At 34.7% G+C, this 72,089-nt stretch overlaps 3 protein-coding genes across 15 annotated transcripts in view; all 3 read right to left on the minus strand.

The window, feature by feature from the left end:
- Positions 1–19,706: 19,706 nt before the first annotated feature.
- On the minus strand, positions 19,707–20,750 carry phlda1 (pleckstrin homology-like domain, family A, member 1). Its single transcript, NM_001006011.1, is given in 1 exon segment — positions 19,707–20,750. A coding segment is annotated over 1 exon segment (435 nt). The 5' UTR covers positions 20,662–20,750; the 3' UTR covers positions 19,707–20,226.
- Positions 20,751–23,161: 2,411 nt separating this feature from the next.
- nap1l1 (nucleosome assembly protein 1-like 1) lies at positions 23,162–50,539 on the minus strand. Of its 4 annotated transcripts, none has more exons than XM_073945650.1 (16): positions 50,462–50,539; positions 46,789–46,830; positions 44,274–44,356; positions 41,888–41,990; positions 40,253–40,394; positions 38,326–38,406; positions 36,270–36,398; positions 34,026–34,097; positions 33,803–33,942; positions 33,281–33,426; positions 32,471–32,490; positions 32,103–32,225; positions 31,678–31,710; positions 30,659–30,709; positions 27,374–27,405; positions 25,251–25,419 (listed from the first exon to the last, which is right to left on the minus strand). In XM_073945650.1, the coding sequence occupies exons 2-15, from the start codon at positions 46,803–46,805 to the stop codon at positions 27,400–27,402; spliced, it is 1,146 nt and encodes a 381-aa protein (XP_073801751.1). In that variant the 5' UTR covers positions 46,806–46,830; positions 50,462–50,539; the 3' UTR covers positions 25,251–25,419; positions 27,374–27,399.
- Positions 50,540–65,204: 14,665 nt separating this feature from the next.
- Positions 65,205–72,089, minus strand: part of osbpl8 (oxysterol binding protein-like 8) — a 94,236-nt gene continuing 87,351 nt past the window's right edge. For 5 of the 10 annotated variants that reach the window (XM_073946870.1, XM_073946861.1, XM_073946868.1 and 2 more), the window contains 4 exons: positions 69,804–69,891; positions 67,751–67,853; positions 66,635–66,740; positions 65,205–66,198 (listed from right to left, as the gene is read on the minus strand). In XM_073946870.1, the coding sequence (XP_073802971.1) occupies positions 66,066–66,198; positions 66,635–66,740; positions 67,751–67,853; positions 69,804–69,891 (430 nt within the window). In that variant the 3' untranslated portion in view covers positions 65,205–66,065. Of the gene's footprint in view, positions 66,199–66,634; positions 66,741–67,750; positions 67,854–69,734; positions 69,892–72,089 lie in introns of all 10 variants that reach the window. The other 5 variants (XM_073946866.1, XM_073946860.1, XM_073946863.1 and 2 more) reach the window with 1 other exon arrangement.

Consider the following 72,089-nt stretch of genomic DNA (forward strand, 5'->3'; position numbering starts at 1 on the left):
GGGATGTCCACAGACAGCCTAATAAGCTACAGGTGGGATGTCCACAGACAGCCTAATAAGCTACAGGTTTATTGAATAAGCTACGACTGGATTGTTTCTGGCAACTTTGGCATTCTGAGGGCTTGAGCAGTCGATCGTGGCCATGTTGGCATCCAGGGGGACTTGTAGGTCGTTCCTTGGCATTTAGGTGTTCAGGGGGACAGATAGGCTGTTCGTGGCCACATTAGTGTTCAGGGGGACAGATTGGTTGTTCCCGGACATTTAGGTGTTCAGGGGGAAAGTCAGGGGGGCTGTTCGTGGCGACGGGGGAGGGCGGGCCGTTGCCTCTGAGCGGGTCGGGGGGCCCTCCCCCAGGGGCCTGCATGGTGGTCGGGGCTGCGAAAAAACGTCTAGGGGTCGGCGCGCAGTGTCCGGGAACAGCCGTCTCCCAAGCCCCTATTAAACGCCCCATGGGACCCAGTCCTCGGGCGGCGCCCTTAGGCAGAAAAGTGAGTCAAGAAAGGGTGACAAATTCCAAGAAAATTCCAATTTTATTTAAGAAAGCATTACGAAGATTGTTTTTCCAATGTTCACAGTCGGGTAAAAGTGAGTCAGGCTGTATTGTGAGTGCAAGGGCGTTTCGTTTAATGTAAAAAGAAGAAACCCAGTGGTTCAGGCACTTAAGTTCCAGTGCCAAACTACTTTTTCTGTTTTCTTTTCCCCCTTCCTTCTCTGAATAAATCACCTTTTAGTCAATGCGTCTGGTTGTAGAAGCTGACCGTTTATGTATGTACAATTAGTATTTACGTAAGAAAAGAAATATGTTTCAGGCATTACATGTTTTGTATTAATAAATGACACAAAAGGGCGAGGCAGTGGCGCAGTAGGTAGTGCTGTTGCCTCACAGCAAGAAGGTCGCTGGTTCAGTTGGCGTTTCTGTGTGGAGTTTGCATGTTCTCCCTGCCTTCGCGTGGGTTTCCTCCGGGATCTCCAGTTTTCCCCACAGTCCAAAGACATGCGGTACAGGTGAATTGGGTAGGCTAAATTGTCTGTAGTGTATGAGTGTGTGTGTGAATGTGTGTGTGGATGTTTCCCAGAGATGGGTTGTGGCTGGAAGGGCATCCGCTGCGTAAAACACTTGCTGGATAAGTTGGCGGTACATTCCGCTGTGGCGACTCCGGAATAATAAAGGGACTAAGCCGACAAGAAAATGAATTAATGAATGAATAATATAGTCTTTTAATGGGCGACACAGTGGCTTAGTGGTAAGCCTCACAGCAAGAAGGTCGCTGTTTCAAGTTCTGTGCGGGTCAGTTGGATTTTCTGTGTGGAGTATGTGGAAAAGAGCATTCACACATCCATTCCAAAATACCGGTAAATTCAGACATCGTTAACCAGAAATGAGCTCTAAATGGCTGCGCTTGTATTTGTAAACATATGGATGGATCAGTATTGTGAAAAACTTCAAAGAAAACGTATAGAGAAACACTTTCGCATGTCGAGATGTACAGGATATATGTGTGTGGTCATGGGCTGTTTCATGGGCACACGCAAAGCTTGAAGGTAAACAAACAACGGCTTATCATAAGCATCATATCGTCAATTAATTACACGATTGGCATTAAGATGAACATATAAACGTTATCTTAATAATTTCTAGCAGCTAAATGTGTCTGGAAAAATATTCAAAGGCTTTTATTCTCATAAACAACGCAGGCGTGAATGCATCTGACTGTTCTGATTGGCTCAAGCAGACGTCTCACGTCAGCATGTTCTAGACGTGCACACGCTCTTCCCGGCAATCATCCGGCAATGTTACAACTTCTCTTTCCGGAAAATAGCCAGAATGAATTTACCGGTATTTTCAATAAGGGCCTGTTCACACATACACACCTTTCCGGAACATTACCGGTAATTTTCCGGAAAGGTGTGTATGTGTGAAAGGGGCTATTGTGTTATACTGTATATTCTATTGATATAATGTGTGTTTATACTTTTGCATATGTAAATTACTGATCCACTTTTGTCAGCTATTTTTCATCTTTTGGTATGCGAAAATCTACAGTTCACTGAAAGGCCACCGGTGGCACTGTTAAGAGTTTTTGACGTATGCTGTATATATTTGATCCCTCCCTTTTTTCGTGTATTGTCAATTCTGTTATTCTGTACAAGTTCTTAATTTCTACCTTAATTTTTTAAAAAGCTTAGAAATGTAAATTATTTATTAAAACATTTGAATTATATACGGTGCCACTTAAAAGGGGAGCTAATATGCATACTTTTTATATAAGTCTCTAATTTCCTTTCAACTGCATGTGAAGTTTCAGCTTAAAAGAGCCCACAAATCATTTTTGTAACTCTGTAAAACTGACCCTTTGATCCTAATTGTGCCGATTTTAGTGACTGTTGCTTTAAATGCAAATGAGCTTGTGCTCTTTTTAAAAGAGGGTGGAGCTACAAATGCTTATGCAAGTGCTGGCTTATAGTAAAACTAATGGCAGATGGCTGCTTCTCACTCAGGGCTTACTATGCTTATGAGGGAGAGATGGTCACGAGTGGGCGGGGCTTTCCCCCTCTGATGACACGCACAAAAGGAGAATGTCAATCAAAGTGTTTCTGCAGAATGTTTGCATCAAGTCTGATTATAAACAATAAAGTTAATACATATTTAGCCTTAGAAGCTGCTTAAATCCCCACACTGCTGACACCCATCTGTGTTTAAATTTGATTTGTGCATAATAGGTGCCCTCTAAAGGTCTCTGAAGTGCTTTGAATATCTCCTAAATGCATATTTTGACTTAATTTGAGGAACACCAGCATATAAATAACATTCATATTAAAATATTGATTTTACATCCCCCTCAAAAAGGGATTTTGGTTTCATTTGGACCTCAAGCTAGGCTTTATAATAAAGGTGACTTGACTCGGAATTTAGATTTGGAAAAAGAAGTGTGTCGAGCGGTGTGTTTGATTGGCTGCCGCTGAATTTCCCGATCAAAAACACTCACACTGTGAAGAGCACTGAGCTGGCAGCCGACCGAATCTCTCAGACACTGACACACACTGCCAACCAGAGCACAGGAAGTGGAGTGGAGGCTGATGAGAGGGCAACACCCCAGTGCATGCTGGGAGATTAGAGGGCATGATGTGCCTCAGCCAAAAGACCTGTAAAAAAAAAAACTTCACCACCAGCTGCGCACACAAACACACACACACACACACGCAACTAAAGGACAATTAGATCATTCACATACAGCAGAGCCAAACATCCAGCCTCCTCAACGACCAGCATAAGCTAATAAACACATCTGAGTGCACTGAGATATGTAATGTGTAGACTAATCAGGGTTCAACGCCAAGGATTTTGATTAGGCCAGCGATTTAGATTTTTACTTGCCCGGCCAATATTTTTTAAAAAAAAGCAAGTGATAGCCATTTCTTAACCACATTTTTAATACTGTGTCAAAAATGTGTTTAAATCTAGAATTTAAATAGTTTTAAAATGTTAATAAAAACATATAAGGAGCAAATCGTTGCGTTGTTCCCACATTCATGTCTGCTTTCAAGACATCCTTTTAGCCTCATAATTTGATGTTGCCGTCACTGTTCTGGTTTAAACCAAAAAAAAAAAAAACGACATGCTTACACTAACCAATCAGATAAGAGGAACCGAAAAGCAATATGGTGCTTACAACATCACAGCGAAGGTAACATTTAAAGGGTCATGAAACCCCCTCGTTTCAGCAGGGTGTTTTCACACCTCTACTTTGGAAAAAGCCAGAAAAGTGGGCGTGTCCAGCTCTGTTTAGGTGGGAGTGTCGGAGGAGCAAAAGAGGGATGGTGTGGGAGTGTCTATTTGACCACGCGCTGAGTTTTAGAGTCAAAACACACACACACACACACACACACACACACACACACACACACACAGGGGAGAAAGTGACTGTTTACATGGACATCTGTAGTCTAATTATTTGTCAAATTAATAAATGGTGGACTTTAACTGCAGTTTGGCTCTTTCATTCAGGGAATTCATTCGTGCCCCTCGTGACAAACGAGATATTTGATTCGAGGAGCTGCTCTAAGCGTGTATTTTTTATGCAATGTTTGATTCCGCACGGCGAATGAAAGAAAAAAAAGCTGCATTTCTCTGTAACTTAGATGCACTCAGCAGGTAAGCCGCGTGTGTTATTCCGGTCACAAAATGCGGTGAAAATCCTACACGACGTTAATAGTTTGGTTGTGGTGCTAACACGTTTACACTCGGTGCAATAGTTAGTTTGATACGAACAAACTGAATAAACAAAGAGCACTGGTCGCTCACTTACCAAATCTGTAGAGACAGGACAATCACCAGTAACTAGAACCTTTATTAAGAGGAGACTACAAGTGAATCCGGATCTCCATTTGCAGAAGAGAAAAGGTCTCGGGTAAACAATGTTCCTTAGACACGCAAGTTATTGTAGTCGCGCGTCACGTCACATACACTGTAATCCACGTGTGATTCCAGCTGCGCTCTCACAGAGAGAAAATGAAAGCAAAACTTCACTTCAGCAAATTAGGAAAGCAACACTGCACGCTTGTTTTGCCAACACAATGTGGCGTCTCTGCCGTGACGCCTTCTACATTGTGACATTAATGAATATTAATGAAGTTGCACAATAGAGCGTGCTGATTGGTTTGAACCAAGTCTTACTCATGCATTAATGCAGCACAGTCGGACATTTTATACGGTACACCCAGGTATAATTAAATAATAATGATTAAAAGCCCGGATGCTGATCCACAGAGGGCTCTTATTTTAAGAGCTCTGTCACAAGCTCAGATCTGGTTGACCAATCAGAGCAAAATAGGCGTTTCAGCACCGCCTATATTTTTATAATGAATTTTAAGGTCGTTTTTTTGTTTTCCATACCCAAAATTTAAAAAACGGAAATTCAGCCAAAATTATTCTGTGTTTGTGAGCGAAATAAAAACTGAAAAACAGCAATTTTCTTAATTTTTCCTTTATTGTTTGAAAATGTACATGGAATGGTAGATACCCTGATCATATAGGGGCAAATTCTGGACTTTGTCAGAAGGAGGGTCTTCCGAACCATCCAAACCCAAACCCCCTTACCCCCGGCTACAGGCCTGGAAAATAATGCTAAAAAGAAGCTTAAATGAGCGGATTATGCATGTGGTAAAATATTTGTCTTCTTCTGCATTTGAATATTTCCTGTAACGTACAGCAGGACACTCACCCGGCAGGTTCCCTTCGGTCTGTTATTCAAATGATTTCATGGAGAAACCTCGCCTGATTTAAATGTCAAAAGATAATTTGAATGGGTCTGTTTGGGAGTTATTTAATTACCCAGAAGTCTTATGGGCAAAGAGAAGCCGAACATGAGTAATATTGTGAAATGTCAAGCGCTCATTTCAGCTCAAACTCTGCTTTTGTTGGTTTGTGCGTTTCCATAATTGCTTATTTCACTTTGAAAAATAGTGACATATGAGAAAATGGCTCCTGGATGTTGTGCTTGTTTGATTGTAAAGCAGGCAAAGTTGATTTTCTGCAGAGAGACGTGCTGCGTTTCCGGCGTTTTCCTCTTATCACTGACCTTCAGTGGTTTTGCTGTGAAATACGGATACGGACTGGTGAAGTAAGCAACACCTGGGCTGTGTGGGTGTGTGAAAACACTGATACTGAACACACACACACACACACACACACACACACACACACACACACACACACACACACACACACACACACACACACACACACACACACACGCACGCACACACACGCACACACGCACATACACACATACACAAGAGGAAGGGCTTCAACTTACTTCTGCTGACAAACGCAGAAACTGAAGTCAAAAACAAAGACTGGAGAGTGTTTCTAGAGGACTGGACACCAATTCTTAAAACTCTTGAGCAAGCAAATCAAGCAATCTGAAAATATATAGAACATGAACAACATAACACGTAATATAACGAAATGTAACATAACGAAATGTAACATTGTAATGTAACATAACAACATAACATAACAACAACGTAACACCATAACAACTTAAAATAACATCATAACATAAAATTGTAATGTAACGCAACATGACAATGTAGCTTAACATACCTTAAAATAACATAAAAAACATAATGTGATGTAATAACATAGCAACGTAACAATGCAAAGTAACACAACATAACAGCTTAACGTAATGTAACAAAGTTATGTAAAATAACATAAAACCATAACAACGTAACATAAAATCATAACGGGCGAAGCAGTGGCGCAGTAGGTAGTGCTGTTGCCTCACAGCAAGAAGGTCGCTGGTTCGATCCTCGGCTCAGTTGGTGTTTCTGTGTGGAGTTTGCATGTTCTCCCTGCATTCGCGTGGGTTTCCTCCGGGTGCTCTGGTTTCCCCCACAGTCCAAACACATGCGGTACAGGGGAATTGGGTAGGCTAAATTGTCCATAATGTATGAGTGTTTGTGGATGTTTCCCAGAGATGGGTTGCAGCTGGAAGGACATCCGCTGCGTAAAAATATGCTGGATAAGTTGGTGGTTCAATCTGCTGTGGCGATCCCGGTCATAAATCATAACGTACAACATAACGTAGGATGACAATGTAACATAAAATAACTTAACATCTGTTAAGATATAACAACAATGTAACAATGTAAAGTAACAACATAATGTAACAATACAATGTAGCACAACATAACGTAACAATATAAAGTAACGTAACATAACGTAACAATGTAAAGTAACTTAACACAACAATATAAAGTAATGTAGCATAACATAATGTAAAGTAACGTAACATAACATAATGTAGCAATGTAATGTAGCGTAATGTAACAATATAAAGCAACGTAACAACATAACGTAACGATGAAAAGTAACGCAACATAACAATGTAACAATATAATGTAGCATAACATATTGTAACAATGTAAAGTAAAGCAACATAACATAATGTAACAATTTAATGTAGCATAACAAAACGTAACAATGTAAAGCAACATAACATAATGTAACAATTTAACATAGCATAACATAACGTAACAATGTAAAGTAACGTAACAATGTAACATTATAATGAAACATAACAACGTAACAACGAAAAGTAACGCAACATAACAATGTAACAATATAATGTAGCATAACATATTGTAACAATGTAAAGCAACATAACATAAGGTAACAATTTAATGTAGCATAACTAGACATAACAATGTAAAGTAACGTAACATAACAATGTAACATTATAATGAAACATAACATAACGTAACAATGTAAAGTAACGTAACAGTATAATGTTGTAAGGTAACTTAATGCAACATAAAGTAACATAACAACGTAACGCAACATAACATAACAACAATGTACCGTAACATAAATAACAACCAAAGCAATCCATGAATAGTTTACAGTTCAACCAATGCTCGTGCCAGGATTTTAAAGAACAATAAAGATGAAGCAAAACTCAATAAATATTATAACTAAAAGAAAAAAATGCTTCCATAAAAAAGTCTGAATCTCTGAATGTTCAAAATATCTAGATTTTATGATGTTTTAAAGAGATTTTTATTGGTCAAAAAACATTGCATTGCATCAAATATTTTGAAAGTAACATAATATTTAGAAAATATGTCAGAAATGTTCTAAAAATGTTTAAAGCATGATTAAACACCCCTTATTTTTCAATTAATTTCAAATAATCTAACCTTCATTTACATAAATATATATACACAAATTAGAGTACATTCATGCATTCATTAAGCTTTCTAATGCATTCATAAAGCATTCTAATGCAGTGCATGCTTTTATTAATGATTGCGATCACATGCAATTCATTCATTACATTTAGACTTCACAGAAATGCAATGCACTAAAATATGACACTCAGTTTTAGACGTAAAATATGCAAATATAATGCATTTTAACTACACCGTGCATAATGAATATCTTGCATTGATTCTTCATGAAGTGTTTGTGTGTATTCATTCAAGCAGGTGTCTGTGTGTAGTGTTTGCTCACTGATATCTGATTCTGGACAAGGTGACATTTTGTGTGTGTGATCAGACTGTGTCTTGAGAAACCACGGCAGCTGAGACTGCATTCAGGCAGCGTGAACAGGTGCATGCTGGGAAAACCCAGAGAAAGGGCTCTCTGTTCCCGAATCACTCACCCAAAACTCAGGCAGACGGCTGACCCTGCCAGGGCGAGATTTATGGAGAACGTTCACCAGTTAATGCTTCCTTCAGCTTGAACACTTGATTAAACTTCAATTACAAGGATTGCATTAAAGGAGAGTTCATGAGGGACAGCTTTCTACGATTACAGTTATAATAGACGTTTTTACATTATTAAATGCACTTTTGAACTGAAGGCTTATAATTAAAATAAAGTCTCATTATTATTATAAACGTGCATTAAAAAAGCTTTAGATTTCTGGATTTCACAATGTTTTTCCAGGACAATTACAGCTCAAATATGATTTAAATAAATAAATAAATAAATAAATAAATAAATAAATAAATAAATAAATAGCATGTTTTAGAGTGTTGACAGCATATCCTACCATGTCATTTAGGTTTTAACACTATGCTAGACTACATTTACATTCTGCCAATTTGATTCTCACATTATAGACCATTTTTACATTTAATTTGTTTATAAAATGTCTTGGAAAAAAAGGATTAAAAGCACTTTTGAACTGATTTTTTTATAATTAAAATAAATTGTATTATTTTTTCCATAAAAGTGCATTAAAACAAGCTTTAGATTTCTGCATTTCATAATGTTTTTCCAAGACAACTACAGTTCAAATATGATTTAAATAAATAAATAAATAAGTAAATAGATAAATAAATTAATAAATAGATAAATAAATAGATAAATCAATAAGTTCATAGATAGATAAATAAATAAATAAATAAATAAATAAATCAATAAGTACATAGATAAATAAATAAATAAATAAATAAATGAAAAGATAAATCAATAAGTACATAGATACATAAATAAATAAAAACAAACAAATAAATAAATAAATAAATAGATAAATAAATAAATAAATAGATACATAAATATATAGATTAATAAATTAAAAAATAAATAGATAAATAGATAGCATGTTTTAGAGTGTTGATAGCATATCTTACTGTGTTATTAGGGTTTTAACACTATGGTATATTACATTTACATTCTGCTAATTTGATCCTCACATTATAGACCTTTTTTACATTTAATTTGTTTAAAAAATGTCTTGTAATATTATTTTTAGTACAAAAGTGCATTAAAAAAACTTTAGATTTCTGCGTATTGTATATTGTAAATATTGTAATAAAAATAATATAAAAGTTTTTTTAATAATAATTAATATATATATTATATTTTTGTGCTACATAATAAAAATATTATTTGTATTTTATTATTATTAATTATTTAAAAATGCATACAAAAATGTTTTTTGGAGTCTAAGAAATTTTATGATTGATGGATTTATAAAAGTGCATTATAACGTGCATTTCACAGTTTTTCCTGAACAATTACAGCTCAAATATTATTAAATAAATAAATAGCATGTTTTAGAGTGTTGATAGCATATCTAACCATGTTTAACACCATAATAGACTACATGAACTTGATTCTCACATATTTCAGAATTTTTTTTACATTTAAATTGAAATCAAGTCTTTAAAGAAATGATTAATGGAATTATTATTACCATAAAAAAAATGTACATTGCAAAGAGCATTTCACTCCATTTTTCCAGAACAACTACTGTTCAAAAATGGCATTTCTTATGTGCTGAAGAGATCACTTTAATAGCATATAAATATGTAATAAAAATAATGTTAAAGGTTTAATAATAATGACTCATTATTGTAATCTTTTTGTAATTCAGAATTATCATTATTAATTTAAAAAGTGCATTAAAATGTTTCTGGAGCCAGATCCATGTCAGACACGTTTTAACTCTCATGTTTGTCTGTATTTTGGCAAACCGATAACAGACTGTTCATAAACTCAGGAAGTGAGCCACCTGATGTGTCTTTGTCAGCTCTTTCTGGAGTTAATAACAAATAACCTTACACAGCAAATCTCTAACTAGTTACACCGCTGAGCATTTCACCATCTGACAATCATTATCATCAGCTGACATTCACTCGCATTTCTAATAGCTGGGCCCTGAATTATTAGACTCCGTTTATTTTTTCCCCACTTTCTGTTTAACAGAGCAGATTTCTTCAACACATTTCTAAACATAATAGTTTTAATAACTCATCTCTAATAACTGATTTATTTTATCTTTGTCATGATGACAGTAAATAATGTTTGACTAGATATTTTTCAACGCTAGTATTCAGCTTAAAGTGACATTTAAAGGCTTAACTAGGGTAACTAGGCAGGTTAGGGTAATTAGGCAAGTAGTTGTATAATGATGGTTTGTCCTGTAGACTAGACTAGAATCGAAAAAATAAATAGCTCAAAGGGGCTGATAATTTTGTCCTTCAAAATGGTGTTTAAAAAATTAAAAACGGCTTTTATTCTAGCCGAAATAAAACAAATAAGACTTTTTCCAGAAGAAAAAATATTATCAGACATACTGAAAATTTCCTGAATCTGTTAAACATCATTTGAGAAATATTTTTAAAAAAATAAATAAATAAATGCAAAGGGAGGTTGAATAATTCTGACTTCAACTGTATATATATATATATATATATATATATATATATATATATATATATATATATATATATATATATATATATATATATATATATATGAAACATACTTTTGCATGCAGTCTCTCAGTGTTTTATCATGTCATTAACATGTTTTAACTACACGCTAGACTAAATTTACATACTGCTAAAGTGAGTCTAACATGTTTTAACACACCTAGCATGTAATATCTTCCTAAAGTATGTCTAGCATGTTTAATATTAATATTAAATTAAATGCAAACACATGCTATCATAAATAAGCATTTGTCTAGCATATTTCTAACATGAATTAACTTGAACATGTTTTAATACAACATAGTGCTCTAATATAGAATATATTAATATACGTTTATTATATATGTTGTAGCATGTTTTAATATCGCTAATACGTATTGTGTTGTGTTTTTGTGTCATTTTTAATACACTAAAGTTAACTATCTAAACTCTGCTGGAGGTTCTGTGTGTTTCTCGACTAATTAGCTTTGGTTTAATTCCATGCCACTGCTGCAAGGAGTAAATGATTACACAGATTAACCGGCAATTAGACAATTACAATGATTCTGCAGCAGAAACACAGCTCCAGCTCCCACCAAAAAAAAAAAAAAACGACATTTCTTTTATCCAGATAATAATAGTAATATTTGGAGATGTTTTAAACACTTAAAGTCAGCGTCAAATCTAAATTTGCACTGTTTTTTTTTTGCTTACATTTATTTTCATTTTTTTTATTTTATATTTTAATTAAAATCTGCCAATCTGCTTACACTGTTTTAAATTATAATGCTTAAACATTGTGCATATATATATGAAAACCCATACAAACAATGAAAACCCATACAAATAAAAGCAAAAAGAAATAGAAGGGAGAAACGACCTAACAGTGAGGCTATAAACAATCCATTACACAAGTTACATTTACCAATCATTAAATCATCTGCTTTCATTCTGGAATGGAAAGTCTTCTCTGATGATGTCAGTTTGATGGACTGGGCGGAACATGTTTAGCCACGCCCCTCTAACCATTAGCTAGTGCAGGGATGTTAAACTCAATTCCTGGAGGGCCGCAGGCCTGCACGGTTTAGTTTCAACCCTGCTCCAACACACTTACCTGTAGGTTTCAATCAAGCCTGTAGGACTCAATTAGTTTGATCAGTGGTGTTTAATTAGGGTTGGAACTAAACTGTGCAGAGCTGCGGCCCTCCAGGAATTGAGTTTGACACTCCTAACTTAGTGCAAGTTAAAGAGAAGAGGCGGAGCTCAATTAATTAAACCCCGCCTCTTACTCAACATTCCGTTTCAGGAAACTACCATGCAGCAACTTTTGGTTCACACAAGCTTTGAAGATGACCATTATTTCGCTTTTTACAAGATGTAAAGTAAGTCTCTGATGTCTCTAGTGTGTGTGTGTGAAGTTTCAGCTCAAAATATCACTCTAATAATGTTGTATAACTCTTTGAAACTGGCTCTTTTAAGGTTTGATTAATATCGGTGACTGTCGCTTTAAATTCAAATGAGATTGTGCTCTTTTCAAAAGAGGGCGGAGCTACAAGTGTCAGCATGGTGTCAGATTCAAAAGCAAAGTAACATCCTATGCTAATGCAGCCTGATCTCATGAGAAAACGTAAGTATTTTACGTCTTGCCAGTTTAGTGGCTAGTGCGTACGAATTCAGTCGTACGAAATTGTACGATTTTAAAAAGGAGGCGTGGCACCTAACCCCACCCCTAAACCCTACTGTCATTTGGGGATTAAGCAAATCGTACTAAATTGTACGAATTAGATCTTACGAATTCATACAAATTAGCCACCAAATCAAAAAGTTACGAATTGCCGTGAGATTGTGTTGGCTAATGAGGGAGAGATAGTCACTGGTGGGCGGGGCTTCCCCCTCTGATGACACGAACAAAGGGAGAATGTCAGTGTTTCTGCAGGCTGTTTTAATCAATGGTGATTATTAAAAAGTATAATTAATAAACGTTTACAATTAGAGGCTGCTTATATTCACACACTGCTGACACACAACTGTGTTTAAACCCCTTATAAAAGTGATTTTTGCATAATAGGTGCCCTTTAAGTTTAGTAGTTTTAAATATCACATCAAGCTGAACTTCTGAAATATAACAGGCAACTGACAGCTTTTTGCGAAACTTTCTCAAGTGTTTGTAAAATATTATAGCATAAGAGCTTATTTGTGTGTGTGTAATAGGCCTACGTTTCATTTTCAAGCCCACACTAGCCAAAGAACTGTCCTTACTGTAGTTATATGTCAAACGGATGTGATCAGTAAACACATATGAGATCAGCGGCTATAAAAGTGACGCGCTCCCATTACACAGAGGTGCACAACACTTAAAATAGACAAACAGGGTGTGAACACCAATGAGTCAGTGTGCCGTTTTTACACACTCCCTGCCATATAATGTCCTGCGAGGCCTTTGAAACAATCTCAGCAATGCAGACCACACTGAAACACACACGACTCCTTCCAGAACTGAGGATGCATTTCAAGCATCTTCCATTCGCTCTCCTTAAACTGAGGGACGTTATATGATGTACAATGTATAATTGTCATTAAATCTGAGATTGAATCCAATATTAATGTCAAATATTGTTTCCAAAACAGGGTCTCTGCATATATCACAGTCAAATTTAAGACCTTTTACGACCTTTTTAAGACCATTAAGTATTAAATTTAAGACCTATCAAAAACACGCGAGAGAAAATGTAAAAGCACAAAATTAGGGGTAAAATAAAGTTATTTAAATTGAACAGTACTAACGACAAGTTAAATGCACCATTGAACTACAGAAAAAAACAAACATCTTAATGCAGATTTATACTTTCACCTGGCACCGCATCGCACAACTCACGAAACGGATTAAGGCTTTTATACTTGACACGCTCACCATTGAGATTTTTTTTTTTTAAATGACAGGGGGCGCTACAAAAAAACAGAAAGTAAAATCAGACGGATAAAAAGATAATCATTATCATTGAAGATGTTCTTTTTTGTTGTTTCAACAAACGTATCCCTCAGAGTTTTTCCAAAGTTTTACAAAAACTTTCCTCCTTTCCCATGGCTGTTGCAATTTCTAGCCAATAATTATTGGTCATTCTGGCAAGCAGAAATGTAACTGTGATAGAAAATAGGTAAAAACTTGATTAGGTATTATAGCCTACTATCAATCCCATTTTATCTCTAAAATAAAGTGAACACGTGTCTGCTGTACAGTGTTTTGTAAAGTACAGTAAAGTACTTCAATTACTCTGTTGTGGTAATACTATAGTTGCTATGGTAACACAACAAGCGTATTAAAAACAAACTACCCAGTGCTTTAGTTTTTTTTTTTTTTTTTTACAATATAGGGTATATTTTTCTACAATTCAACACACTTTACTGTAGTAAAACTACACTATTTCATATGCTGAAGCATCTCTGGAAAAGCACGAGAGGAGTCCGACGGAGCGAGGGCAGATCTTTCGCACGTGAGCAGCCAGTGTTTTGAGAGCTCGCAAGCAGTTTTGTCCATGAACAAAGGAAACCGGCGCATGAGCAGAGATTCGCTCTCTCGTATTACAGCGCTCCCGACTTCTAAAACTGCGCTTGCGACATTTGTCAGTGGAATAACGGCTTACTCTGCCAGCCGAAATCATGTCGCGCGCACTCAAAGCGAACTTCAGCAAACACAGCGATGATGTCACATTCGCCGCGCGCACTGAGTTTAATAACAGAAAGCTGATTGGCTATTGCAGGTTGACCTTTTTGTAGTTGTAATACTGCAAATTACAATTGGACTAGTGAAATAAAGAACTACAACACCCCAAAAACCTAGCAACAACAACAAAAAGAACTTAAATGAGCATTAGATGTAGCGTTACATGGACATCGCAAAAATTAGACCTGTGCAAAAATATTTAAGACCTAGAACAGCAAATTTAAGACTTTTTAAAGCCATAAATTTCGATTTTTTAATTTAAGACTTAACACTTTTTAAGACTCCGCAGGGACCCTGCAAAATAACGCAAAATGTTTAAATGTGATGTGAAACATTTGATTCTGTTACTAATAACATGCTAACTTTTTTTCTGCTGTTGAAATGGTGCATGGATCTGTTTTTTTAACCCATAAGTCAACAGGAAAGTTAAACAAAACTGCCTGCTAGATTATCTTTCTAGAGCGACCCACATGAATCTGTCAGGATGACTCCGAATGCATCTCAGTCACTGATCAAATCCTGAATCGACAGCATTACAAGACACGAGAGCCTCCAGTGTGATGTAATAAACTGTCCTCCTCCATAAAGGTCATGTGTATCCAGTAACACACGTATCCTTCATGGTGGTCCTCCTGCATTGGATGCTCGCTCGGATTTGCCGTCCGGGCTTTAATTAAGTTAGCCGGCGTTCAGAGCCATAGATGCACGGCCAACACTTGCTCTTACTGACAGCTCTGACAGTGAACGATCATTCTAGGAAACAGCTTCCACTTATAGCTCAGGAAGAGGACGAGTGGAGACACGAGACGCACTGCGAACGTGACTGATGAGGTCTGAAACACCAGGACGTGGCTGTTAATGTCGTGCAAATAACATTTGCATGTTCAGCCAGAATAAAACATCTACTATGACCACGTCAATGGTGTTCTTTCACCTACTGATTAACTTCAGGTGAAAGCTTAATGTGACTATTTTCAATGTTATAAGGTTCCTTTTACAGCATCGATGTTGTAATGTAATTAAAATAGAATCAATTAAATAGACTTAAGCATTTATTTAGTTGTTCGAGTGTTAAACAAGATGAAGTGCAGTTTATTTATAAACTAATTTCAAGAGGATCACGTGGTTATGATTGATCACAGCCGGTCCTGCATTAGCTTCACATATCACAGCAGTCAGATGAACACTGACTCGCTATACATAACCAGAGTTTTTCATTTCAGTCATCTTCGTCTTGAAGAATCCCCTTCCACCCCTTCTCCTGAAAGGGCAAAACAAAGGCCCAGTGGTTAGCACTGTCGCCTCACAGCAGGATAACGAATCTAAAGTGGCATCACAAGACAAACTCTTTGCCTACTTACACATTTACAAGCAAGGGAGTTCTCGAGACTACCTGAGCTCAAACTCCCCTCTCGCCCTTCAAACGGGAGGGACCCCCCGGACTCAAGGATATTCTGAGCTCAGGGCTTGACTGGAAAATTCAGGTTTAGTCTCGACAAACTAGTCTCTGACTGAATACAGTGCTGTTTATTCCTTAAATAGCATCAAAATCCCTTTAAAAAACTTCAAAAAGCAAACACAAAGATCCAGTGTTCATTTGAAATGGAATGTATATTTTAAAGGTATGAAATTGTCATTCATATCAGCATAAGGAACGATGCCGTCGCATCAACAAAACGTCATTTTCACACAGCAGAAAGCAAACAACAGGCGATCACTGATGCATTCCTGATCAATCAACCGTTACTCAGTTCTGTCACCGTGTGTTTGACTTATGCAAAGCAATATTGATCAGTATACACAGACGGAGGCCATATTGAGGAGACAACATTCAAGATGTTTACGTTTTCAACGCATCAAACATGGCGTCCGCATTGAAATGAATGGCACAATCAGAAAAAAATAAGATGTACTTAACATTCTGACAACCATGAAGCACATACCTTGGTTTGAATATGAAGTTATGCTGTAATAAATATGTTAATTAACAGATTACAGTTTATTTATGGTTGTGCATTGCATTATGGGATGTAAATCTCTGCTCTGTAGACTTTTGATGTTGAAAATTCAACTCTACAGTTTAAAAAAGCGACTATTAGTGACATTTTAGTAGTTTAAAATAATATAATGTATATTAAATAATAGATAGGTGTGTAAAATAACAGATAAAGCACTGGCAGCTTATTACAAAGGGTTTTGTAGAGTAATATACAACACCAACCCAGACCATATATCACTTTAAACTATTAAAAATGTCAATAAAAGTGACTTTTTTAAACTTTTGAAGGTTAGAAGTTGTTGGAAAAACAGATTAAGATCCCAAAATTAAATACAAAAGCATAAAAAATACCCCAAACTGCTAATTTATGCATATTTTTTTACAGCGTGAAACCAAGAATATACTTTAAAAACCACTTGGATCGTCCAGTTAAACAAGCCAACTTCATATCAAAGCAAGAAACCCATCTACAGCAAGTGTACTTAAACCCAACATTCGAATAGGCAAATGAGCGGATACAAAATATATATGTACAAATAAATATAGAACCAAACGCAGGCTTCATGGATTAGAGCAATCCGAGAGAGACTCCCCATGAATGGCTGATGGTGGATTGAGTCTGCAGTTTTTTTTCTCCCAGTTGTGCGACTCTTTAAAATCCCTGCACCGTAACAAAATTGGCTCTCCTGGAAGATATTGATTACGCGTCCAGAGCCGCAAAGAAATGACGGATGAAACTGCGCCGAAATCAAGAGTGGAGGTGGCACTTGTGTTCCGGACAGACCGATAGTGACGCACTGAAGGTTTTTATAGCACATTATGGAGGAGACCGGGGCTGGCCGCACAGATTTCACCTCATATAAATACAGTCTTCGCTATTAAGAATCATGTCAACGTTTACAGCCAGACAATACAGTGTAAAATGAAGGTTTACAGGAAAATAGGATGCAAAATATTCAATTGTGAATTATACAAGCAATGCTGGAATGCAAAAAAAAAAAAACTGATTGACCAAAATAAACTAAATAAATTGAAAACAGCATAGAAATTCAACTCATTTTGCACAGCAGATTGAAACCATCATGTGACAGGACGCCCAAATTTGGCTTTTTTTGAAGGGTGAATATGCTACTAGCATGTTATTTTAATATATTATGTCACAATGGGGAAAAAACAATAGATAGACCAAAATATATTGTATAAATTGATGAAATGAATATAAATTGAGCTCATTTTGGACAGCAGATTGAAATTATCATGTTACAAGTTGCTAAAACTTGGCTTTTTCGGGGGGGATTTGCTACTTGCATGTTGTTTTAATATATTATGTCACATTATGTCACAATGGAGAAAAAAATATATAGATTGACCAAAATAAAGTATATTAATTGAAAAAACAATGTAAAAATTCAGGCCATTTTGGACAGCAGATTAAAATTATCATTGACAGGTTGCCCAAATTTGGCCTTTTGGAAGGTGAACATGATACTTGCATGTAATATTAATATATTATGTTACATTATGTAACAATTGGGTAAAAAATATATATAGTTTGACCAAAATAAATAATGTAAATTGAAGAAACAATACTTATTCACCTCATGTTGGACACTACATTGGAATTATTATTTGACCGGTGGCACAATTTTGGATTTTTTTTCAGGAGGAAATTTGCTATTTGCATGTTATCTTAATATGGTTCACTATGTCACAATAGAGGGAAAACGATAGACTGACAAAAATAAATGATATAAGTTAAAGAAACAGCGTAGAAATTCAGGTTATTTTGCACAGCACATTAAAACTATCATGTGACAGGTTGCCCAAATTTGGCTTTTGTCATTTTTGGAAAATATGCTAGCATGTTATCTGAATATATTATGTCACAATGAGGAAAACCAATAGACTGACCAAAATAAATCAAATAAATTACAGAAACCGAATAGAAATCGAGCTCATTTAGGACAGCAGATTGAAATCATTATGTGACAGGTTGCCCAAATTTGCCTTTTTTTGGAGCGGGAATATGATACTTGCATGTTATTTTGATATATTATGTTACATTGTCTCAGTCCAGAATAAAAAAATGATAAACTGACCAAAACTAATTACATAAATTGAAGAAACAGCATAAAAATTAAGGTAATTTTGGACAGCAGATAGGAATGATCATGTGACAGGTTGTCCAAATTCAGGTTTTTTTGGTTTGTGGAAAATATACTTGCATGTAATCTTAATATATTATGTTCCGTTACGTCACAATGTGGGGGGGGGAGGAGGAGGGTAAATGATAGATTAACCATAATAAATCACATAAATTGAAGAAACAGCGTTGAATTTTATCTAATTTTGGACAGCAGATTGGAATCATCATGTGACAGGTTGCCCAAATTTGGATATGATTTGGAAAATATGCTACTTGCATGTTATCTTAATATAACCTGCAATGTTTTAACTGTTTACTTATCAAGTATTACAATAAAATCATATTACAAGACTCAGTTGGAACATAGAATTCACAAAAATTTGCTTAATTTTAGATTATGCTCCTAAACCCAAGCACAAGCAGTGCATAGAAATACACCCTTGACCCAAAATGACATTTAAAAAAAAAAAAAAAAAAAAAAAGATCTATACCCGTTTCCATTACTCTATCATCATGTAAACCTTCTACATTTACAGTTTTAAATGATAAAATAATTCTGCAAAAAAAAAAAAAAAAAAAAAAAAACGATGCAGAAAAATACAGAATTTGTCCATCATTAAGGCACAGTTCACCCATAAATGAAAACACACTCATTACTTTCTCTCCCTCGAGTGGTTATGAACTGAGTTTCTTTATTCTGCTGAATCAAAATGAAGACAAAGTTGAAAACCACTGACTTCCACACTGAAAAAAACACCAATAAGTTAATATATAGCCGATTAAAATGTCTTATTTTGTGTTCAAGAGAAAAAAACTTATAAATGAGACAGAATTTCAGTTTTGGGTGAACTATCATTTAAAATCGCAGTTATTAAAAGGATAATCACATGATATCTTCCAAATGAAATCAAAAATACTCCACAATCTATTCTATTCTGACCTTAATGTGTGTTTACTGAACACACGTTATAAAAATATCACAAGCATACATAAAAACGAGAAATCCTAAATTAAGACATTTTTCACACAATTAATTGGTTTTTACTAAATTTAAGGTGATTGCAAACTTATATTGGCTGAATTTAAACAAAGTTAACCTTTAAAGAGGAATAGTAAATCCAATTAATTGATTTTTTTCAGTGCATCACGCATAACCAACGCCAGGACACATGACAACGCATGCAAATGGACATCTTCCTGAAATCCTCGATAGCTTGCCCCGGTCTCCCTCCGCCGAAATCTCCACTCATACATGACGCTACCAGAGCAGCGATGTGCTTCAATGCATGAAGAGCGTCTGAGCGCGTCCCAGAGCGCACACTGATGTCAATTACTCGTTGGATAAACTCAATTTCAAGGCAAGTGGTTGCAAACAATTAATCTGGGCTGAATTTAAACAAATCAAGTTGAACATTACGAAATTTAACTCATGTGTTTGAATGCAGCTAATATCAATTGTTTGCAACCACTTACCCTATTCTTTTTTTTTTTGTTTGTTTTTTTTTGTAAATCCAGCTAATCATGTCATTCAGTGCATGACGTTAACCGAGCAGCGATGTGCTTCAATGCAAAAGCGCGTCCCGGAGCGCAAGGTGACACCGCGGCGCGTCCTCCAGCTGCAGCCCGGTCTCCAGCGAGGTTCTCCGGCTCCTACTGCGCGCTCCGCACCATCTTCTGCGCGGACACCACCAGCAACTGCTGCTGCTTCTGCCGGCTCGACTTGACGGCAAGGATCGCCTGCCGGTTTTTGTACTGCACCATCCGCAGCGTGATCTCCGCGTTCCAGCCCTCGTCCTGCAGGCACCTGAAGTCGATCTCGCGGCCCTCGGACATCACCACAGTGAAGTACACATACTTCCCCTTGCGCTCCACGCAGTCCACCGTCTTCATGTTGGCGAAGTGCAGCTCCTTCACCTTGCAGCCGGTGTCGTGCTGCTGCTGGTGTTGGTGCTGATGGTGGTGTTTGTGCGGGTGCAGCACCAGTCCGTCCTCCGTGAGCACGCAACGCTTCTTCTTCCAGAGCTGCAGCAGTCCATCACTGCGCTTCTCCAGCGCGCCCTCCTTCAGCACGCCGGACTCCAGCATGGCCTGCGACCGCGCATCAAACACACACTGGCTGCGGGGGATAGCAGTGGGTGCTGATGGGTGTGTGTGTGCGGACGGACGAACGATCTGATGTCCCGGGTCTGTGATGAGTGGGACGGAGCGCGCGCGGGGGTTTTCTTTCACGCACGGACCGCCCACTGCACACGCGCGCTCAACTCAGCAACATCAGCGCGCGCGCACACACAGAGAGAAACAGAGACGCGCGCACTGACACTCTCTAAATCTCTATCTAACCATCAATCCATCGAACAATCTATTCACCTATCTCTATCTCACACACTGTATAAATTGTATTAGAATTGAATATTTACAAATTATTTAAGAATTTAATAATTTTTTTACACATTTAAGTGAGTTGAACAACATTTAACCAAAAAACTAATACCAAACTAACTGAACTAATAAGTATTGATTCAGTTTATTTTAAATTAGTTTAAACAAGCAGCAAACACCTTTTTAGTGTAAATCACAAGGTGGACAATATTTATTCCCTTCAAGTACACATTTAAATCAAGCAAGTCTATCATGGCTATATTTAGCAAGATTAATGACTAATTAACGAATAAACTAATCGCACACAACTCCATGTCCAAGAATACCCTTTAAAAAAATCACTTCATTATAAAACAAAGTGAAAATGATCATGAGCTCTAACATTTGACACACGATAACCAACTCCACACCGCCGCCTTGTGGAGTCACCTGGAGATTACAAATATTCTATGGCAGGGGGGTACAAGCTCTGGTGTCCTGCAGATTTTAGCTCCAACTTACCTCAACACCTGGAAGGATGTTTCTAGAAAGCCTGGTAAGAGCTTGATTAGCTAGCCCAAGTGTGTCTGATTGGGGTTGGAACTAAACTTTTCAGGACACCGGCCCTCCAGGACTGAGTTTGGACACCCCTAATCTATGGCAGTATTTGCTATTAAACTGTTCATACTTTGATTACACCCCAAGAACCTGTTTGATTAAAACAATTATACCTGCAGTTTGGTCATTTATTCGGGTGCTTTTACCATAATCCAACACAACCATTTAGTAGAGGTTGATATTTTAGAAATTATGGGATGTGTTTGGAAAAAAACAATGCATTGAGTGTTAACTAGCGACATTAGGAGTTAAGAAAAGCAAATAAAATACAATTCTTGGTGGGGCAGCTACGATTGTAAAAAGTCAACAGGTCATGCTATACAAGCAATATCATTAAATTGGTCCTGAATTTTGTGAAATGCAAAGCTTTTTCTTCATTTTTTTGCAATTATAGTAGTTGGAAAAAATGCTTTTTACAACCAAGATAAAATTCAATTAAAATACAAAATTAAAGGAAATTCGGTCAAGTCAAATTAATTTAAAAACTATCCCAGCAGTTGGGTTAGTGCCTATTATACCAAGAATTTAAAGTGTAAAATATAAACCATTAATATCCAATTATCACAGTATACAAACTATTAGATTTTTTCCTGAATTTCATGTAATGCACAAACTTTTTTTTTTTTTGTAACTTGAAAATGCTTATTACGATTAAACCGTATTTTAGTAATACAAATAGCACTTAAACTACAAATAGCCAATAAAAACCTATAGTTCGCGGTTTGTATTTTAAATTTTTCTCTTTTCCCATCTTTCTTGATGGATGTTTATGTGCAAAATGTCAAATCTGTTAAAGGTGCAGCAGGTGATTGTCTTCAGAAATGTTTTTGTTGCACTGGTTAAAAGACTTTTCACATTCCAATAGTGCCGATTAGGGCAAGACAGAATCTGCTGACATTTTTTGCTATTTTTGCAGAGAATTTGGATAAAATAAAATAAATAAATAAATAAATAAACATTTTTGCGTAATGATTTTAGGAGTACAACTAAAAACCTTATAGGAAATAAAAATATACATTTTTTTACTATGCAAATCCAATGAGATCTACTTAATTCGTAAACAAAGCAAGCCTCATATAATATCTACTAAAAGACAATATTATTTTACAAACTGTAATGTAAATAAATCAGCTGAACATTTGAATATTACTATTATATCACAATAATATTAGTGCAATGAATTTAAAACTGAATAAATATGTTCACATACACAAGTAAATACAGACTCGATGGGCTAAATATATGCAGAAACCTGCAGATTTCTAGTAATGATTAAAGTAAATGATCTAAATGCATTTATGTATTTTTATATTCTGGGAGAGGCAAACGACTAAAAATGCTTATCTTAATTGTCCCGCCGGTAACTTCCATATTTCTGATAAGCATACCAAACTGTGTCAGCAAATGTACAGTATGCAGTAGTATTATAAAGTACTATAAAGAGTTTTCTAAGTGACGAGCGCACGTTCATGATTTCAGGAGGTGTGTCTTTGGACGGCAGGGAAGGGACTGTTTTCAAAGCTAACATTTGCATTGACAGATCACCTGCTGCACCTTTAAACAATAAAAATAGTACAGACGCACACACAAAAACAAGACAAAGGCAATGCACATTTTACCAATTTATTTTTCATGAATATACATCCACGTACAGTTATTGAGTACATTAGTATTTTGTAGCATGGCATTTTGCTTTGACAACAGCTGCTGAGGGGGAACCAGAACGACCCCTGCTGCTTCAACCGCTCACCAGACCAACTAATGGACGAGCCGGACTGCCTGCGATACACACGTGCACCGCGCCGGACACACACACACACACACACACAGGACACTGCGGCGCTCGGGGGTTTCTGGGTGAAAATATTGCTCTTTCTGCTTCAGACCTGCTGGGCTGCGCTACGAGAGGGAGAAGAGACCTTCCTCTGAATGCACACACACACTCATACATTAATTCATACACACACACACAAAGTCAGACACACCCCTTCACAGTGATAGGCCTGCCAAACAGAGTCAACAAACATCACTCAGGGCGGAGCTCGGAATCAACCAATCAGGAGCTTGCATTTCAGAGTAGACGAATCACACCGGGTGGAGAGTCAGCAATCAACCAATCAGAAGCTTGCATTCCAGAGTTAAACATCACTCAGGGGCAAAGCTTGAAATCAACCAATAAGGAGATCGAATCAAGTGTTGACATCACTCACGGTGAGAGGATCGCAAATAGACTAATCAGAGGCTTGTATTCCAGAGTAAAACTCTCAGGGTGGAGCTCAGTCAACTAATTAGAAGCGGACATTGTGGTCAAATCGCTTGGACTGAGATCAGAATCATCCAATCAGGAGACTACATTCCTGAGTCTACAAAACTTCAAGGTGGAACAAGCAATCAACCAATCAGGAGCTTCCATTTCAGTGTTGACAAGTCACTCGAGGTGGAGCTCTCAAATCAACCAATCAGAATCTTGCTTTTGAGCTTCACCCTGAGTGACGTTTTACTCTGAGTCAACCAATAATAAGCTCACATTGTCAAATCAATTGAGTGGAGTTTGGAATCAACCAATGTGGAGATTGAATTCCTGAAACAACAACTTTTAAGGTGGAGCATGCAATCAACCAATCACGAGCTTCCATTTCAGCGTTGACAATAATCGCTCAGGTTGGAGCTCAGAGTTAACAAATCAGAAGCTTGCATTGCAGTCAAATCAATTGGGTGCAGCTCGGAATGAACCAATCAGGAGATTGAATTCCGGAGTTGACAACTTCAAGATGAAGCTTGCAATCAACCCATCAGGAGCTAGCTTTCATTTCAAGAGCAGATAAATGTCGCTCAGGGCAAAACTCGCAATTAACCGATAAGAGGTTTACATTCCAACTTACTAAGAGCAAAGTCTGAAATCAGCCAATCAGGAGCTCACATTCCAGAGTAAAACATCACTCAGAAGAGCTCACAATCAGCCAATCAGGAGCTCACATTCTAGAGTAAAACGTCACTCAGAAGAGCTCACAATCAGCCAATCAGGAGCTCACATTCTAGAGTAAAACGTCACTCAGAAGAGCTCACAATCAGCCAATCAGGAGCTCACATTCCACAGTAAAACGTCACTCAGAAGAGCTCACAATAAGCCAATCAGGAGCTCACATTCTTGAGTTAAGCGTCAGCTGGGGCGGAGCTCGAAATTAACCAATCAGGAGCTTACATTCTAAACCTACTCTAATCAAGTGCATGCAGCACCTGAAGACGAATGTAAGCGCTCGTAGGGGAAAAAAAAAAGAAACTACTAATACATGAATACAAAGTGCTCATGGAAAAGAAAGTCATGCAGCGGAGCATCTACTGATGAGGAATGTACAGGTATGAGGAATGTCTGTTGATTCTGACCGCACGTGAGGGTTTAAAACCAACATCGCTGCTTTGATTGCTTTCCTGTAAAGCGGACAGTCTTTCCACAGCTGTTGTCTAAGAGCAATACAAAAAAAGACTTCACGAGAACCCAACTAGTTTAGCAGTGAAGAAACAAGTGTCATGCTTCGAGGGATTTACTGCAGTCTAACTATTTATACAGAGAGAGAGAGGGGGGAAATAATAATAGGGAAACGCAAGAGAAACCGGTCTAGTAAAATACTATGAGCTGCGGCTCCCGATGATAAGGAGGTGCTTTTTCATCTTTTTCTTTTGTAACAAAAATCTCAAAACCCTTTGTATTTTATTTATTCAATTATTTCTACCAAGAAAAATACAAAACATTGTAAGGCGGTAAGTAACTATGTGTTGTTGTTGAAGCCGTTACAGTGTAGGGGGATCCTGAAGGAGCCGGCGCCGCCATCACTGTTGTTTGCACTCCTCTGGGGGATTGGCGTCCTTCTGGTAAACAAAACCACAACAACAAAACAGATTACAGCCAGAACAACAGATCCGGAGTCTTCAGGGCCCTCAGCCAATCAAATCACACGGCCACAAACTGAGGGATGACGGGCCCTATGAGATCTGACACACAAAACGGAACAGGATCCAGACAACGGAATATCACAGAACACTTCAAAAGAAATGGAATGCACATTTAAATAATGATGGGCTAGTGTCTGAACAAAATCGGGGAGGAATGAAGGGAGGGTATAGATTTTCTACAAATAAATAGTTCACACATAATGGTTAATAAAATAAAATTAGATAAACTAGGCCAGTAAAACAAACCTGTTCAAAAAGGTAGGAAAAGGGGAAAGAGATTCAGACTAATAAAACATGGAATGCCACAAACACTTCAAAAGTAAAAGGAATACACATGTATAGTGAGACAAGTATAGTGACATGTATAGTGTTGATATTAGAAAAAAAATAAAAATCTGAATAATAAAAACTCTACAAAATTGATGGTTTAAAACAATTCAGGAAAAATGTATTGCACTGCATTTAACATGAAAGAAAAAAGATTTGTTAAAAGGAAAAAATAAATTACATTTAAAGGGTCCAAATCATTGTACAAGTAATAACAAAAAAAAAAGACAAAAAAAAAAAAAAAACATTGGGTCTTTAAAAAGGAATAAAAAAAAAGAAAGAAAAATTAGAGAAAAAGGCCAGTAAATCAAACCGGCCCACAAATAAATACAATTTCAGAACAAAATACTTCTTAGGGGCCCAAAAATTTGATGAGCTACATTAAAGTCACAGAAACAAAATATAAATATAATTACACATGAAAACAGAATTTAGAAAATACAAAAATTTGAAAAGCTTATTTTATTTTTATTATTCATACTTTGATGACTAAAATAACATTAAAACTATATATATAAAAAAACTTGAATTTAGAAAAACATTTGGAAAAAACATTTACACTTTAATAACTAAAATAAAACTAACACCAAAGAACTCTTAATTTGACAAATTCAGAATTTACTACATCTATACATTACACCTTGATGACTAATAAATGAGCATTCAGAAAGCTTTAATTTGGTAAATATAGAATTACAGTTTTATATTTAGACTTCACATGATAATCAAAAAACACTAAGACAATAAATAAGAGCCTGAATTTTGCAAAAATTTGAACATTTTAGATTTATACTTCACACTTTAATGACTAAAATAAGACTTTAAAATAACATTACAAAACTTAATTTTCAATGACTAAAAATGAATAAATGAGCATTCAGAAACCTTTAATTTGGTAAATATAAAAAAGCACCATTTTATATTTATACTTCACACATAGAAGACCAAAAAACACAAAGACATTAAATAAGAGCCTGAATTTTGCAAAAATTGGATACTTCACACTTCTTAAATCACTAATAGACTTTAAAATGCCATTAGAAAAATTTAATTGACAAATGTGGAATAAACTACATTTATTTATACTTTGTACTGACTAAAATGCACAAATGATCATTTAGAAACTTTTATCTTGGCAGATTTGGCAAAAAACTAGTTTTATATTCATACTTCACACGTTGATGACTAAAATTAGACATTAAAAGTCAGCATTCATAAACCTTTAAGCACAAAATAAATAAGGGAGATTTCATAGGGCCATGTGGACGTCAAAGCAATGATTGACACCAGTTTTAACCAATGGCAGGACAGAACGAGCACTATTCATTTGCATTTCCACAACAGAAAGACTCGAATAAAAAAAAAAAAAAAGTTCATTAAGAGCAAACCGGATGCTTCAACATACAGAAACAATACAGATGCTAATGGCAACAACCCACGATGGTTAAGAGCGTCAAAACAAGCACACGCACAATTAGTGATTAGTGTGGGGATGAGCAGGAATCATGGGAAGGGGTCACATTCAGAGATGAGCTTTACCTACCGGGACAGGGTTACTACAGACACCACTTAAACCTAGTGGAGAAATTTAAAGAGGAACTCACAAGAGTGCTCGAAGACGTAACATGTTAATCATGGTGTTTATAGTGTGGCGCTGTAAGAGAGTCTACATGTGGATTAGTTGATCATGCTGTGAGAATGATGATGATGATGAAGCAGAAATGTGACATGCTGGAGATGAATATGGAGAAATGCAGAGCAGATGAATGAGCAGTGATGCTTTGCTCATTTTCACAGCAGAGTTTGAATAAAGTGGCTTGTTTAGTTTTAGCAAGCCAGAAAAAGAGCCACACGACTGATCTAAAAAATAAACAATAGAAATAGATTGTAGGAAGCAATACTGATTTCTAGCTATCGTTCTATAGCACATAAGCAATAAAGCCAAAGGAAATGTAAAAAATAAATCAGAATAATTTCTTAGCCCATTATTGAATTGGTTTGTGTAAATGTGTGTAAATATATATTTATATTTTAGTAATATTAACTAATATTTTACAGTCTTTTAGTAGACAAATCGATGCGTCTTGCTTTGTTTACCAAACAAAATTGTATTTGCATAGTAACTCTTTAAAAATGCAATTAAAAATAACTGACTTGGGTTTAGCTAGTAAACAAATCTTTCTGCATACATTTGCAAATATATCTGTGTAAAAATAGCAAAAACTTCTCACAGATGCTGTTTGGCCCTGGCAGAGTATTTGTCATGTTTATTGTATTTACTTGCATTGTTTTATGTATTAAGTTCATCATCCAAAGACGACAATGCCTTTATTTATTCATTCATTACAAAAAGTCTGGTTTAAGGTTGATATTTTATTTTGAAAGGTGCTTTAAAAAGTAATAAAATTACACTAAAATTAAGCTTTTAGAAACTAATTTGTTATTTAAGCTGCAAATTAAAACGAGCAGATACACATTTAACTTCACCAAATTACACCAATTACATAAGTTCGAAATAGCTAAATGTATTATTGTAAAAGTTTTAAAAAGCCACCTTGATTAATACATTGTGCAACCTTACACAGTATATTCAAGTTATATACAAGAGTAAATTTAATTATATTTGAATAATTCAACGTTCACAAAAGTATGAGCATGCAAAATTGTTGTAGAGCGCTGCGAAAAGGAGCAGGATTAAACAATGTGATTAGAAACTATTAAAAAAAGCAAGCGATTGGTCCATATTTTTAAGTTCTGTACAGATGTCTTGATCTTTAAATGGTCTCATGCAGCCATGTGGCGCAATTACGCAGCTTAGTTCACCAAGCTTCAACTTCGCAATGCAGTGAACTGTGAAACTTGTCGCATGAGCTTGCGTTTTTGGTCTGTCGCATTCACGTGTGTATGAATAGAAGTGTATAGGGCAGAAAGCCAAGTGTGGCTTAATAAATTACTGTTTTGTTGTTTGATAAAGTCTGTACTGCACTTCGTTACCTTGTACTTGTACATGTGTAATGACAATAAAGTTGAATCTAATCTAAAATAATTACAATATTGATAGTAATTGAATTGCTACAATTCCCCAAGTTATTAATAATTGTTTAAAATTTATTATTTATTTATTGCCACATCAGCAACTTATGGCTATTTTTTGGCAAAATGGATATACAAAATATTACACGAAAAATATAAATAAAAAGTATTACACTAAAAGTGACTTAAATAGAGAATATCCATAGATAAAATTCACAAAAACTTTATGCAAAGTAGAATATGATTTTTCAGTTCAATTTTTGGTAATTTAACTCCTCCTGGTGGTACCTTTTTATATATGTCTAAAGTATTCTCCTAATAAAAATAAATGTCTACATGCTAACAAAATATGTTTTGTGGTGAGAGCAGCCTGGCAGTAATTACATTTAGGTGATTCTTCAGTAAATATAAATGTGTCAACCTAGAATGTCCAATTCGACATCTGGTATAGACCGTCTGATCATGCCTGGTCTTAATTATAATTTGTTAAATGTCTCTTATTTTTGGGTTAATTTCATGTAATTTATTATTTATGCAGTTGTCTTATTTCCTTTGCCATGTTTTATGTACAAATTAAGTCCTCAGGAGGAATTAAACATTCAGTCACATTCAAGGAAAGTAATTAAAGATAGGAAAGTTAAGTGCTTTTGTAAAAGTAATATATATTATAACCTTTTACTAAATGCTTCCTAATTTTATTGAATATATTAAAAACTAAAAATACAATTATAATCACTAAAATATACATTTTTAAATCCTTAAGTACACTATTACAGATCATTAAAATACTCATAAGTGTACACAATTATGTCACTCAAACAAATAATAATAATAATAAAAATGTCACCGAATTACACAATACATATTTGGTAAAATTGTGCAAATTCACTAACAGTACAATAATTCAATATTTGTACTAAATTTTTCATATAAAACATCAAATTGTACAGCAAAGATGCTCAGTAAAGCCAGGGGACAAGCATCCATTATGATTCCCATCCTGACCTTTGACCTGACGGAGTAAGTAGTCAGAGTCCTCAACACGCACAGATTCAGAGAAAAAAAAAAAAAGGCAGAATGAGTGTGAAAAATCAAAAACTGACCTTTGTAGGGCAGTGCGTGTATTAAACACAGCCGCTTCAGAGGAGTTTTAGAGGCGAGAACCCAAAATAAGCACAGAAGTGCATTGTGGTATTTATAAAGCAGGGTTAAAGGTCAGAGCGCTCCTGCACTAACAGATGTTCGCTCCGCAAACACTGCGCTCATTCATCCACTGACTGCAGCAGAGATAGATAATCTTCCACTAATGCGTGTACCAGAGATGGCAGTGCATCCACCTTTGCCCTGCAGCACATGATGTTTTACATCAATTATGGGAGGAATATCCATTAAACTAAACATTCAGCGTCTTAAATGAAGTACTAGCCTGTTTTTGGTGCAATTTGGTGCTGAGATGAACCACTGCCAATACAACACAGAATATTACTATTAAGAGACAGATAGTGTTGTATTCTTATTTTAAAAGTGATCAATAACAGCATTATGCATATTCAATCATTATTATAAACTGTACTGAATATCAGCATGTCTAAAAAAAAAAAAAAGGTGGATACACCAGGAAAGACGGCCATCTGGGCTGTGTATATGTGCGCTTAACTATTTGCACAGCGGTTTACACACTATTGTTGAGAGATGAGTGTGTCTGGATGAGTGGAGGTGACCGTTTGAGTTCTGTATGTTGAGATCTCAGTATCAGACACTTATGAGCAGCTCTAACGGACGTCTGGACTCTTACCTTGGGCTCATAGTCTGGATCGTTCTCCTCATCTGCCTCTTCTTCGCCCTCCTGCAAAACAAACACACATCAGTTGGTTTCATTAAAGGGCTTATGATTTATTAGGCATGCTAGGTTAAATAGGCAAGTCACTGGGAGAACAGTGGTTTGTTCTGCAGCCAATCAAAAAGAAAGACTAATATAAGATTGACCACATAATTTAACGTTATATAGTAGTCACCATTTAGAAGTGGATCATGAGATTTAATCAAAGATGTCCTAAAACATTTGTCAAGCCAGAAATGATCCATACGCTGGCTAATTCTGACTTAGTTTTTGTTTAAATGTAGAGAAAAGCAGAGAAATTGTTTTTCTAGGCACTATGAAGCCTATTGGACATCTCTTTATGATCTTTTTGAAGGAGCCAACGCCATTTCCCACCGTCAAACTTGCGAACAGTACAAATAATTTCAGGCTTGACACTATAATTCATGATTATAGGAATTACTCCAGAAGAAAAAAAAAATTAACAGGGAGATTTAAAGGCAATGTTGGACGTGTGTTAAAAAGGATTCATTTTTATTGCAAGTTTAACTTATTATTAATAGTAAAAAAATTGTAATAAAAAAAAAAAACACAGGATTAAAGAAATGGCATATGTCAATGGAGAAGATCACATACATTGTCAAAAAGAAACAAAGTGTGTTTGAAGATATCTGGAGACCTTTTAATAACTTTCTAAAGTACAATGTAAATGTTGACAGTCTACTACAACTAGAACAAGCTTAGGAATATGGGAAGTATCATGGATTAAACACTCAGTAAACACTCTCTACCTGATTTAAACATCCCCTTTTTTATCATATTTATTTGTTGATTTATTTATATTTTATTTATTTATTTAGTTTTTTTTTTTTTTTTTAAGGGAATGGGTTGTTGGGAGGGAGAATGGGGTAAAAAGTTTGCTGTGCCTTCATGATTATTGTTCTGTAATTGTGTAATCGGTTATGATATGCAAATAGAAAAAAATAAACACCAACCTCATCATCCGCTTCCTCTCCCTCCTCATCATACTGAAAAAGAAAAACAGTGTTCAGATTGAGGAATATTGGGCAACTTTTGGTCATTTGGTTTCTTATTTTTTTTCCATTTAACACCATGCCTACTCCTATGGCCATTTTCATGGAGAGAAAAAGTATATTCTATATACATCTAGATTACATTAAGGCTTTACCACTTTAAAAACTAACACTGTGTTTAGGTTAATCAATATAAACAAAGGGAATACAACTTCACAATTCAATAAGAATTTTTACATGAATACTAGATGATTAACAAATAAGGTAAATTCTTTCCACGTCTGCTATTAAAGTACAAAAATGTACGTCAAAGTGCTCTCAGTATAAACACTGACTAGTCGTCTAGTTAGAGGAATGAACAGTTTTATGTGGTCTTGTTCACTCACGTCATCATCGTCATCTTCGATGGCCTCTCCAGTGAAATACAGCACAGCTCTGGGAACGATACGCTCACGGATGAAGTGACCGATCTCGAAATCTGCTGCTAAAACTGCCTCTGAGTCTTCATCCTGAAACAGCATCAACAAACTTTCACTCCTAATATTACTGTGTGACACTCATTTAATACCATTATATACACCAGCATATCTCGATTTCTGCAAGCTGATGTCACAAAACAAGCAATCAAAGAAATTAATTATACAAGTTCATTTTACGGTCAATTTCACACTAAATTAAGCCCCAAGTCAAAATTAAACAGTTTGTTTTATTGCGCATTTGGATATTAAGTTTAGAAGTAGGAAGATCCACTCACCAGCTCACCGCTTTCTGGAACTGCAAAAAAATTAAATAAATACAGTCAAGTAAGGAAAAACACTCATACGAAAGATTAGCTCTACATTAGTGGAAACATGATTTTTTCATTAGTATTTGCACTGGCTTTAACAACATTCATCCTGAATTACTGACATCCTTATTTTTTATACTTGGAAGCAACTTAAACTTTCAGATTATCTGCAATTTATAAAATCAACTAAATCTACTCATTTTAAAAGCATAAATTAATTAGTGCTGGGGAAAGATTACAACTAATTACACCAAAAAAATTGTGGTTATATATCCATCATGCATGGATTTCTATAAAAATACGTACATTTAATATTACTAAATATAAACAAACATTCATTTAAATATATGCATGCATGTGCATTTAGATATACAGTACACGTACGGTCAAAAAAAAACTTTAGTTTTGGGTGCAATTAATATTTGCCCAGCACTAAAATCAACAACAGCTGTAATAAACAGCACTTATTTACTGCTCTTCTCTAGAGTGTATATTGATTTTATATTACTTTTACATGCATGACACCACACCTCCACAAAATATATATGGTACTATTAGTAAAACATGGCACAGTAATACGAGAACTCACTGTTTTGTGTTAAGTGTAGTGCAAAAAAAAAAATAAGTCTTGAAAGTGCCTACAGCCATTGACATGTATTCTATAAACCAGCTAAAGTCAACAAAAACTAACATCTAATGCTTCACAGATCAAAATCCTCTTGAATCGAGGGTGAGGTAAACGGGTTGTAAATTTTCAACGCATGTAAAATGATGTACCTTCAGGCGGAGAGAAGAAGTTGAAGAATGAATCGTTGGGAACCGTCTTGGTGACCGTCCTCACTGTGCCACGACCCTTGTGCTTCTGTTTCTTCTTGATGGTTTTCAATGTGACGTTCTTGCCTTTAGTCCAGTCGATCGTGCAGCTGAAACCCAAAATCACTCAACTCAGACTCTATACTGAAGAGCTCAGTGAAAACTACTGCCGAGCACTATCTAAATTATTAATATTGAAAATGTGCATGTCGGGATTTACAACCGAGGGCAGAATCACTAGCCCACGGCCCATGAAATTATTATTTATTGAACATTTCAGATTTAGAACTATATACACAAAGCTCTAGATCAAACCAACAGAAGAGTAAATAAAAACCTTAATGGTGCTCAAAATTAGCATTGAAGCATGTCTGATACTCAAAGATCCAATTCCTGTTGCCATTTGTTATTAATGCATGAACAAATTGTTATTATCTCCAAAGCATCCTAGCACTAAAACAGGGAAAGAGCAGAATTCATCTGTACCCCGTGCAGCCCATGATCTCCGGCCCGTCGAAAGAGAAGGGGTCCGACTCGTCCGGCTCAGACCGCATCTTGTAGGTTTTTGTCAGGATTGTTTGTGTGAAGAAATCATTGGGCTCAAAGTGGAACTCTAATGTGAAACTCTACAGAAACAGAACAAAAGGCAACAGTGAGATTAAACCAATAAATCAATCAATAAGCGAATGACTCCGACAGTCAGACTCACCATGGGCTGTCCGGCGTCAGAGAATTTGACTTTAATGTCTTGTAAGTGCTTCAGGATGGGTTCATCGTGTTCCTGAGCAGGAAGAGTAAATGTGTCATTAAAACAAATGCTTAAAATCAATTCAATTCAGCTTTATTTGTATAGCGCTTTTACAATGTAGATTGTGTCAAAGCAGCTTCACATAAATGGTCATAGTAACTGGATCAGGGTGGTTCAGTTTTTAGTGTTTAAGTTCAGTTCAGTTTAGCTCAGTTCTGTGTGGTTCGAAATCATTACGGAGTCCAAACACTGAAGAGCAAATTCATCAATGAGTAGCTTTTCAGATCCTGAACCATGCAAGCCAGTGGCGACAGCGGCGGAATTGGAGAGTGAAGAAAAAAAACCTTGAGAGAAGCAGACTCAGTTCAGCACGAACATTTTAATTTCTCCGCTGGCCAAAAGTCTTGTGCAGAGCTGCAGTCTCAGCAGTGGAGGCTGGAAGCTGGCCTCAGCGAAGACTAGTAATCAGTACTATTAAATGCAACTTTCATCTTTACTTAACACGAGCAGTAATGCTGCTTACAATTTTAGTACACAATGATTTCTAAAAGCCAAATTTAACTATAATGGAGACTCATGATATTAGTTTTAACTTGCTTGTAAATTCCATTTTAGCTGAAGCGTTATCAATTTTGTGCACTTTATTAGCTGCTGCCAATACATTTCCTTATAATATACAGATTATACCTGTATTATTTATTACAGTACATAGAATTCTGTTTTATAGTACAGAAATGCAAGAAAAAAAAAGCTAGTTAAATAAAATCAGGGTTCATACACATTACTAAAACATAAGGTCATGAGAATTTACCAACGTCAGGGGTGTCCACACTCGGTCCAGGAGGGCCAGTGTCCTGGAGAGTTTAGCTCTACCTTAATCAAACACACCCGAACAAGCTTATCAAGCTCTTATTAGGTATACTAGAAATCTTCAGGCAGGTGTGTTGAAGGAAGTTGGAGCTAAGATCAGCAGGAAACCGGCCCTCCAGGACAGACTTTGAACACCCCTGACTTAAGTATATTCTCATGACCGATTGTTTCATGCAATGTCTACATCCGCATGGTTAAAGAAAAACAATGCATGTTCAAATTTGTTACAGCATATGGTAAAACACAGCAATCTATTTAGTTTAAATTTAGATCCATGTAAAATTTAGATGATGCTTACACCGCACTAATAATGTTAGTATGTGATTGGCCAAGGGCAGAATAGAAGTCAAGACACCTAACCTATATTCAAGTAAACAGATATTTGTTTTCCACGACTTTTGCAAAACTTTTCCAGGCCTGGAAAATGCCACGTCAATATTCCATGACTTTACCAGGTTTTTAATGATCGTATAAACCCTGTAAATCAGGGTACCACCAACTGTAGGGCTTGTGTTATCTAATAATCCTCCACTTCCCCACCAGTAGATGGCAGTAAGCACCAGTCCTACACTCTTCACAGCCTCAAATCCCCTGCTGCATGACCTGCTTTCAAACTAGTGACAAACACTCCCTCCAAGCAGATCAGAATGGACACTAGCCGCTCCATTTAAGTCTCTTTTAAAAACCCATTTGTTTACATTGGCCTGAGGATTGTTTTTCCATGCATCACTGCAATTATATCTTTTACATAGCGACTACAAAGTAAACTACTCTCAGATGTCTTTTTAAATTAGTATTTTCTATAAGATGCTTTACAGTAGTATATTAGTGCTCATACATTAGACTAGTCAGTACCAAAAGACAACACCAACTAATCTAACAAAAATAAAAAATTGGTTCACCCAAATTAATATGCTGGGGGAAAATAAAATTTAAATAAATTTGCATACAGAAATCAAGTTAAACAAATGCAAAATTCACAAATAAAGTGAAACGAATATGAAATGTAGTTGCAATCTTGTAGTTTGCATTTTATGGTTGCAATAAAACATTTTTATTTAAACAAAAATCCTTATTTTTCTATTCCTAAAGATGTTTAGTGACCAAACTCTTATTGGATATTAATAAGATTAATAAAACTTATATCCAATGCAACAATGTGCATGTTTAACTGCACCAAACATTTGGCTATATTAACAGATATATGTAAAAGTATTTACGTTAAGCACTTCATCTCCCTGTTAATCATGTAGTAAAGCACTTTGGTCAGTCTTGTGGCTGTTTTAAAAGTGCGTTATAAGAGTAAACCTGAAAGTAACTACACTCTCGTCCTACCTGCAACATTTCACTGAGAAGGTCCACGTTCTTGAAAACTGTGAGCCAGAACTCTGGGATGCCTTTGGGATCTTCCTTCTCCTCGTCTTTTTTCTCCTCCTCCACTTTGGCCTTTTCCTTCATTTCCTCCTGAGGGCGATAATCAACCAGAGTCAACAAAGGTAAGACTAGACTTGATTAAACGCTGAAGCTTTTATATCATTATGTGGTATCAGTATTGCTGCATTAGAGATGACACACACACACACACACACACACACATTTAAATTCTTATTGTATACAAATGCATAAACAATACTGAAGAGAAACAAAGAACAATCATTTTGCAATTGAATAAAGTACAACAGGTAACATTACACAAGTCTCATTAACAAACAATGCATTAAAATCAACAGCAATCTTTTCATTGCAGTTACGTTATTGCGATTAATGCTAATTAAACAATTTTAACTCCCATTTAATTAACCACTTACACCTTTTGATTAATGCATTAAGAAAACATCAGCTGATTAAATGCTGAAGCTTTTATCATCAAGGTATCAGTGTTGACCCAAGCCAGGAGATTAACACGAATACTTTGCATACTGCTTTATTGTATATAACAGACAAATGCTACAATAATAATCAATTGCAAAAGGATGAAAGTACAATAGGTAACATTACAATGGTCTAATTAATGCACAGTTAATGCATTAATCAACAGTGAGCATTAATGCAGTTACCATGTTAATGCAAGCAAAACTAATGATTAACACCTTTTTAATGCATTATTAGACATTAAAACAAGAGCTGCTTAAATGCTGAAGCTTTTATCTTTGAGGTATCAGTATTGACCCAAGCAGCAGATCACTGCAACATGTATAATAAAAAATACTTTGTGCAATGCTGTGTATAAACGAATGTTTCAGAATATTCAACTGCAAAAGGATAAGAGCTCAATAGGGTTATAATGGTAATAATGAGGCATTAATCAACAGTGAACCTTTAATTGCAGTAACAATGTTAACGCTACCAAAAAAACAACTTAATTTTAGTTATTAGGAAATATCAGCTGCTTAAATGTTGAAGCCTTTATCATTAAGGTATCAGTATTGACCCAAGCCAAGAGATTATTTTAACGCAAATACTTTGTGTACTGCTTTATTGTATATTATAAACAAACGCTACAATAATAATCAATTACAAAAGGATGATGAAAGTACAATAGGTAACATTGCAATGGTCTACTTAATGCACACTAGTTAATGCATTAATAAACAGTGAGCATTTTATTGCAGTTACCATGTTAATGCTAGCAAAACAAATGGTTTTAATAACCATTTACAATTTGATGTTGATGCATTTAGACATTAAAACATCTGATTAAACGCTGAAGCTTGGTATTGTGGTATCAGTATTAACCTAAGCTGCAGATTTTAACATGTATAATAACAACTTTGTGTAATGCTTATTTGCATACAACTAACAAAATGTTACAATAAACAGTTGCAAAAGGATGATAAAGTACAAGTAAAAGTCATTGCTAATTTAATGCATTAATCAACAGTGAGCTTTTTATTGTAGTTACTAAGTTAATGCTAATTAAAAATACTGAAATTAAATGTTAATTAAATGTTAAATGTCAAAGCCTTATATTACGGGCTTAATAAACAACAGGCCTGTTAAAATTTGCAAATAGACCAAGTCTTACAGCATGAATATTATTAAAGTGAACAATGTGTGTGAATATTATTCAAGGGTACTTAAAGTTTAAATAATTATTCAACTATGTTTAAGTGCCTATGATAATATGCATGTTCTTTATGGTATATTGTATTAATGTATATCAGCACGTCCAGTTAAAACAACAGTTCACCAAAAAAATATAACAAAATTACTCAATTCATGTAATTACAAACATTGAAATATTTAGAATGGCTAAAAACCAATATCCATTGACTTGAACAGTATTTGTTTTTCCTATAGATGTCAGTATTTTTGGGCGAACTGTCCTTTTAAGGCGGTGGCAGTGTTTGTAAAGCATGCAGGTATGGATCACCTGTACCTGCTTACTTACTGTCAGCTCTTCCTCCTCATCCTGCTTCCACTCACACTCTTCATCTGTGGGTTCATACGCCGCTCTCACGATCTCACTCCGCTAAACACAAACACCCATGCTTTAGCCAACTACACAGCAAAAAGGTCACAATATATGACTGCTAAAGCAACTGTTCCCAAGTTAGTTTATGCACAGAACAAACCACAATATGAATCAATATTCCTGCTGAAACGATGCATTTGTTAGATTTAGCTTGAGCAGAGTAAATCTGGTAAAAGCATTATGACCGAGGTGAGAATATAAACAGGTTGTGTTGTTCGTCTCTGGTGTCCTTGATTGAGCACAGGCTTTCAGCAGGTTTGTGTTTGCTGCAGTTGGAAATGCTGAAGCAGCAGGTCAATAGAAGCGGTTTAAATGTACAGCACTGCTCTTCTAGAACAGCAACGCTTTCTCTTCTTCCTCATTATGCATTCAATAACAATTCTCATTGGAATTAATGGAATTTAAATTTACAATTGGCCAAAAATAACCAAATGCAAGCAAACTACACAATTATTAATTACAGATGATAGTTTTCAAACTAAGTGTCACTTCCATAAACTCTCAAAGTAAAAGCATTTATATTTAAAAATGAATGAATAATTACAAGAAATAAAAAGGTTTACTTAAAACAGAAGCATATTTCAGGGGTTTGGCTAAATTTTTCTATAGTTTGACAAATTTTAAATCCTTCCCAAGTTAACTATGAAAATTAATTTGTGGAAAAAAGTATTTAGATTTTTTTTTTTTTCAAAAATGAATGCATTAATAGCAAAAATATTAATAAAATGTTTATCTTAAGGGAACTTTTGTAAAAACTTCCATATTTTAGAAAAGAGATGAGATTTGCCAGGTTAAAATAATGGAAACTGGAATTTCAGATTTAAGAAAACAAATATATATTTTAAAAAATTACATTTTAAAAATGAACGTATAATAGTTAAAAATGAGGAAACTTTGCTAAACTCCCATTTTTTTTTAAATATTATACATCTTTTCCAAGTTAAAATTATAGAAATTGGAATTGCAGAAAGAAAAAAAGCATTTCAATTTAAAATAAGATGAAGGATTAATAAATAAAAATGAATAATCAAGAAACTACAAATAAAGTATATTTTGAGGGAACTTTCACCTTATTTTAAAACTACAGCTTACAATGATTAAAAAAAAAGCATTAAGACATAAATTAAATAAATGAAATGATAGTAAAGAAACAATATGAATAAAAAGTATATTTTAAGGAAACTTCGTGAAAATTCGCACATTTTAGAAAAAAAGACATATTTTCCTGGTTAAAATAAGATGATTTAAAAGTGATCTATATAATAATAGTAAAAAACGTATATTTGGAGGAGACTGTTAAACTTTAATATTATACATTTTCTCCAGGTTAAAATTATATAAAATAGAATTTCAGGAAGAAAAAGAGCATTTCAATTCAAAATAAAATAAAAGAAATAAAAATTAATAGTAAAAATATTAATAGCATATTTAGTGGGAACTTATTAAAAATTCTCTTATTCTAGAAAAACTAAACATCTTTCCCAGATTAAAATGATGGAATTTGAAACTTCAGATGAAAAGCATTAACATTTAAAATAAATAATAGTAAAAAAAAAAGAATAAGTATATTGAGGTTAAATTCCCATATTTTCCTGATTAAAATGATGGAAACTGGAATTTCATAAATTTAAAAAAAGCATCGATTTAAAATAAAATGAAATAAATTAACAGTAAAAAAAAAAATGAATAAAGTACATTGAGGGAAATTTTGTAAAACCTTCCATATTTCAAAAAAATTATACACAATTTTCCTGGTTAAAATGGTCGAGACTGCATTTAGGAGGAAAACTAAAAGCATGGTTTTCTTTTGGAGGACAGAAACGTGTGGGTCCTCGAAGCTCACCTTGTCGAACAGAGGCTGATAAAGAGCTGCATATTTTCGCTCCAGCTCGTGGACTTCTTCATAGAATTTAGCTTCGATATGGGCACATTTGACCTGGAGGTTCTTAAGTGCATTAACACGTCTTTTCACCACCTTTGGTAAACTGCACAAAAAATGAACAAAATGAGGTCGACAAGCACAAGAATCACACAGATCAGTGACTCAAAAACAGATTAAAGGCTGAATAAATATATATAAAATACAATAAAGACCTGACATTTGAATGCTCAGTGTTTCTGCAGATTTCAGCTCAGTGTCAAATTTAAGACTTTTTAAAACATGAAATTTCAGACTTGAGGGATAAACACTAAAACACTTGGAAAAAGTATTTACTTGCAGTCAACTAATTCAAATAGAGTTATTTCTCATCCATACATTATAAATAGCGTCAAAACAAGCACACACAAGTTTCAAAATCCATAATAAACTCATCAGTTAGTTATAAAAACATGGAAAACAAATGTTACTGGAAGATAATTAAACCATATTGGTAACTAGAGTTCATGAATAAAACTTGCTTGTTTGATTAAGATGTATTGCTCAATTAGTTCAGTCTGAAAATAATTGTGATTGGCTGGATGTGGGTCTAATTTCTGGGAGCATTTTTCATTTTTTAATATGAGAATTTTTCTAACACTATACATGCATGCATCTTAAATGAAAAACTAACATTTATTTATTTCAACTGAAATAATGTTGCAGCCACACTTGAGTATGTGTGTGCGAAACTTAGTCGTACAGCACAGCAAAAAGGAGCAGGATTAAACAAGATGACTAGACACTAAAAAGCAAACAATCTGTCAACATTTTAAATTCTGTACAGAAGTCATGTTTTGATCTTTGACTGGTCTCGCGCAGTCACATGAAGAGATTTCACAGGTCGGAGTTCACCAAGCTTGAACTTTCCAATGCAGTGAACGGTGAAACTAGTCGCACAAGCTTGCGTTTCCAGTCTGCAGCATTCTCATGCACATGAATGGGGCGAAAAGTGCAGTGTAACCGGGGCTTTAGGCACTAAACCTGTATCAATCAGATTCATTTAGCAATTAAACCCAAATTTGGATTGATTTTTTTTCTTCAGCTGGCTACAGAAATAGCGACCAATGCCTTTCCCAATTAACTAACTTGCCTAACTAACCTAAATAACTCTGTTAAGCCTGTAAATGTCACTTTAAGCTGAATACTAGTATCTTACAAAATAACTAGTAACATTATAGCAGAGACGATGGAAATTAGTTACTAGAAACTAGCCATGTTTAAACTCCACTAAACAGCACTGAAACTAACCTAATTGACAGAAGGGCAAACTATTGTTTTTAATAGTTACAGAAAGTACACAAGTGCTTAATGCTTAAGGATCAGTGGTTAAAATACCAAAAATGAACCTAAAGCTTCCTACTAATCTTGCTTGTGCATTCTCTTTTTATTTTGGCTCAAAGCGATCATTCATTTCAGAGCCTGACACAAGAAACAGGATCTGCCCCAAATTAGAAGCCTTTCATTTCAGTCAGTGTTTGCAAAGTAGAGGAATGAATCTGCAGCCAATGAGAATGAGGGGAGCTATTTGAGGTTGCGTGTGGGTGTTTTCACACGTACCTCTCCATGTATCCTGAGGGAGATCCTACGAGTCCATCCAGCCTCTCCTGCAGCGCCGCCAGAATCTGAGGATTCTGCATCATCTGCCGCGTCAGCTGACGTGCTGAAACACAAACAACATTAACTTGTGCTGCATTACGGACCACTTCATTAAACAAGTGTACATAAACACCACCTATATACTATATAACCGCAGGTCAACCATGTTAAAGCTATTAGTAGGCCCACATGAAATCAGATTTTTAGCACAGAGTCCATTTACTTGTGTGTGTACATTTCGATTTAATCAGTTTAATTGCAGTAATATCAGGCTAATATGAAAATCTCCATGTGATTTATTTACAGTACAGTTTGTAAAGTAATATTTGCTGTATTTGAGACTCGAGGATCTAATTGGATTTACAGATGCCAGATTTTTGTTTTTTTTTATGCCATGTCAGCAACCAAGGCTATTTTCATGGCAGGAATCTTTCAACAATAAAAATACAATTTAAAAATCAACAAACAATAAAACAAATTAAATAAGATTTTGTGTTAATACATGTTGAAAATTCTAAAATCTTTTCTGGTTTCACTTTGTTAAAAATGTTACAGATGCCAGATAGTGCGAGATTAGCATGGAGCTACCTCATGTAAACCTAAAGTATTTTTATACACCAAAAGGCTCCAAAATTGGGAATTTCATGACTTTATGGCATCTTCACTTTTGATTAAAATGCTATAAACTCAATAATTGTCAAATATTTAGATTAATTTTACATTTCTAAATCATTTTTAATATATTTAATATTATTATCGTTGTTATTTAAATGCATTACTGTTGTGCTATTGTTAATATGTAAATGCATTACTGTTGTGCTATTGTTAATATGTAAATGCATTACTGTTGTGCTATTGTTAATATTTAAATGCATTACTGTTGTGCTATTGTTATTTAAATGCATTACTGTTGTGCTATTGTTAATATGTAAATACATTACTGTTGTGCTAATTATGTTACAAATAATTACAATAATATCAATAACTCGTCTGCCTGTTCCATTAGGATCAAATACTTCCACAGAATCGGTTAACAGTAATTAATGATTATCATAATTATGAATGTAGATCACTTCTTTACTGGTTTATAAATTTGAGAATTAAAGATAGATCATTCACATTTTAGCCTTCAAGTAAGCATCCTTAATGAGAATAGCAGTTTAGTTTAACACTGATAACAAATGTTTCTTGATCAAATCCTCAGGATGAGGCAGGTAATAAATTAAACTGTATAATGCATTCAATAAGTTGTTTTAAATTGTAATCAGTCCATGATCTTAGTTTACAAATGCATTTATAAAAATTCTGACCTCAAGCTTCCCAGATCTAGAGCATCACCTTCAACAAGGATAAAAAAATGCTGTTTGCATCCAAAAACTAAATAAAAATAAAAGGTAGGTCAACGCAACTATAGCAATCTTTATAGAGCGAGCAGATTAATTAATATTAAACAGGATGGTTCTGTCCAGCTGCTAAACACAGCTGAGGTCACAGAGGGTGCAGACTGATATCGTGTTACCCAACACAGTAAGTGCCAATGCTAACACACGCAACTTCATCATAATAACTGCGACTGTCAGCAGGAGTTGCTCCGTCCATCCATCCATCCAGGTCCCCAATAATAGGATCTTTATGGTTTTATCCATCATATCCAATAGAAAAATCTACATTGTTTTATCCATCCAGCCATGGATGGGATCTACTGTTTTGCACATTACAAAACATCTCATGTTCTTCCCCAGATATATTTTGAGCTCATAAAAGCCATGGACCAAACCAACCAGCTATTATTATCATTTAAATAATATATATTATGCTATTTTGAAAGCATCAAGACGCTGTAAACTGCAGTAAATTATGAAGGAGCTGGGCTTTAGTTTGCTTTGCACACTGCATCTTTGTGATTGTTGAAATTGAGGTAAAGAATCATGGGTAATGTAGCTCAGGATTAATTCCAGTATTTTTTCTTAAATTAAAACTGATAATGAAAAAAATAACTGAATGCAAACAGAAGTGATGGGTTCAACAAATGCATATGCAATCTAACCACAGAGATCAAAACAGGTCTGTCTTTAATAATTTAAAAATCATTGCTTATGGGGTGAAATAAAAATAAAAAAGTCATTATGGAGATTATTATGAGTTTTATTAATAGGAGTTCACCTCCAGAACCTGCTGTACCGGTCAAACTACTCCAGGTAATCTAGTTCTAGCTCATCTTCGTGGTTATGTATTGGTTAACTGCTACATCTTTGCATTTTAGTCAAGCATTAGCAAAATCCAACGTTGGTTTAAGTCACAAATACTACAGCTAAAGAGAAATGCATCCAGAAATTAGCAATCATACCTTTACTGTTGTCTTCCCCAGCGTCTTCCTCCTCCTCTTCAACATCTTCCATATCTGCTGGGTCCATTTCAGCCTGGTCTTTACTGCAAACACACGATCACAGGAGATTAAACATTTACCCAGCAAACTCTGCAGGTGTTAACTGGGTTTCCTCCTCCGTCAACATGACATGTCTTAAAAGGGGTCACGAGGAAACCAGCATTTCCTTCAGCTTTAAAAGTTGAAAGAGCTCGACCAACTCGTGTGCTTTGCCCACAATTATCACGCATTGAAGCTTTTATGCATTGAATGTTAGATGAATGCATGTGCGGATTTTCAGAATTCCAATATATAAGGAATGATTATGCATATCATGGGCAAAATTTAAAGAAATATGGAATATTTAAACATTTAGTGTCTTTGACATTCGGACTGCTGAATGATTGTCACACTCCCAAATACAGCAGTGATTGTTCATCACAATACCAAATGCTGAAACTATTTATTGTCATATGTCAATCTGGTCTACAACATGCTGAGATATTGAATGAAAATACTCTGAATATTCATAGACCTATAATAAGACTCTACTTGTTAACATTAATCAATTAATACTACAAAAGCTTTTGATAAATGTAAAGTGACACTAATTTCTTAATGCATAACTCAAAAGTTTAGCATCAATATTGCAATGTGCACATGGCTGGATCTGCAATGTCAAGTATGATTATTAATTTAACTATTCTGGATTTAAATGTTGTTAAATTAATGTCTTTAGTTTTCATCAGGTCAGTTTAAAGCATTCAGGCACAACAACAGCTTTTGTTGCTTCAACAAACTATTCAATAATTTTTATAGTGAGGGTGTCATTTTACATCAGATTTTTTACATTAGTTTAAAGTAAGGGCCGATGTACTAGATCAAATCGCGATAAAATGTGTCAGTAACAATAAGCTCTGCACTTTTTTACTCTATATTATAGACCTATATATCTATATATAGACCTAAGAGGCAATCACACAGCAGAAATGTGCAACAATGAGAATCTTAAGTGTTGATATTAGAGATGTACCAAATTTTTAGCCCCCGAAAGCCTGTCGGCTGAAAATATGTTATGCCATTTAATGGAGCCTGTAATTGCAGTGGCTTCAGTTATTGTTGGGGTACTCTTCTAAATCTGGAACCATTAACAACTCGTCTAGAAATATATATTGTTATAGTTCAAAATGGAAATCACTCCACTCATTACTGCACTCCACTTCAAAATTACCCCAAACATTTTGAAATGCTGAATCCTTTACAAAAATCCAAGTCATCTGCAGAAACGTATCTGCAATGTATAAATCACTAAAAATTATGTAATGTCAATTTTTACAACATTGTGCAGGTATAGTTAATAGCAAAAGATTGCATTGAACTTACTAAAGAGGGTTATTTCTCATAACTGATTAATGCATTAACACATACTTGTAGTGTTAGCTTTTTTTTTTTTACAATAAAATCCATTTGAAATTTAATAAAACCTTTTAACTCTCAACAAAGCAAACAAATTCATGTTTTATTGCCATATTAGCAGCATTGGCTATATTCAAGGAAACACTGGTTGCCAGTATAATAAAAGTGACCAACATATACAAGTACAATCAAGAATCTTAATCATGCATTATACAAAATATACAAAATAACACTGATCAAAAAAACATACAAGACTTCAATTTGATCAATGATATTCTAAAATTACTCCCCTTTATAACATTGCAATAAAGCAACTTTTTGTTTGTCATTATACCTGCTTTAAATACATTGCAAAAAAAGTATGATGTGATAAGATTCAGCAATTAATTACAACACAATCCTATGGATAAGCACTGAATTTGTGAACCCCCTCCATTTATCATACTTTGTGCCACATAAAAACGCAGGTGCTTGTGAATCTGCATGATATCAACTGATCTTCAGTGACAGGAAGTTCCTGTGGTGTGCAACAGGTGTATTTCTCATGTCAGAGAAGTGCAGAGTGACTGAACCCCAAACTGCAAGGTGGCAAGCATGTGTTTGGCATTGCAAAGATGCTTGGGATACTACAGCGAGTATGAAAGCATGAAGACACATTGCTGGTCCAACACATGCGGTCACACGATGATGGCTAAACAAAAATCAGCCGAGCGCGGTGCAAGATAATGTTGTCACAGTACTGGAATTTCTGACATCCATACAACACCAAGAAAGATGTCGATAGTAGATACCATTTTCAATATTGAGCAGACCACGCCAAATATTCCAGTATCAATACTTAAGTATTATTTTTGACATCCTTAGTGCGACTAGTGCTTTGTTTTTACATTTAGATTAATGCTAGATAAGCTTTACACATTAGATGCACTAAACCAACCAAACATAATAGAAGATCTTTGAATTTCAATAATATTCAATATATATTTATGTAAAAAAGTGAGAAAAACAAACACAGAAATAAGTAAACTGGAGTATAAACTTAAATTTTTTTTACAAATTAAAAAGGCACACAAGCACTCACTTGTCAAGATCTGCCATGTTGTTTCACCGTTTGTGTTGTTTCCTACAGGGAAAACACAGAAAGGAAAATGTTAATGTTGTTCATTATATTCAGCAGCCTCCAGCCAAATCCGGTCACCAATGGCCTTATCAGTCAGGTGACGGTTCAGTGTTTCAGACAGAAAATATATGCACAGCTTTAACTGTTTAGATACACTCGCTAACAGCATAAATGGAGACCGGTGTCAAACAGTCAATTAAACTTGTGGATTAAATGCATATTTCACCCAAAAATGCATTTACTCTCCCTTTAAATCTTTGACTTTCTCCTGTTAGACTGAAAAAAAAAAAAAAAAACATTTAAAAGTAGCTTAAAACAGTAACCATTAACTTCCATGGTAGGAAAAACTAATGCCAACCAAGCTTTCTTCAAAATGTCATGCTCCAGAAAAGAACAATGATTTAAATCAAGGCCGAGTAAATTATTAATGTTTTATGTGAACTTGTCTGTGTTTCTCAACCATGTTCCTGGAGGACCACCAACACTGATGTCTCCTTTAGATGTCTCCTTTAGATGCAACACCTATTACAGGTGTTTCAGTCTCCACTAATGAGCTGATGACCTGAACCAGGCGTGTTTGGTTAAGGAGACATGGGAAATGTGCGGAGTTGATGGTTCTCCAGGAACGTGGTTGAGAAACACTGTCTTAGAAGCTGCTCACAACTACTCAGTCACTGATGGTCTTATCAGTCAGGTGACGGTTCAGTGTTTCAGTCAGAAAATATAAAGCAGTTTTAACTGTTGAGAAGCACATGCTAACAAGGTAACATGCAGATCGAATGTTAGAATCAAATGTGTGGGATAAATTCCAGCCCAAAATGAAGTTTACTTAAAATTTACTCACTCAAGTGGCTTCTAAACTATTGAGTTTTTCAAAGTCGAACAAAAAGTGCTCAGGGGTAGCTTAAATAATGTGTTGATGCTCTTTGGGTAAAGAATTCATCAAAATAAACTACAAAAATCAGTCCAAGGCACTGAAAAAATGTGGAAAGTATTAAAAAGTCTGACATGTTTATACCTTAAAAATGTGACTATGCAATTCGGCAAACACATGCCTTTATCAAGTTAACAATGATCCAGAACAGTCGTGTCAATAAAAGAATTGTAATATTATTTCCACATATTCCAAACACCTTGGACTGATTTTTGCTGTCCATAGAGTTTTCTTCTTTTATTAAACACTAAAAAAATATACTTAAGAAACCTGAAAACCTGTAACCATTGACTTACATAGGAGGGAAAAATATCATGCAAGTCAATTTTATAGCTAAGCTTTCGTCAGAATATCATGTTTAACAAAACTCAATGGTTTAAATCAAGGGTGAGTAGACATTTTTGGGTGAAGTAGATCTTTAAAATGGTTTTAGAATTGCTCAATTATTTTCTTTAATATATCGGTCACAAATTGTGGAATAGCCCAATCTGAATAAAAAAAAAAAAAAAAAAAAAAGTTATTGACCGATTACCTTTTAGCAAACTGGTTAATGTCTAGACAACTGATGCAAACTTATTGAAACACATGCAGCCATATTTGTGTTAGAAAACAAGCAGAAAACCAACCCCTAGGGTTTATGGGATAGATTAGCTACAAACAAAGGTGTGAACCCCGTATCTCCAGCTCTGCATCGGTCTGCATTCATTTGCAGAGGCCTGACCTGCATACAAGCAGATCCAACACCTCCAAGTTTGAGTCTGTGAAGCAGAGACGGATCAAAACGAGCCTCACGCGCCCACGATCAGACCTCCAGCGGAAAATACTGAGCACATTCATTCATTCAAGAACTGACGGCCAGACTCTGAAGATGATCAATATCATGAAGACCTGACGCCTTTCTTGACAAATCTGAAGGTTAATCTCTTCCTGCGTCAAAAAGATCAGACAGTTGAAGCCTGTCAGTACACACTAGCGCTGTATGATGCTTAAGGAAAATTTGATGTGGTAGCATTACATTAAATCGATTATCTTTTGCAAACAAATGCAATATGTATAACTGTCACACTTGCAATATTTCACAATTTTACCAAACCCAAACAACGCACATAAATTTCCCAAACCATGGCAGCGATGGATCACATTTCCCAAACAAGACGTCACAATACCAGGACAAAGTTCCTGGCACATTTCCACCAGACTGATAACCATTCTCCAGCAGTGAAAGCTGTCGGCAAGCCTTTAAACCTTATAAAAGTCCTCAGGAACAAAGGTTCAGTGCACTTAGAAATACCCACCAACCTTATAGCCAACACAGTGCCATAATCCACCAGTCGGTTATGACTTTTAATAAGAAAACTAAAGCAATGTCAAGCCTAAAATGTAGACAAGATGTACAAGAAATCTCCTACAAGGAAACATTTCCCAGCTCTAAAAATTCTATGTAATTTTATTTTACCACTAACCCATGCTGAAAAGGAATCCATGCAAAGCACAGCTGACAATAAGATTATCATAATTTTAACTCTTTGAACTCAAATAACTACTTATTTCACTGAAAAAACCTTCATGACCATTAAATAAAATTAAGTACTATTTGACATATATGGTTTAATATATTAATAATATATTTTAGATACACTTCTGTGTCCATTAAATATATAATTAGCTTATATATATATATATATATATATATATATATATATATATAAACTTCAGAATGCATGCATTGTAGATAGATAATCAAAGAATAGGCAGAAATACGCAAACTTGAATGCATTAAATAAGCAAATCCACTGATGTTTGCACTATTATACTCAACTTGAGAGATCTGGCAACCCACCAGCTCAATCTTATCCTGATGTGACGAATTAGGCATCAGACTAACCAACTGTGCCCCAAAATTACCATTTAAACCAGTTGTTAAACTACGAAACTAGGTTAATGATGTTGGATGTGATCCACGGGTCAGTGCAGTGGTCACTTCCCACCAGGCCACATCACCACGTGTTTCCTCCACAGACCCACCGGCTAAAACAGCTAGCAACACACCATCCTAATAATAACCAACGCTAGCTAACTAGTCTCAACTAGGAGAACACTGGTGAACTAACCAAACCAATACTTCAGATTAAAGATTATTAGAAAAAAAAAGTAAAGCACAATGTAGTTTAAACTGGTTTACTTGTGTGATTTACACCTCAATTTATGCTCGAACACGCGTTACATTAATACATCGGCATCACTTTATCACTAAAACAGGCAAAATAGTCAAACAAACCGGTTATATTAGCATTTTCCTGACAACGTGATCAGACAAACCCCCCCTCCCTCCCTCCCTCCCCAAAAAAACTTACCCGCCAGATCAGACCAACTATCACCACCATCATCCTCCCAACACAAGGAAATACGACAAACATTTAAAACAATCAAATCTAGTCCAAAAGACACGATTAAACATTAAAAACGCAGTATAAATATCTCGTCTAACGGATGAACACAATTTAGTCGATATTTAAAAGACGAACAGCCATTTTCATCTCCATCATGGAGGAGTCTGTCTCAATGGCTGCTAACTGAACGATTAGCTCGCCAGCTAAACATCACGCTCGTTGACCGTTAAATGTCATTTTAAATCCCGCTTTATCGTGCGTAAAGAATAACCGGAGGTTTATGGAGTGTCTGTGCTGGATGTGCTCTTACCGAGAGCCCGATGTGTGGATGTCTATGAGGCGGCGGTGAAACAGCGAGACTCCCGCTCTGATGGCGCTAAAAGGGAATAAGATCCCGCCGCGTGCGCTCATATACATCTGGCGTCAGCACGTAACGCGGCTCGCGCTTCCACCAATCCTACTACAGCGAGGGCTTGACTCATGAATATTAATGACGCGATCACAAAGCGCTGTTTTTATTGGTTGACAGACCCACGTCTGCACGCCAGCGCCTCAAAACTGGCTCATTAATATTCAAGAGGATGGGTTTGGCCGTAGTAGGATTTGGAATTTGCAAGGGAGGGGCGGCCGGAAATGGTTCAGGGGGAATGCCATTGTTCCAGAGTGGGTGGGCAGGGGTGGAGGTTCCCGCCAAAGCGTCAAATATATTTTGAAAAGATTATATTTGTATTTATAGATGAAACATCCATCCATCCATCCATCCATCCATCCATCCATCCATCCATCCATCCATCCATCCATCCATCCATCCATCCATCCATCCATCCATCCATCCATCCATCCATCCATCCATCCATCTATCTATCTATCTATCTATCTATCTATCTATCTATCTATCTATCTATCTATCTATCTATCTATCTATCTATCTATCTATCTATCTATCTATCTATCTGTCTATCTATCTGTCTGTCTGTCTGTCTATCTATCTGTCTATCTATCTGTCTGTCTTAGATCAAAATAATTTATATCAAGTATTTATGTATTTATTAAATTAATAATTATTAACAGTAACTTACAAAAAAGTATAAACTATCTATCTATCTGGATCCTGTTATAATAATGTGACTTTTTAGCGTGAAATCATTTATATTAAGCATTTATTTATTTATTAAAAATAACTTGCAAATAAGTATAACATACCTATCTATCTGTCTGTCTGTCTGTCTATCTGTCTGTCTATCTATCAAACTGCTAGTATGATGTGCACAAATGACGACTTGTACTGAGAAATGCATGAACTGTTGTGCAAATGTGAATAGTGTTGTGAGAAATGCACTAAAGCGACTGAGGAAAAACTGTATTATTATTACATATTGTTGTTGTTATCATTAAAAAAAGCAATGACAAAAAGATAGATACCAAAATCATCGTGTTTAAGTGTGTGTATGTGTGTGGTCGTCAAATAGACACTGTTTATTTGCATTTAATATGTTCTCTGTGTGTTAAAACAGTGGTTCTCAAAGTGGGGGTCGGGACCCCCTGGGGGGTCGCGGGACAATGACAAGGGGTCGCTTGGTGATATTCAAAACTCAAATAAATTTTATTAAACTATCAGAATTACCATATTTTATTCATAACCGACAGAATATAGTTAATAGTTGCATTAAAGAAACAACAACGTAAAAAAAACAATCAGCCATCAGCCTTTAATTTTAAAAGCAAAATGTAATTAAATCCATAAATGACTTTAAAAAACATTATATGGCTAATAGACTGTTGCATTTTTGTGTTGTCAATAAGCTCATGTTTATATTTGCCTATAGTTGTGTCTGCAACGTTTACATATTTACACCACCTTGAAAAATGGGGGTCGCGAGCCACTGATATGATTATTTTTGGGGTCGCGGGCTGAAAAGTTTGGGAACCCCTGTGTTAAAACACTGTTTGTGTATTATCTGCCTCTGCATGTGGTCTTTCTTTTCTTAATAAAACACTTTATCCTCTGTATGTTTACAAGACAAATAGTTGAAACTGATTCTGTAAAAGTTTAATTTGGTGCGGTGTGGAGTGCTAAAGCATTCCTGGACACTATCAAAATGTGTACGAATAGGAAGAATCAGGCATGCCAGAAACCTGCCGCAAAAACGACTCCGCTTACAACTCACTACACACACACACTAAATGCAAGCAAAAAAACTCTGGCTCTTTTGAAACAGCAGTGTGTTAAAGAGTTTCTATTGAACCTGTAACCTCTGACTTGACCTCAGTGATCTCCGACACTCGCCTATTGTTGTTCCCTTTATAAAAGGCACTGAAATCGAAAAAAAGTAGTGGAGTAAAAAACAAAAGGAGTCAAAACAAAAGCAGACAATGGAAAAACTATTCAGTATTTTGAGTTTATAACAGCCTCCAAATGAAAAAGCTCAATAAAAAACACAATAGGAGACGATTCACAATAATGTAATGTTATTTAATAGCATTTAACCTGTGAAGAGATGATGCAGAGGTCTCCATAATATGCACATTAACAGTGATTTAAATACTTTAATGTTATAGAGTATAATACATTATAGTATGATTTGAAAACACTCTAAATTACTACAGTATTTTTCACTGTGGGTGTGTAAGAAACAGTTTAAATGGTGCAAGAAGCAGAACAATGATGCATTTTCCAATTATGCATCTTTAAATATGCATAAGGCACTGAAAATCCTTCTATTTTTGAACGCGATACCTCTGCCTTTGTGCATATTAGTCATGATTATATGCAATTACACATGTTATTAAAAGATTTGATCCCTCTCTCTTCGGATTGAGATCATTTCGAAGCTGCAATATTCAGACAGCCGTCTTTGACTCCATCATAATCTCAAAGATTCATCTCATTTGCATATCATGAGCTGATTAAAAGGCCAGCGAGATGCGCTACATAAATAAAGCAACACTATAAAATGACTAAATAAATAAGTGTGCACTGACTTCAGCTGTGTTTTAAAGTCACACAGTGTGTCCTTTATGTCAATTAGAGACTGTTATAAACTTCATTCATTCACTTTCCTTCAGCTTAGTTCATTATTTATCAGCGGTCGCCACAGTGGAATGAACCACCAGCTATTCCAGCATTTGTTTTGCACTTACAGCTGCATCCCAGTACTGGGAAATACCCATACACACTCATTCACACACATGGCGGTGCTCAGTGTTTGAGTGAGTAAATGCTGGCAGAAATAAACGAGCTCTTCTTGAATATTACAGCTAATAGTGTGTGTGTGTGTGTTTGTGTGTGTGTGTCACCCTCTGTAATGATGCTGAGACTTCAAGCTGCTCAGTTTCCTGCTGACAGTAAGAGGAGCTGACATATAGATGACCACAGTACTGAAAGATTAATGCAGTCACAGAGACACAGTTAACCCTTCACTGACAGAAACAGGTAGAAAACACCTGATCAGAGTCAACAGACTGCAGACATGTGAGCTGATGACGCCTTCAGGTCAATCATTGCACACAATGATCATTTAGAAATACAGAAGGGGACACAGATCGAACAAATATACAATCAATTAAAAATGTTGTTAAAAACAAAAATAATAAAGACTAAATGTGATCTAAAAAATAAAGGATCTTCTGTCTTTTAATTGCAACTGTGTAACTGTATAAAAATGATAAATATATAATTGAACGTATATGAATAAATGAATGTATTACGGTTACTACTTTGTCTTCAGAAAATGTGCTGCTGTTGGTGAATGAATGAAGGAATAAATAAATAAACAAACAAACAAACAAATAAATGAATACATAAATAAATAAATGCATACAGACATGCATGCATACATAAATAAATAAATATGTGAACGAATAATCAAATGAATAAATAAATATATGAATGAATACATAAATACATGCATACTTAAATAAATAAATACATGAATAAAAAACACACATACATACATACATGCATACATACATACATACATACATACATACATACATACATACATACATACATAAATAAATAAATAAAAATAAATAAGTACGTGAATGAATAAATACATACATACATACATACATAAAAATAAATAAATAAGTGAATGAATAAATAAATACATACAAACATACATACATACATGCATAAATAAATGCACAAATAAATAAATAAATGCATACATAAACAAACAAACAAACAAACAAACAAACAAACAAATAAATAAATAAATGCACAAATAAATAAATACATACATGAATAAATAAATAAATAAATGCATACATACATAAGACCCTACATACATAAATACATGCATAAATAAATGCACAAATACATGAATAAATATTAAACAAATAAAAGACAAATAAAACAATGCATACATACATACATACATACATAAATAAATAAATAAATAAATAAATAAATGCATACATATATACACAAACAAATAAATAAATGTATACATAAATAAATGAATGCATGCATACATATATACATAAACAAATATATAAAAACATACATAAATAAAAGCATTTATACATAAACACATAAATAAATTAATAAATAAATAATTAAACAAATAAATAAATAAATAAATGCATAAATAAACAATTGCATTCATAATCAATCAATCAATCAATCAATCAATCAATCAATCAATCAATCAAAAAAAGTGAATAATTGTAAATAAATATGAGTCAGCATTGGTGACAGCACTCAGAGACCTTTATTTGTATTCCTCCTGAATTATTCATTCAGGCAGAGTCTGCAGAGTCCATATGGCACCTGAATGAAGACATTTGTGCTGTGTTAATTATGGACTAATTAATGGACAAATAGTCACTTTCTGCACAGCATGTTAATGTCACAGTGTACAGGAGCACTGCTCTGCCTTCAGAAACTTGTTTAATAAAAACAAAGCAGAATTTATTTGCGTCATCTGACATTGAGCATTCAAATGATCTCTAAACACACATGAATATTGTCCTCCTGATGAAGGCACATTTTTAAAGCAACAGCCATGTCAATAAGGGCTTATTAAACTTATTCACTTACTTTCCAGTGCCTCGGAATTATTATTGTGTGTGTGTGTGTGTGTGTGTGTGTGTGTGTGTGTGTGTGTGTGTGTGTCAACTAATGTAATTTTGTTATGGTAAAAACATCTGCTTCTGACTTAAGCAACAGACCATAAGTGTTTAAACATGCTGAAGAATAAATGTATTCCGAGTGTTTGGTCTTTGTTTTAGGTGGGCAGAATCAGCAATATTGAGCTGCTGCCCATGAAGAGTGGCTTTCTCTTGCCATATTGTCAGTAGTAAGCAGAATGAGGCTTTTCTGTAAAAATCTCCTTATTTTTTAGTGGCTCACCCACTCTTTTTGTCTCTATTCCTATAGCAGAGACTGGAGGAGAGACCAATATGTAGTGACACAGAAGAACACTTCAGTCTTCTTCCACTGATGAAGATACAGAGAGTCAATGTACAGCTGAAGTCATAATTTGTATATTATATTTTATGCTGATGCACTGCCCAACCAAATCATCCCAACCAGGCTAAAATGATCAAGTCAAATGATCAATATATATATATATATATATATATATATATATATATATATATATATATATATATATATATATTGGTTCCATAAATATTGTTAGGACAACATGAAGGAATTACGTTACCATACATTTTTACAAATGTAAGTGCATTTAACAAAAAACAATTAAGTTTATTACATTACATTCCTTCCTATTCCTATCCATTTTGTCCTGCTCTGTTTCATTACAATCTATTCCATCCTATTCCTTTCCATTCCATCCTATTCTGTTTCATTCCATCCAATTCTGTTCCATTTCATCCTATCATGTTCCATTTCATCCTATTTGGTTCCATTCCGTCCTATTCTGTTCCATTCCATTTCATTCTATTCTGTTCCATTTCATCCTATTCCATTCCATTTCATCCTATTCAGTTCCATTCCATTCTGTTCCAGTCCACTATATTCTGTTCCATTCCATTCTATTCTGTTCCATTCCATCCTATTCCATTCCATCCTATCTATTGCTTTCCAGCACATTCCACTCTATCCCATCCTATTTCATTTAATTCCATCATATTCTAATCTATTCCATTCAATTCCATCCTATTCCATACCATTCTATCTTTTCTGTTCCATCCTATTCCATTCCATTCCATCCTTTTTATTTCATTCCATCCTATTCTATTCCATCTTGTTCTATTCCATTCCATTCCATCCTATTGTATCCTATCCCATTCCATTCCATTCTAAATTGTAAATATGAACCCAATGTTGTGTTTGTCCATTTTTGACCCAATGTTGTATTACATCAACCCAGTATTTATTTCTGTTTCTCAGAGTATATATTTGCTGTAAATGATATGCAGGGATGATTCAGGATGACTGAATGAAAAATGGCTTTAGTCACCTGCGTGTGCTTTTTTTTAAATGGACCGCGGAGAGCCCCAAACCGCAGTCAGCAGCTAATAATGACCTCATTTAGCAACTCCACGCTATTTATAACCATCACAAGAGCCTGGCGGTGCTGTGAAAAAGCACACAGTCAGAATGCGTGTGTAATAATCAGAGATGTGACAGGCAGACGTGTCTGTTAAAGCAGCTTTAATCCCGAAGCTGAAAGAGAGCTCGGCTACAGCACTTCTTTTATCTGCGATTCCAGCCGGGATAAAGACTGTGCTGAGCCAGCGTTCAGCTCTCCCCTGTGTGTGTTTGTGTGTGTGTGTACTTAAAAATGACTTTTGATGCTTGTTCAAACTTAAATTTGTAAGAACGATTAAACCAACTTAATCAATTTGTGATGGGACAACATGATGGAATTATGCTGAAAGCTGCATTCCATCCCATCTTGTTCTATCCCATTCCATTCTGTTCCATCTTGTTCCATTCCATTTTATCCCATTCCATTCTATCTTGTTCTATCCTATTCCATTCTGTTCCGTTCTATTCCATTCCATTCCACCTTGTTCTATTCTATTCCATTTCATTCCATCTTGTTCTATCCCATTCTATTCTGTTTCCTACTTTCCATCTTGTTCCATTCCGTTCTATTTCATTCCATCTTGTTCTGTCGTAATGCATTCTGTTGCATTCTATCCCATTCCATTCTATCTTGTTCTATCCTATTCCATTCTGTTTCATTTTATCCCATTCTATTCCATTGTTCCCATCTATCCCATTCCATTCCATCCTATTCTATTACATTCCATTCCATCTTATTCTATGCAATTCCATTCTGTTTCATTCCATTCCATTTCATGATATTCCATTCAATCTTGTCCTATTCCATTGCATTCAATTCAATTCTATTCCATTCCATGCTGTTCTATTTCATTCCATTCCGTTCCATTCTATCCTACTCCATTCTATCCCGCTACATTACATTCCGTTCCATCCTATTTTATTCCATTCAATTCCATCCTATCATATTCCATTTCATATCATCTTGTTCTAATCCATTCCATTCTGTTTCACTCCAAATCAACTTAAATTTGTAAGAATGATTAGGCTAACTTTCAAACATGATGAAATTATGTTGAAAGCTGCATTTTTTAGTGTGTGTTTGAGAGTCCAAAAGTTTCAGGTTTGCAATTTGCACCGCTGCATTGGTGTGTATGTGTATGTGTGTGTGTGTGATTACATAATAGTGCTGCTGCATCTCTCTGATCTCCAGCTCTGCTCCCGCACATGCAGCCGGACGGGTGTTTCTCCTCTGGCGCTGATGTTTTCTGTGCTTCTGAAGTCTCCGTATGTCCTGCAGGATTACACACACACACAAACCTCAACATCTCCAGATGCTGCCAGAGACGGTCTCCTAGCAACGCTGGCACTGGAGACAATGAGTGGAGCTCTCCAAAATATGGACGTGAAGGAAATCCATTTATTGGACTGTAGCAGGAAACAGTGTGATGACAGACACACTCGAATCTGCATCTCTGAGCCTCGTCTCTCAGCGCTATTTATAAGTGAAGGAAGATTATCTCTCAGCACAATCAGGCTCTGATATTTATGTCCACAAACACACAACATCACTAACCAGAGGCCTGCAGACCCACAGTTCTGAATGACTACACCGTTACTGACGGAGTCTCTAATGCTTCAACCCTGAACATTTCACGTCAACCTTATTTCCATTCATACCCTGTGCAACAACATCCAAGCAACAACCCACAAATTCCAAACAAATACCCCAAATCACCCACCAAAACCACCCAGAGCACTCTATTATGGATCCAGACCACCCTAGCAACTAACCTGTGTACCCTAACAACAACACATCACCATAGCAACCATCCAGAGCACTCTATTATCAATCCAGACCACCCTACCAATAAACCTGTGTACCCTAACAACAACACACCACCATAGCAACCACCAAGAGCACACTATTATCAATCCAGACCACCCTAGCAACTACCCTGTGTACCCTAACAACAACACATCACCCTAGCAACTACCCAGAGCACTCTATTTTCCGTCCAGACCACCCTAGCAACTACCCTGTTTACCCTAACAACAACACATCACCCTAGCAACTACCCCGAGCACTCTATTTACCATGCAGACCACCCTAGCAACTACCCTGTGTACCCTAACAACAACAACACATCACTCTAGCAACCACCCAAAGCACTCTATTCTCCAGTTAAAGCACCCTAATAACCCCACAGATTGTTACCCCACTAGGAACAATTTGATGTATCCTAGCAACCATCTGAATAACCCAAATTGCACTAGCAACCTCCCAGATTATGGGGGAAATGACCAAGTTTCACCCAAGGAACCACCCAGACCACCCTATAGGAACTAGAACGTGTCAACCACCCAGAGTACCCTAGTAACTATGCAGATCACCCTAGCAACCACCAAAATTGCAATAATGATGCAGACACATTTGTTTAGAGACTTTTGGCCCTTACACTCACCCGGGTCATGATGTCATCAGGACGGCAGATGTGAGGAGGCCCAGAATGCATCAGCACAGACGAGGATTAAATAAAAAACATGCCCAGCTGTTCAACTTCAACACACTGACCACACACGCACACACACACACACACACACACACACACACACACACACACACACACACACACACACACACACACACACACACACACACACACACACACTGATCAAGCTAGTGCTGTTTAACTCCATCAGGCTGTCAGGTCTACCTACTAAAACCGGCTACATCCTGATATGCACCCTTTGTATTATTTAATTATTTATTTATTAGCACTCTTACATCCCTCAATCTTTATTTCTAAACATATGTCCCTCTACATTTTCATTAATAATTCGTTATCTTAAAATAAATGCACAACTAACAATAATAAATAAACTACTGAAGCTTAATCTTGTCCTGGTTTGACTGCTGGAGCGCTCCATGATTGGGAATGGGGTACACATTTGTACAGATGTAATGACTGCATTAAACTTGTATGTGTTACATATAGTTATTTGGCAAATGCTTTTGTTAGACCCTCGCCATAGAAACTATGATAGAAATCTATGTTATATATAATTCATAGGCATAATTTACACTGCTAGGCATTTATTGGGGGGGCCTAGATAACACACTCACCTATACATGGTTAAATCCACCCATGCTGACTGTTCACATTACATGTAAATGGTATTAGGCATAAGTGCATGGTAAACCTTTACTGTTTACTTGCTGTATGAATTATATATTTAATAATGCACCATTTGACTTAATTTTATGAATACTAGATTATTCTTTTATTAATATTTGATTATAGTGAATGTAAAGTGCTGTTTTTGTAATGTTGCAGAACTGTGTGCGCCCCCTGCTGGACATTACAGTACATGAGGAGCAATATTCTGGCACATTCCCTCAATAGTTTCTGGATGCAGCCTTTATGATTGCAAGCTGAGACTGCATCACTCAGCGATGCAATGTCAGACACAATGCACTCAAATGGAGCTAGTGACATCACTGTGACGGGTAGGGTTAGGTGAGCCCATTAAAAATCATTGGATGCAGCCCAGATTGCACTGCACCAGGTCTGCAGCCAGACCCCTCTCCATTCCCTCGCACTGGATAAAACGATTGTAACATCATTGACAGAAATAAAATAAGCATGAAACAAACATGAACATTTTAAGAAAAATATTAGAATAATTCTTAAAAAAAACTTGATAACAACACTAAATATATGAACATGCAATTGGATTAATTTAAGATGTAAAATTGAACCTGATATGCACATCATGATTACACAGCTGATTTCTGTCTTTTGTTTCCTGTCTTTGGTTGTAAGTTTTAAAAATGATCATTTTATTAATATATACTGTTGAAGTCAGAATTATTAGCCCCCCTGTTTATTTCTTTTGCCCAATTTCTGTTTAACGGTGAGCAGATTGTTTTCAACACATTTCTAAACATGATAGTTTAATAACTCATCTCTTATAACTGATTTATTTCCTCTCTCCTGCTGTGTTTTTCAATAATAGTTCAACAGTTTCAATTACTCAGTTTCTTATTGAAAATACACTAACATTTTTCTTTATATTGTATTTTCTACAGTAAAATCAATAAGAACTCAGTTCACAAAGGACGTTTCAACCAATGTGCATATGTGGTGCTGTGGTTTAACTTGAATCATGACAAAAATAAAGGGAAAGTTGTATTTCTGACATTTCGATGGTAACCTCACGCACGTCAATACAAACATTCGGGTGGCGATGGCCTTTCTACATACATTGTGATGCATCATATTTGTTTATCTTTTGAGTTATGCATGGACATAAATAAAGGTTTTGTTTATAAGTATATAAAAGTTTTATTATATATGGCTCTTCCTGACCCCTGTAATTAAAACTAATAAGACTTTCTCCAGAATAAAAATATGATCAGACACACTGTGAACATTTCCTGAATCTGTTCAACATCATTTGGGAAATATTTAAAAAAGATATAAAAATTCAAAGGGGGGCGAATAATTCTGACTTCAACCGTATATTACATCAGATAGATCAGTTGGCAATTCTGTGTGGAGTTTGCATGTTCTCCCTGCCTTTGCGTGGGTTTCCTCCGGGTGCTCTGGTTTCCCCCACAGTCCAAACACATGCAGTACAGGTGAATTGGGTTGGCTAAATTGTCCGTAGTGTATGAGTGTGTGTGTGGATGTTTTCCAGAGATGGGTTGCGGCTGGAAGGGCATCCTCTGCGTAAAAACTTGCTGGATAAGTTGGCGGTTCATTCCGCTGTGGCGACCCCGGATTAATAAAGGGACTAAGCCAACAAGAAAATGAATGAATGAATTTGCATCTACAAACACAAGACACAAAAAAGAGAAACTGTTAAATAGGAATAAAACAACAATAATATAAACATATACAGAAATCAGACTAACTTTTATTCCATATTGTAATTGTAAAAGGTTTAAAATAAAATGAAGTAAATTACAGATATTTCTAACAGCAGTAAGTTTAATAATAAGACTTTATTATAGTTAAATATCTTCATAAATAATAAAATAACATGCAATAATACAATTATAAATTATAAAACTCAAAAACAAACACAAGAAACAAAAGATCAAAACAAAAATAAATAAAGGTCAATAAAAAAACACAAAAACTCAAACAAATTTTATTAGAAAATTAATTTAAAATATGTTTCAAATAATAAGTAAATAACAGAAATTACTAACCTTGGCAATAAATCAGGTTAAAGTATCTTTATAAATAATAAAATAGAATATAATATATGCATAAAATATATAAAAATAAAACAAAAACATAAAAAATAATTAAGTCAATAATAAAAACTCCTAACAGCAATAACCCTGACAGCAAAACCAGTTTAATGATCTTTATAAATAATAAAACAACATGTGTCCTGCATGGACAAATTCCCTCCATCGGCCCTTACCCATCCCCATCCACTAAATTGGCTCTATCACTGTCTCTCCACTCCACCAATAGCTGGTGTGTGGTGAGCGAATGGCGCCGTTGTCCTGTGGCTGCCGTCACAACATCCAAGGGTATGCTGCACACTGGTGGTGGTGTGGAGAGACCCCCCTCATGATTGTAAAGCGCTTCGGGTGTATGGCCAAACATAATAAATGCACTATATAAATACACACACACACACACACACACACACACACACACACACACACACACACACACACACACACACACACACACACACACACACACACACACACACACACACACACACACACACACACACATCAAATAATGACCCAAACTAACTAAAATGATCAGTGTTTTTCATTTATTTGGTGACATGTCACAGATGACAGTAAACTTACAGGAGGTTATTTGTGTTAATACAAACAAAGCATCGTCTGTACATACAGAGACGGCTGCAGGACAGAAAATAAATCTAAAACAAAATAAAAACCCTTCAAAATGAACATGGGCCAAACAAAACAAAACAAGAACAGCCGAACTGGAAAGCGTGAAATGTGAAACGTGACAAACACTGAACAGACAGCAGGAGACGGAGAGTTTGATCCCTGGCTTGATAAAAAAAAAATAAAATAAAAAAAAAAAAATAAAAATAAAATAAAATAAAATAAATAAAAAATGAATACAATAAAAAATAAAACAGACAAAAAATAAAATAAATAAAAATTCAATAAAAATAAAATAAAGAAAAATGAATTAAATCAAACAAAAAATAAATTAATTAATTAAATAACAAAGAAATTTAAGTAAAATAAAACAAAAATAAATAAATAAAATAAAAATTAAACAAACACAAAATAAAATAACTGAAAATAGAATAAAACAAAAAATAAATAAATAAAATAAAAATAATAAAAAATGTATTAAATAAAAAAATAATAAAACAAAACAAATTAATTAAATAAAAAAATAATAAAATAACAATAAAACAAACACAAAATATAAAATCAATAAATAAAACAAAAAGTAAATAAAAAAATAAAAAATTAAATTAAATAAAAAATTATCAATAATAATAATAATAATCATAATAATAATAAAAAAGAAAAGAAAAGAAAAGAAAAGAGAATAATGGCAGCTTTGAGCTCCAGGACGAAAAGAATGTAGGACTCACAGTGAGAGCAGATATTCAGTATGGCACATTCACTCCAGACAAAACTCCGCATTCCCGCTGGTAAAGGCACGTGGTTTTTTGTATTTTAATTAAGTTATTATTTTTTAGCACACATTCAGACACGTGGGCAGATGGGTGACGCTCTTCTCTGGTACAAAAACAAAAAACACACACCGGTTCTTCATATGTACAGAGGTTGACGCTAATCACGCTAATCTACTCGCAGACTATTTGGCTTTTTAATTCGCAACAGTGGCGGACGAGACGACAGTGTTAATTTCCTGCTACAGTTTCACTACATCTACGCTTTTCCTCAAGAGAGAGAGAGTAAATATTAAACCGGACGCTCGCTCGCTTTACTGTACATACTAATATAATAAATTAAGATTTCTCTTTCCTTCAAAATGCAAGCCGCGAGCGTATGAAATGCAGGATCCACATACTGTGCTGTTTAAAGTTAAGATTTCAAGTGAAATTGTTCCCGTTGTTTGCTTTGTTTTTTAAATAATACAAAGTTTGACCTCGTGTGGCAAAATAATCCTTCATAAATCTGCTGTCAAATATCCAGTAACAGCAAGAAAATTGAACCTTCGATTTTTTCCTTTAAATGTTTTTCGTTTGAACAAAAAAAAATGTCTAGGTCATATTTTTATAAGTCAAAAACATTTGTTTAAATATTTAGCATTTCCAATCTCCCGTTACTATTCATCAAAAATATTTAGCATTTCCAAATTCTCATCACTGTTGTGCATGTCAGATTTATTTATATTCGTACACAAATTAAAGGTGACACTAATTCCACTTTCACCCCTTATTATGAAAGAAATATTTGTAATTTCCAAATTCTCGTTATTGTTGAGCATCTCATATTTAATTATATGTCAATATACGAATTAATGGCGGCATTATTTTCACTTTCACCTTATTTTGAAGGAAATATTCAGCATTTCCAAACACTGTTAATTATTTTGCATCTCAGATTTAATTGTATATCTAAAGGTGACACTAATTTCAAATAACTTCCAATTTCTTGTTATTATTGTGCAACTCTTATTTATTATATTTCAGTATATGAATTAAATACGAGGCACTAATTTCACTTTCACCTTATTTTGAAGGAAATTCTTATTATAATTATTGTGCATCTCAGACATATTATATATCCATGTACAATATTTTATTTAAATTTCACCCCTTATTATTTAAAGAAATATTCATCATTTCCAAATTCGTATCATTACTGTGCATCTCAGATTTAATTTTATATCCTTATACGAATGAGGCGGCACTAAGTTCATCTAATACTGAAGAAAACATTTATAATTTCCAAATTCGTGTTATTATATTGCATCTCAGATTTTCTTTAATATCCATGCACAAATTAAAGGTCACACTAATTTAATATTTTTAGAAATATTTGTAATTTTCAAATTCTCATTAATGTTGAGCATCTCATATTTAATTATATATCAGTATACGAATTAATGGCGGCACTATTTTCACTGTTTTATGAAAGAAGTATATATCATTTCCAAATTCTTCTTCTTATTATTGTGCACCTCAGATGTATTATATATCTATACACAAATTTAAGGAGGCACTAATTTCACTCTATTTTGAAGGAAATATTTATCCTTTCCAAATTCTTCTTATCATTGTGCATCTCAGATTTAATTTTATATCAGTATACAAAATAAAAGTGCAGCTAATTTTATCTTTGCCTTATTTTAAAGGAAATATTAAGCATTATTATTGAACATCTCAGATTTTATTACAACTCAGTATACGAATGAAATTCGAGGTCCTAATTTCACTTTTGCCTCATTTTGTTGGGATTAAAGTTTAAATAAATGAGTTTTTCTGCACTTCAGGAATGAGAATATCGCTTGAAATGTGCTTATATGTATATTAATATAATAATATAACACAACATATTATAAGATTAAGATTTTTTGCATATTACTGTATTTTCTCATGATTTTAGGGTAAAATATGACCTACATTTTTTTTAGTCTGTTAGACTGACTGCTGTCCTCCATTACAACAGGGGGCACTCTTTGCATTTACAATTTGAGTTAAAATAATGCAATATTTTTGTGATACTAGCGTAGTTTGTGAATTGACTACGTGGTTTCCTCCACTACAGCAGGGGGCGCTCTTAAAGTTTAAAATTTGGGCAATTCTTGCTAATTATTCTTTTACATTTTTCACATTTTTACATCCTATAAACAAAAAAAAATGCATTAAGACATTTCTGTAGCATTTCGAAATTCTCATTACCACGTGTGTCCGTAATCAAAATTCTATTTCAATCGGTACAAAGTAAAGGCAGTAATATGAATACTATCACAAATACTAATAATACAGCATACGTCGTAGATTATAGTAACAAGAGTTTCTTCTTTTTTTGCAGTCCACACAATGAGAATCGGGGTTGAAATGTGCTTATTGGTCATGAAAATAATATCATAACTCTAAAAAAACAGGCAATAAAAGCATATCTTCAATCAAAATATGACCTAGAGATTTCCCGTTTGTATATCGACTAGCATCCTCCGCCACAGCAGGGGGCGCCGATGTAAAAACATTGTTAAAAATATTACTCCAATAAATTAAAACAACATTTGGAGGCTGATGATAACTCCTCTTTTTGAAGGACAAAAAGTAAACAGTCATTTCGAAAAACATCCCACAATGCACTTCAACCGTATTGCCGTCCTTTTCCCAGCGCTCACAACACGAATTGATAAAAACGTGGCGAATGAAACGTCAGTGTGTCGTGAGCTGATACTGAATGCTTGTGGCGTTACTTGAAGATGAAGTTGAGCAGGACCTGGAGGAAGATGAGGAAGAGGATGATGGCGATGTCTCGGTGCGTCAGAAACGAACTTTCCGTCGACGTCTGACTGGCCATGCGACTCCTCAGCGCACTGACGCTCCTGGACGACACAATAAAACTGTTAGCATTCATGATTTTTAATATACTAGCAAGTATTTATTTGAAAACATTTTTAAAAGAGGGCGGAGCTACACATTCCAATGTGTCAGCATAGTGGCAGATTCAAAAACAAGACTGACGTAATATGCTAATGAGGAAGAGATGGTCACTAGTGGGCGGGGCTTTCTCCCTTTGATGATACGTACAAATGTTTCTGCAGGCTGTTTCTATGAAGTCTGATTACAAACGATACAATTAATAGATATTTAGCATTAGAGGCTGCTTATATTCACACACTGCTGACACACAACTGTGTTTAAACCCTTTATAAAAGAGATTTCTCCATAATAGCTCCCCTTTTAATGTTTTATTTAACTTTAGATAACTAAAATATCCTAATACTGTGCTGTACTGATTTCCCCAGAGCTGCGGTTCACCTGTTAATGTCCTCCTGGGTTTGTCGGATGGACTCAATGGCACTTTGGATTTCGCTCAGATCGGTTCCTTTCTTCCTGTGGCGGCTGCTGTGTTTGCTTTTGTGCCCTGAGGGAAAGATCTCAGTTAGTGTTTTGTACGTTTGTGTGTGTGTTTGTGTGTGTGATCTGTTATAATGTGGGCAGTGTTTATGTGTGTGTGTGTTAGGGTGGTATTTGTTTTTGCAAGTGTGTAAGTGTGTGTGTGTTTGTGTGGTGTATATGTCCGCGCAGTATTTATGTCTCTGTATCTGTGGTATTTGTTTATATGTGTGTTTGTGTAGTTTAAGGTGTGTGCAGAAATTTTGTCTGTGTGCGCGTAGAATTTGTTTATTTGTGTGTGGTGTTTATGTGTGTGTTGCGTTTATGCGTGTGTTTGTGTGGTTTTTACGTGTGTGAGGTATTTATGTGTGTGTGTGTGTGTGTGTGTTTGCACTTTTTTTTATGTTTGTTTGTTAATTGTATGTGTGTGGTTTTTGTTTTTGTGTGTTTGGTGTTTATGTGTGTGTGTTTGTTTGGTATTTACATGTGTGCAGTCTGTGTGTGTGTGTGTTGTGAGTGGTGTTTATGTTTGTGTGTGGTGTTTTTGTGTGTGTTTGCGTGGTATTTACATGTGTGCAGTCTGTGTGTGTGTTTGCACTGTTTAATGTTTGTTTGCACTGTTAATTGTATGTGTGTGTGTGTGTGTGGTATTTGTTTATGTGTGTGTTTGTGTGGTATTTATATGTGTGCAGTCTGTGTGTGTGCATGCGTGTGTGTGTGTTTGCACAGTTTATTATGTTTGTTTGCTTGTTAATTGTACGTGTGTGTGTGTGGTATTTGTTTATGTGTGTGTGTGGTGTTTATGAGTGTGTTTGTGTGGTATTTACATATGTGCAGTCTGTGTGTTTGTTTGCACTGTTTTTTATGTTTGTTTGTTTGTTGACTGAACGTGTGTGTGGTATTTGTTTATGAGAGTATATGATAATTGTTCATGTGTGTGTGTGTGTGTGTTTTATGTGTTGCTGTTCATGTTTGTGGTGTTTGTTCATTACTGTGAAGTGTTAATGTGCGTGTGTTGTGTTTGTGTGTGCGTCATACTCTCGCTGCCTGAAGAGTCCTGTCGGTCTGGCTCTGGAGACGAGCAGCCGCTCTCTGGGCTTTTGGGTTTATCAGTCTTATGTTTCCGCTTTGGTCCCGTCACCTGAACAAACACACATATGCAGACAAGAGCACATCAGTTGCACATCTCATGTCTTTACAGTTGAGACAGTCTAATTTATATATATATATATATATATATATATATATATATATATATATATATATATATATATATATATATATATATATATATATATATATATATATATAATTTATATATGTAATAAATATGTATAAGAACATTTCATTTTTGGATATTCAAAGGTTACAAATGGGGTCCAAAATGAACATTAAAAATACATTTATTATAATTTTTAAATGCATATTTAATACCCATTTATTTATTTATTTATTTATTTATTTATTTATTTATTTATTTATTTATTTATTTATTTATTTAATGTTATTTTGAATTACGTTTTTTGTTTTAATAAATCTCTAAATATATTTAGCATTATAAATAAACATATTTTAAATACATATTCAATTTCATATTCAAAAATATTTTAATACAAATTTAATTTCAATTTAATTGTTAAATAATTTAATTCCTTTATTAAAATTAAAATTGCCACTTATTTCATGGCAAATAAAATTTACATCCATACATTATTATATTTAAAATCTTAAATAATTTAAATGCATATTTAACACACATATGAAGACAAGAGCACATGGGTTGCACATTTCATGTATTTACACTTGAGACAGTCTAACTTTTATGTCTAATATTTAATTTTTTGATATTGGAAAATTACAAATAAGGTCCAAAATGAGCATAAAAATTATTATATTTATTATCATTTTAAAGGCATATTTAATACCTATTTAATTATTACTTGTTTATTTATTTATCATTTCTATGATGCAATTTTAAATTACACTTATTGTTTTAACAAATACATAAATATATTTGCGTATTTATTATAAAAACATATTTAAACATTAATTGTCATATTCAAAAATAATGAATAATATTAATAAAATTAATCATAAATAATTAATTTGAGTTTGTTAAATTAAAATACCTTTTTTGTTAAAATACTTTTTAAAATTAAATGGCCACTCATATCTTCAAACCCTTACTCATTGCAAATTTTATTTACATACACATTAAAAAGTGTGTGTAATTTTAAATTATAAGGTTTAAAATCATCATATTTATAATCTTAAATAATTTAAATAGATAATTCATTTCAAATAATTTACTAGCTAATGCTGGGGGTCACAGTGGGTAGCATGATCGGCTCAAAGCAAGCAGGTTGCTAGTTCGACCCCCAGATATTTGCACTCTTATTATTATTATTTTGCTGCTTGTTCAAACTACTTAATTAAAGTGCGCTACTAACACAATTCTTGAGTTGTTTTGGGACAACTTAAATGTTTTATGTTCAATGCACTAAAATTTGTTAGTTAACTTGACTGATTTGTGAATGAGACGTGTTGAACACTGCATATTTGAACTGTGTGACTCTGGCATTCACTACTAAAGCTCCATATAACACCATCAAGATTTAATATGCACATTCATTCTCATCTTACATTATTTATGTGTATGTGTGTGTGGTGTTTATGTGTGTGCAGTATTTATCTGTCTTTAAGTGTGTATTCTTATCTTACATCTAAAAACAAAACAACACAATATTAATTTTGGACCCCAGTAGAAAAGACACATTTTTTTCATGCAACTACACAGAAAACACACACACAGTCATGCAGTGCAACTCATTATTAGCAGATGCAACACACACACAAAGAGAGAACGATAAACAATGATGCGGGTGGTCATGTGATCGGGTCAGGCAGCAGATGATTGGCTGTTTGGGCAGAATGAGAGAGCGCAGGCGGGCAGGCAGGCAGGCGTGCGGCGGTGAGATGGAGCGGACAGATGCATTGTGGGTAGGAGGACAGGAGGACGTACCTGGCTCAGGTAATTGTCCCTCCGGGGGCCCTGCTGGGTACTGAGACTAACTACACTGGCTGAACGTACCATAGGCGTCCTGTGGCGCACTTTAGTCTGAATACAGCCGTCTTTCTCCAGCTGAATGAGATCGTTGAGCGGATCCCACGGCCGAGTGCTGAAACACAGTATTGCACAGCGAAATTCATTTCAGTTTCACTGTTCAATTCATTTACTTTTTAAAATTAAATATGCCACTTATTTCTCCAAACATGTATTTCATTGGAAATTGTATTTACATACACATGAATAACTACTAAATTATTAAAATGCATACATTTAAATACATATTTAACACATATATGCAGACATGGGTTGCACATTGCATGTCTTTACAGAAGAGACCGTCTAATTTATATGCATTTAATATTTCATTTCTGGATACTGAAAGGTTACAAACAGGGTCCAATATGAACATAAATATGATTACATTCATTATCATTTTTAAATGCATATTTAATACCTTTTCATTCATTCATTTATTGATTGATTTATTGCAATTTTAAATGGCATTTAATGGTTTAATGAATCTATAAATATATGTATAAACATATTATAAAAACATTTATTTAAATACAGATTAATTTACATATTTAAAATTAATTCAATGCACATTTAATTTCAATTGAACTTGAATTTCATTGTTAAATTCATTTACTTTTTTGAATTAAAATGGCCACTTATTCCTTCAAACACTTATTTCATGACACATTTAATTTGCACATACATGAATCATTATTATTTAAAATCTTAAATTATTTAAATGCATACATTTAAATAGTTTAAATGCATATTTAACACACACATGCAGGCATGGGTTGCACATTTCTTGTTACAGTTGAGACAGTCTATTTTATATGCATGTAATATTTCATTTTTAAATATTTAAAGGTTACAAACAGAGGCCAAAATGAGCATAAATGATTACATTTATTATAATTTTTATGCATATTTAATACCTATTTGTTCATTCATTTATTCATTGCAATTTTAAATGGTTTAATGAACCTAAAAATATATGTATAAACATATTATAAAAACATTTATTTAAATGCAGATTGATTTACATATTTAAAAATATTTCAATGCACATTTAATTTCGATTTAACTTGAATTTCATTGTTAAATTTATTTACTTTTTTTAATTAAAATGGCCACTTATTCCTTCAAACACTTATTTCATAAAAAATTTTATTTACATATTATTTATATTATTATTAATATAATTTATTATTTAAAAGGATCCTTAAATGATTTAAATGCATATTTTAGTTGTCTATCTCCAGCTGAATGAGATCAAGAGTCGTCGAGTGCTCAAGCACAGTCACAACAGAGTAAATACAATCTGCAGTGCTCAGTCTGTCCAGCAAGGGGCGAACAGACACTGATGTTTCAGACTCCTTTTTTAAATTAAAATGTTTTTGTTAAAACAAATGTGTCAAGAAAAGCAAAAACTATAATAATAACAACAATTAAACAAAATTCAAGGACCAATAATGTACATCTTATAGGGACCCGTGACATTGATGCAGTTTTAGTTTTTGCTAGACAGCTTTTTTGGACTCCTTTTTTAAATGAAAAGGTTTTTATTAAAACAAAATGTGTTGAATCAATTAAATTCATGAATCCTGAAAGTAATAATAGTAATAAAAATAATGAAACAAAATTTATCAATAGTTAACCTTTTAGGGATCTGTGAAATTAATACAGCTTTGGTTTTTATGTTTTTAATTATTAATTAATAATTTAGAATTGTTATATATTATTAAGTTGAACAAAACTATAATACTCCAACGCCCTTGAAATTGTAAATTTTTTCCCCAAACTCAACCCCATGCACTCATTTAAATGGTTTGATTACATAAATAATAAAAAAATCATATATTATAAAATTCATGAAATGAAAGGTTTTTTATCAGTAATTATTCATTTATTAAGAAATGTATTGGTGTTTATTTATTAATAATTCAGATGTACAGATTTTTATATTTCAATTTTTTATTGCATCTTTTTATTAACTATTAATCACAAAACACAATGAAGCAAATCAACAGACAAGGGCCAATTTAACAATGCTAAAGAAAGACTAAATAAATGATATATTAATGAATTAATATTAATAAAGGGACTGAGCCCAAAATGAATGAATAATTTACATTTTAAGGACCTTTCAGTTTTAGCTTTTTTAGACTCCTTTTTTAAATTAAAAGGTTTTTATTAAAACAAAATAAGTCTAAACAATTGAATTCGTAAATCCTGAAAAGTAAAAATAAGAATAAAAATAATTAAACAAATTATATATATTAAATAGAGATC

Source organism: Danio rerio, chromosome 4 (genome assembly GCF_049306965.1).
Source record: "Danio rerio strain Tuebingen ecotype United States chromosome 4, GRCz12tu, whole genome shotgun sequence".
In the NCBI taxonomy this organism is placed as follows: domain Eukaryota; kingdom Metazoa; phylum Chordata; class Actinopteri; order Cypriniformes; family Danionidae; genus Danio; species Danio rerio.

What these genes read in the sequence shown, in the direction of transcription:
- nap1l1 (XM_005171667.4), bottom strand. An exon ending in TGGGGAAGACAACAGTAAAG is followed by an intron (nt 41,991 to 44,273) that starts GTATGATTGCTA and finishes TTTGTGTTTCAG; the next exon opens with CACGTCAGCTGACGCGGCAG. An exon ending in CCCTCAGGATACATGGAGAG is followed by an intron (nt 40,395 to 41,887) that starts GTACGTGTGAAA and finishes TTTTTTGTGCAG; the next exon opens with TTTACCAAAGGTGGTGAAAA.